Raw genomic sequence first — 72,089 nt, forward strand, 5'->3', positions numbered from 1 at the left:
TCTTAAGAAACTTTTTTAATGAAACTACGGTGAGGTCACATTATCTGATTTGTGTTGCACGGAGAAGAAAACGGAGAAAAATATTTACGATTAACTCGATATCAAGGCTATTCTAGTCAAGAATCCATCTACTATTGGAGTTATTTTACGACAATACAAAGGTCGATTCCAGGCTTACTCCTATATTTTTATCCTTTGTGATTGATTGTGATTTTTATCCTATGTGATTGATTCTACGAATCTCATTTGAATGTAATTTTTTTTATAATCACGGCGCGTCCTCCTATTCAAGGAAGTTATTTAGAGGAAATATCACATCTTGATTTTTTTACTTTTGTTAATTATTGTTAGTTTTTGTTACATTCTTCACAGTAACTGATTTCTTATGTTTTGTTTGTATTTCTCTTGTTATTATATTCACTAAAAGTGAAAGAAATTTCTGTTTCAAAATTTATTTCCGATTAAGGTAAAAAAAAAAAAATAATGGATTTCGCTTACGAAATTTTGCTACTCGATGAGCTTCTCCTGTTATTATATTCACTGAAAGTGAAAGCAATTTCTGTTTCAAAATTTCTTTCCAATTAAGGTAAAAAACAAAACAAAAAATGGATTTCGCTAGATAAACTCCAGTAAGAAATATTTGTTACTCAGGAAAAAAAATTAAAAAAAGTTTTTTCTTTTTTCATATGAACTTTAATTTAAATTACTCACTCAAACGGCATTACTTCTAAATCCTTTTAAAGTATATAAAGATCCTAAAATATCCTAAATAATTCTATGATCTCTATAAAGATCATAATATATGATCTGCTAACGACAACTATCAAAAATCTATGGAAAAATCTCAGGATTTTTATTTTTTATTTTTATTCTAGTTTCCTATATCTCTTTGAGAGTTTGCTGCCATGCGAAAGAAAAACCGAGTAAAGAATGAAAACTAATACGGTTCAGGTAAAACTTCGATTAACAAAATTTCTTTTTTTCCTTAACCAGTAAAAATTGCACGGTAATATTAACTCAAATAATATACAACTTTCAAATGTACGGATTATTTTTAGCCACTAGAATTTAGATAGTGACTTTTTTTAAAGAAAAAATTCATGTGTTTTATCATTAAAAGTACTTACAGATATAATTTAAATAATTGAAATTCGTAAGTCGATAATTGTAAATGAGTACAATATAGATAAAATATATTAAGTTCAAATATTGCATTTAACTGAAAATGAAATATGGAATTTTGTATGTAAGATTGTGCTACACTTTAGTTGCATAACTACGTAACGATTCATTAATAATCGTCAGAATAAATCTTTTTAAAAATCGATACAACATTTAATCGATCGATGTTGTTAAAGAAACGAAACTTGAATAAAAAACTATGGAAGACTGTTGACTGACTATGTTGAATAACAAATAAATAATAATCGTAAATTTTTAACTGATTTGAATAGAAACAATGCAATTTATAACTGATCAGATATTAAAATGGTACAAATTTCTACCTTTCGTCGCTCAAGCATTACATAATTAAATGATTTTTCTGTTACATTGTAAATATGTTTATATTTCTGTCAAAATCTTAAAAAAGCAATCTGCTTTACGCGTGTTTTTGTATCAAAACCTTTTCTTTCTACAAATAGTTTGTAGTCTATGTTGTGTGAATATATTAAATATATTCCTTATAGTTTTTTAAAATTTATATTAGAACTATTGCAATTCATTTGATCTGTTTTGTATTTTACACTACTGCATATAAATAGGTTCTATAGTGAGGATCTTATAACAGAAAACGTATTTAAATCTAAATGCTGAAACCTGTGTAAAAGAGGATTATTGAAATGCATCAATCGATGTGATAGCTCTGTAACGTACTTCAGGGTTTCTTACATTCAAAATGAGTTTCATATAAATTCGTAAATAAGAGCTTAGTTTTGAAATTATTCATCAGTTAATTTCTTTTGTCAACGGGTATTAGTGTCGCTCATTATTGTAATATTACAACATTTTACATTCACATTTTTAAATACACGCTCAACAGTGAACTGGTCGTAAAGACACGGTTCCTAGTAGAACACCGAAGTCAAGCATCACTGGCTGCGGTCAGTAAGCGGGTGGGGGACAATTTTAATCAGTCTGCGTAGGGACCGAGGATGCACGGTATCGGTCCTCGTTAAACAGTTCTACCGTAAAAAGCTCGGCTTCACACGCAGGTCATCGGGCTACCAAAGCAGGGCAGCCATCCCATCTGCAGAGGATTAAAAGTGCGATGCCATGTCTTCGGATCATACTCAGGGATGTTTCCCAGACCGTCGCCAATAGCCCATTGTTCTATATAATATATTCGTCGCCAATAGCTCTAATGCGATGTAGATAAACTACCTACCTAGCTATCTTCTTAAGTACACCATTCTTAAATTTTAAATTTCTTAAAGACTTGTAATAAAATTATGAATGCTCATATTGAAGTATGAATAATTAGTATTAGAAGAAGTATTAATTGAAGCAAAGTTATTCAAAGGCAAAGACAAAATACACACTCACAAAAGAAAAAGTAGTTTAATGAATCGAAAAAAATTAAGAGATTATTTTAAAAATTATTCTTAGAATATGCTTCTTTTTTTCAGTTTTAACATAAGTGATACTATAATAAAACTGATCTACTCCAAAAAAAAGAAAAAAGACATTGGATATTAAGAACACATTTGAAATGATTTTTGAAGTTGAGCGTAACACTATAAAGACCCCTCGATCAATTTAAATTCGCGCAATCAGTTGGGGTGATATGAGCTAAAATCTATATAAAGAAACATTGAGCCAAAACCGATATTATGGACACAGAACTATAGAGCTTTTTCCAAACTCAATTTATACAGAGTGTTTCGTAATAACTTCCCTATCTACTCTTTATATCTTTTTAAAATCTTCATAGAAAAAGGAATAAAAAAATATACACATTAAGGGATAAATATTTAAACGAATTGCTAGGAACAATTTTATGAGAACTTAGTAAATCATTAACGAGAAAAGATCTGACAATGATGATTCAATAGTTTGGTTTCAATAACGTTTTTTCCTCTTTTAAATTGCAACATCAACATTTTACTGTATTTCTGTATTGATACGATAATATCGGTAGTTTGTCAAGATAGCATCAATTTGATACTCCACATTTTCTTTCGTTATTTTATGTTACTATAATACCACTGGCGAAATAAAAAAAAGAAAAAAAAAGAAAAAAAAACAGACGCATTATTTAATAAGCAACAACGCTAATTTAACTGAAGCAGTTAAATATTATATTTAACTGAAGCAGTTAAATATATATAAGTAGAGTTGTTTTTAATGTTAATAATATGCGAGTCCAAAAATAAAATAATATTTATAGAAAATTGTATTCGAGACTGAATTTTATTGTTATTTATTTCCTCCAGAGTCAAAACTTATTTTATTGATTTAGAGTAGCTCACGATTTAGTATATATTTTTCAGAGAAACTGAAAAAATGAGAAGAGAAACTAACAGAATAAAATAGAAAAATAATAAAATGAAATAGAATATTTCTTTAAAAAAAAAGTTGAAAGGCAACTCCTAAATTCAATATTTTCGAAGTCCGCGTATCAGGGACAATATTTCCAATTTTTGTTGCAAGGCAAATAAAGATCTTCTCACCGACTGATTTATTTTCGACTCTATCTTATAAAAGCTTTAGAAAACTAAAAAATACTGTTTGCAATTCAAGGAAAAATTTTTAGATAAAGTTATTTGTATTCTTCTAGCTTATTTACTTGAAAATTTAATTACAAGTCAAATTATTTTTCTTTTGGCTAGTTTACGCATATCTGTTTTTTAAGATAAAAATAGTTTATTTATACGTTTAAAAACATATATACAAGCTATTTTTGTAGATAAAAAATAGTACTTCATCTTTTTAATTTTAAAAATAGCGCAGTTGTACGAGCGGATTTACATTTTGTTATCTGAGAGTAGGAGGTTGCAAGATAGATTTTTAGTCAAATTAAGAACTCTGACTAAAAACAAGCAGATACATTTGTTGCTTAGGTGTTGAATATGTCACCTGATTGGACAACAAAAAACTATGTGATGGTCATTGAAAAATCATCGAAACTAAGTGGAAAATCCATATTTTGACTTAAACAAGTTGCAGCGCAGTTAAACGAATCACGGGACAAAAAAGAACCAGAAAAAGAGTCCATATAATACCACAATGAAAAAAAATCATTAAATTGTAATGCGAAAAAATCAGCAAAAAATTACTTTTGTTTATTAACATATAAATTTAATGACAGATTAAAGTCGTAATATGACCTTACAATAAATTTACGTGTATTTTTAGATTTTTGATCTAAAGTAAGCAAAGGGGTAAGTGAAAACAAGTAATAAAATTGATGACATGATTAAAACTTCGTTCCTTCAGAAATACACGAAGTGAAAATAACAGTCAACATGGTTCAAGTGCTCAAAAATCAGGACTTGCCAGGCGTGAATGAAAGGAAACAAAAATCATTTGAAATAGTAAACGTAGAGTTGCCAACGGAAATTGGAAAAATAAAGGTGAGAAACAAAACAAAAATACCACAGTAGCCGAGAGAAGAAAAACAAAACAATAAACCCTCAGAGGCCGAGAGGGGCATCTCAGAGTAAAATGCAATTCCACGTGCTATGGAGAGCAGGTGAGAAGCTAATGTTATTAGCAAGGTAATTAATATTTATATGAATAAAAGAAGAATCAAAATGAGGTGATGTGACTGGGGGGTAATAATTTTGGCATTGTCGAAATTGATTTATACTCTAGATTGCAACAATGTGCAGTAATTGATGATTTCTCGATTTCTTGATAACTGTCATATCTATCATGTAATTTTAGTCTAAATTTTAAAGCACGTCATGTTAGTCCGATGAAGCCAAGGTCACACTTACAAGGAATGTGGATTTACCACATTTGTCCAGCGATTATCAAAACAGATAGGATCTTTAAGAGACTTAAATTTAATTTTGTTAACTGGCCTATATATAACTTTAAAACCAAAACGGGAGTGAATCTTAGCAAATTTATAACAAACGGGTGAAGGAAAAAAAAAAACGGTAAAAAAACAACTTATCAGTAAGTATTAGAGGAAGTGGGGCGTTTGGGTCCAGTGAGTTAAGCAAAAGCTGAATTAACTGTAGATGGTTTACATCCACGGTTAGCAGCAAATGAGCGGACGACATTAAGTTCGGAGTTTAAAGAAAAAGTGCATGGAAAATGAAAGTATGAAATTCAGAAACTTTCTGACAATTAGGGTGGTTAGAATTAATATGAATGGGGAAAGAGACAGCGAAATGTTTATGATAAACACAGATGGAAAAATGATCAGGATCAAATGATTCCTCTAATTTTCAGGTACTATTATTTTAAGTTACAATATCTGACACAAAAACATATTTTCTCAGAAAAAACGTCTTTTTGAAGGATTTGAGACCCTTTGCATAAAGGGGAATAGCAGCAATCAGTAAAATATGGTCTCAATAATCTTGACTAGAAAGCAGCTGAACCCCATAATGTTAATTTGATGTTTCGCGTATTTCACCATCTCCGAAACCTTTTGAAAGCATTGAAATTTTTTTGTATACAATTGTTACATTTGCTTTAAAATTCACCGCTAAATAATTTCATATATTATTTTATTAAGAGTTAGAAAAAATTAAATTGCAAGGTATATTAATTTTTACATGATTTTAAAATTTGTAATTTTAAATGGCGAGAAATTAAAAATTTCTGTCATTCAGACAGTTTCTATAATGATCTAAATATAAAATTTATAATGATCCTAAATATAAAACTTTTAATGATCATAAATATAAAACTTAAGTTCTCGTGAACTTTTAACAAACATTATTTTTTTATTTCTCAACTATTGCTCGTAAAAAGTTAAAACTTAATTTGTCATAATATATAGATAAAAATTTTTAATGAAGAGTTTAAGTAGAAAGTTGAGGAAAATAGAAAGTAATAAATCTGAAAAAAAAAAAAAAAAAAGGGCATTTGGAATCTTATTTTAAACAGTTTATCTAATGCTGTAAATCAGATTTCTTTTAATACCTTTGTATATATTCTTTGATAACGAGCGTGTAAAACTGTTTTTTTCCTGAGAACCATCCAAAATACAGGAAACCTACTCTCTATTACGCAAAAGTTCGAAAATAAGCCACTGTCTATGCACAGATGGCGATCCCATCACAACAGGCAGTCCGGTACTTGAATGCAAAATAGACTTACTTTTAGATTCATGTCTCTTCATGTATGTATATATAGAGAGATGAACACTTGATACTTATTGTGATAGAGTTGGACGAAATATTAGCTTTCTGTGCCTAGTTTTCGATTGGTGGGTTCCAGGTTAAGTAGGCATGGGCATGAATCGAGCTACTCTCGATAAAAACGTTCTCTTTTTTTTCTCGTCAAAATATTAGACCTCGCATCTAAATACTTAAACCTCTTTAAAGTAGGAAATAAAGGGACCATCACCTAAATGCATAAACTTGGGTGAATGTTCCCTTTTGATTAATCGGATAAGGATTTAAAGAACCTCACATTGCAAATAATAGAATAATTTTTGACAATTATGGGTGTTCTTTCACTAAAGCTTTTTCTACCTTAAAATTTGTTTTAAAATGACTTACGAAACTGCTTGGTATTGACTTTTGAAAATCTTATTTAAAAGTCTTATTGTAATGTTTACCGAAGCAGGTCTTGTTTTTGGAGTCATTGATTTCAGAATTTTTGACTCAATATCATTTTCAGAAACTGATCTCAACTTTGAACCATAATTGAGTGCAAATTTTCTGTAACCTTCGTATGGTTTATAACCATATGAAGGTTCATAACCATCATAACACGTTTGCTTTCAAGCTGATCTATAGTATCGTGTCATCAATTTTAAGAAGTATGATTATATGGTTCAGTTTAGCGCCATATTGAGGTTGCAGCAAATTGAAACGACGTTGCGGCTCTTACAGTGCAAATAAATTACTTTCGAATTGTGTCTTTTTCTCAATTTTTCTTCATTTTAATTTTGTTTCTTAAGTTTCTGATTCATGGATTTTAGCTTAAATCAATATTCACTATATTTGAAAATTAACAAGGCATTAATTAATGAAATTTTGTCTCATTCATGCTTTTAACATTATACATCGTCGATCCTTGTTTTTTTATCTTATTTTATTTTTTTTCTGCTGAGCTACTGGAGCTTTCGAGTCCAGTTGGCCTGTTTTTCTTTTTTCCATATATTTTGTCCAGTTTCACATTTATGTCACCTTTGTAATTACTTTGAGTATTATAAAGTGTTTGTTTTAATAAATTGAATTTGAATTGTAAGTTTAAAACAAACTTAAATGTTCTATGTCAAGAGAATTTTCTATTATTTCTCATTAATTTTCTATTGCTCAAAATGTAAAACTCTCTCTTGCTCTCTTGATTAAAAATAAAACAGTGGGATCGTAGGCTAGATTTTAGTGACTAGGAGGAGTATTTTTTTTTCCATTTAAATTGTCAAGTTTTACATGCATGTCACCTTTATTCATTGTGTTGAGAATTATGAATTGTTTGTTTTAATAAATTGAATATGAATTGTAAGTTTAAAACAAACTTAAATTTCCCCCGAAATATTTTAAGAGAATTTTCTATTATTTCTCATAATTTTCTAATGCTCAATATGCAAAAGCTTTGAATTTGTATTTCATTGAATTGTAGTTAGGATTTTTTCGAGGAATTTAGATTTCTGACTCCCAAAATATAGGGAGTCACTAAAACATCGACACATTACTAATACTTGCATTAATAATAATGCTTGATAAAAGCCTAAATGGCAGTTTTGAGCTCTGTGTTAACTTTTCGGTTAGATGCGTAAACTTGTCTTGAATATTGATCGACAAAACTGAGTCTCACGTGTTGAGATCAGGAGAATAGGGTGGCCTTCGCGATTGATATATACTCAGAAACGCTGTTTAGGAGAATACAATAGTGTTCGACCAATATATTGTCAGTTATTAGACTGAAGTAAAAGAAAAAGTTTTCTTTCAACGAGCACAGTTTTCATATGCATTTTTTCAGAAAAAAATTATGTATCTGCTTAAAGTTATATGCATAAACAACTAAAAGCTGTAAGACGTTATAAATATGTATTGGCTGTAGACTTTTGCACACCACTGTATTTTGATACTATCACCAAAAAAATTAAGAAAAATAATGAGAGTGGGTATATTCAAAAAATGCTCAACCTCTAAGTTTCAATTGAATCTCGCAAAAGTTATTACAAATATATTGAAAAATATTTTGAGCATTTTTCTAGCAGAAGTGTATGAAAAATAGTTTTCATCATACAAAAACTTGTAATCACGATTTTTAGCTAATATTCCTCAGTAAATTTATGGGAAGTTGGCAGGCAATACCTGTTAAATTACTTCCACACTTAACTTTTTTAACACAATTTTACCGTACCATTAAATAACAGCGCGAATTAGGAGTCAAATAAAGTTATGTGTTTGAAATATTATACATTTCTAGAATTTAACTACTACTTATTAATAACCTAAATACTTATTAATAACTGCAGGAACTGAACTTCTCGTTCTTCACCTTGGAAAATGTCATAAGTGTTGCTCATTTAATGTTTCCCGGTGAGTGCCTGTGAACCTAAGTCACGGAGGCCACATTCACACAACAGAAGACAACACACAGAAAGACGCACCTTTGCCCTGAGCGGATTCGAACCCGCTTCCATTGGCTTCGCAGTCCGGCACGCTGACTGCTAGGTGACCTGGTCGGCTATAAATTTAGCAGACTAGACTTAGCCTTGAAAAAATATTTTACGAAGTAATCATATAAAGTAGGACTGTGGAGGTATTCGCGGTTTCCCTCTCCATGTAACGCAAACGAGGGTTAGTTTCATCAAAAAGTCCTCCACGAAGGCAAAGTTCTCCCAATACTTAATCCACGAGTTCCCTTGTCTTCTGAATCGTTTTCAGAATTACAAGACTACGGAGTTGAACATTGGTAATCATAAATCCAAAATTGGGTCGGCTGTTCAACGACTGTTTTAAATTTAAAATCGGCGTTTACTCGGCGAACAGACATTTAATTCCAATCTAAGATTAGAATATTGCGAATGCTTGTCTGACTTATAATTTGGTATGATCGGGGCTAGAACAGAAATTTCAGAAATTTTTTTCAAATAATTTTGAATTTTTGTGAATGACTAAAAATATTTTTGTCAATAATGTCCTATTTACCTTGATGCATGTTTGGTTCCCAGTTCTGATTAGTGGGGGCCCACAAGATCAATGGGGGGTCTCCTGAGTGACGGTCCAATAATTTTATTCACGAGCCTTGTAATATTTTACTTAAGGTGAAATTTTTATGCAGTTTATTTCGGAAAATATTAAAATAATGGAAACGATTTTAAGGTATGCCCTGTTAGGAAAACCGAAATTCTAATTCCTCATCATTTTTATAGCTTAATTGAATTTTTAACAAATTTAAATAATAATGATCTCCAATAGCAGTTTTTATTAGCGTCGTATAATTATAAAATTTAAAGAGAATTCGTGGATTTTTTTTGTACATAATCTTAAAAATAAGAAAATAATAATAATAAAAAAAAAACGCTCCAAAGTTTCTATCGGTAGAGTTTCACTGTAAATTTCAAGGTGGAAAATGTTAGCAAAAGGAACGAGAATAAAAAAAAGAAAGAAAGAAATACAGAACTGATAAATAAAATCTGATGTCCTGGTGATATTTTATGACACTTTAAAATTAGACTGATAAAAATTTTGTAGAGTATTGAACCATAATATCGTACAAATTAGCTGAAACTATAATATGAGCGCATGTAAACAAAATTTAATTTATCGAATAAATATGAAAAAACTTTTTTAAATAAAATCACCGCAAGATAATAATATTATCTTATTTTTACGCTATTAAAAGTAAACCTCGCAATCTCCAAACGATTTCAACCAAGTTTCTTAAGCTTGAATACACTATTTTATGATTCCATTTGAACGAAAACACTGTTAAAATGAACACAGTCGATATTATGGTTGTTCTGAGAAGAGAACGGATCAATTTGTGATCCATCCCTTGAGATTCCCTTTTCTCAAGTACCTAAGCAGCGGATCCCTTCCCAGGGAACCATTATTAGCTGTTTTCGTGATGAGTAAGTAACCAGTTGGGGTGACAGGGAAATCAGGCGACAAGTTTCGCAACACACTCACCTCCCATATTACCCCATTAGTGTTATATAACGACCCCCCTCTTACTCCATTGTGGCAGAGTGGATTAATTATACCCGGAAACACGCGGCTCGAAAAAGACTAAAGAGGGGGAATTTTTCATCCTTTTATACAGAACATTCAATCAAAAAATGAACGATAAGTATATTTGATTCGAGTACCTTTTTAGAGGCAGTTGAAGTGGAGAGTCGCATTTTATATTGATTCTTTTTAAGTAAAATCATTTTACAAATGGATTATCTCAAAAGTTATGTGTAAAACTTTTTGAAATGTTTTTATTTCTTTTTAAGCTCTCTGAATATGCTTCGTAAACTCTTGTACATACAAGTGACGATTTCCAATGCAAAAGTCTCTGTCCGATATATTGTTATTTTATTTTGATTACAATGAAAAGTAAAATAAATTATATTTGACTCTCAATGAGTGTAATTTTTATATGCATTTTTTTTAAATGATTTATGTACTATTTTAAAGTAATACGTATAAAAAGTGAAAAGCTGAAAAAAGTTATGAATTTGTACTGACCATATAAGTTCAGGTTTTTGCACTTCACTGTACACAGACAGTTACATGAATGATTATTCGAATTGCAGAGACTGTTTGAAGAAATGATTTTACAAATACATCAAACTTGTTTCTTTTTCTCACAAATTTGAATCAAAACTTTTAGAATATATTTAAGAAATTCTTTTTCATAAGAATGACAATTTCTAATGCATTATTTAAAGATAAATTGTCCACTCTTGATTAAATAATTAATCTTGCCTAGTTCGGATGTGGGTTTTCCCGAAATTAGTTTTGCTCCTAAGCCTACCGATTTTTTAAAGGACATTTTTAATCTATTTTTTGTTAAAATTTAAAGACGTTATATATAAAAGAGGTCAAATGCGACAGGGGAGTTTAGGCACATCATCAGAATTAAAATTTTATGTTCGGAAATATCGTCACACGTGGCTAGGGGTGACTTTAAAAAATATTAATTGTAGGATTGTGTTGGCATAATTTTGTCCGAATAATCCATTAAAGTTATATAAACAACCTCTCCTTACAAGAAAAAGTGTTTTATGTATTTCGAAGCATGGTTTAGAGTAAATTAAATATTTAATATTAATTTGTTTGTGAAAATAAATTAAGTTGATTGAAGCACGGTTAGAATTTTCACACTCCGTCTTCGCCCTTTGACTGTTGAGATCACGGTCGAGATTTAGTTAGCATTGCAATTAAACCCTCCCTGAATTTAACGATATATTGCAGATATAACAATTTTAAAAAGAAAAATGTTCTTCGCTGTTTGTGGTAAAAAAAAAAAAAAAATCCTAGTAATAGGATATTTTAATGTTCCCCTTTTCTTGTAGTATAGAGGAGTGTCAAATTCTCCCCCCCCCCTCCATAAATTTAAATTCTTTCAGTTTTTGGATATTTTTGCGTGTAACTTTAAAAAGATATTGAAAATATTTTTTAGAGATGCATTTAAAAACTGCACGGTAATGAAAGGTCAACTAGAATACCAGACACTTCTGCAAATAAATGTAGATAATTATATATAATAACTAGTAAAATACATAATACTAAGCGGTGTTAAAAGGCAATTTTCAAATTTTAACTTTAAATTTTTCTCCGAGTGTAATTATTTCTATTCTGAGTTTCTTTTTATACAATAGCTGTTAAATTGATTGAGGTATCTATTAACACCCTATAAGTGTCTAAATTTAAACGATTTTGCGTGTAAATAGTGAAACCCTGGTTTTACGTACGTTATCTTACTTCCTACATCATTTCTGTTGGTCCGTTGAGAACAGCCTATACCAATAATGTAAAATTTTCCCGAATTTCACGTTATCCTTTTTAGGAAAATCCCGCTTCATATGTTTTTCTAACAGATCAAAATCATTCGCACAAAGTTTTCTTACATTTTCTTTCCTTTTTCTTAAGTGACTTGCTTATTAGCTGTTTGAAGTTGTTCTGACATTCTTTTTATTCGATCTCATTTTCCTTTCGTCTGGGAGAGGGTTTTTACCCCTGAGTCAATATCAAAAAGGTGGTGGGATGGGCAAAACACAGGAAAGGTGGTTGAAGGAAGTATAAAAACTTAAATTGTAAAATTTGCGAGTGTTTTTTTAGTTAACTTCAAATTTTAAATCTTGGAATAATCCAATCATTTACAGAACGCACCACTAAACTGGTTAGCTAATTCTTCCTTTTCTTGATTCCGGTAAATTGCAAGATGCTTTTAAAGCAAAAATAAATGTCTGGACATTTTTACAGCGTTAGATAAGGTAGACTCAAATGCATGGGTTTAGTAAAACAGTCTTTTCGGTATCGAACGAGAGCATTAGCCCTTCAGAATAAAACTGCGTAGCTGAAAATCTTTCGAAGTACAAGTATATCGACTGTAACTCATATTCCCATTACTTTCCAATTCCTTCAATGTCTGATTTAATGCCCAAGATGATAGTGATGGAAATGTGAATAAATCCTCCGATGTTTTTTACTCAACTGATTAAGAGTATCAAAGCATCAAAACTCTGAAACAATATTTATTTGCAAACTAAACCAAAAATCAAATTTGTAAATAACATTAAGTAAGAGGGACATCGTTGAAATTGTATCAAAGAACAAAAATCAAGATTAAAAATTTTTTCTGATAGTCATCACGTAAGAGTCAATATTTGAAAACCGGACATAACGTCTTGCCGCTTCGGGCGTTTTTTAACGCTATTCCGGCGAAAAACGCAAAATCGGAATTCCGGACTACTTTACGTTGCAATATCGATTATAATCACATCAGAAAATCCTGGTTTCAGTTTTAACAAGAACTTCTGGAGCATCTGCATAACTTTGATATTCGCTTACTTTCCACCATGTTGCTTTTTAGTTCAAAACGTTACAGTATCAACAAATATATTACTCATATTATCTATATTTAACAGACAATTAATTTTAAATCTCGACAGTGCTCGCAATTATTTGATAATTATGTCAAAAGATTTCTTTTAGGTGAACTTGATATAGTGTTAATATCTCATTTTTGTTTTATTTTAAAATTCTTACCAATTATTTTAAATTAGTAACATTGTATTAATGTAATTAAATATCAATTAATTGAGAGTGGAAAATCGATTATGGTAAATTCTCTTTCACTTTTCCAGAAAAAGTGAATTCCTAGGGTAAATTATGAACTCTGAAAAAATGCTTTCAAAGATATTATGTCAAAATTACACAAATTATCTTACCAATAATTAGTTTTTGTTTATTTACTCTATTTGAACTCAATTTTCTCTAAACTTTAAAGGTGGATACAATATACTATGCTCGTGAGTATATTGTTGATTGTTAAAGCATTTACTGTCAATGAAAATATTTTAAAATTATGCAATGATTAACAGCGTTTCTTTCAAACAGTAATAAAAGGTTATTTAGGGGATTCTTTCGCCAGGAAAACAGCCAAAAAGAAAGTTTACTAAGTCTTTGCCAGTCCATTTGAGCAGCAATTAGTTTTTCTTTAATCAAAAATCTTTAAAGTTTTTGCTAGGATTAAAATTCTTTTATTTTCAGTTTTTTAATAATTTATTTTGAAAATATGTATTATACCTATTGACGAAAAGCTTATGATTTCATTTATGGGCAATTATCATTGAAAAAGACTTAATTGTAGGTATTACTAATAGCAATCCTTCTTACCTATGAGCTCAATCTCTTCAATCCCGTAAGTTAGTTTTCTTAGTTTCTTTACGCTTTTGTTTAAAGTAAAAATATTAATAACAAATAATAACGGAAATACACAAAAAATAAATGCAGTCAACATGATTAATTTAGTGAAAAATTATTATTTACTATTTTCTTAAAATTGTTTTGTTGATTGTGCGCAAACTCTCTTCACTACCTTAAACGCAGTTAAGATTTCAGAAAATTTGAATATTATTATATCGAACCAATATTGTAAAATCATAAGTACCAAACATTTTGCAATCGTCACATAAATATTTTTCAACAATCTATTGAAAAAAAAATTCCCAGCCCTAAAATTGAAAAGCCACTTTAAACTACAAACATATTTTTACGTTAATAACTTTCATACCTTTTTTCACTTTAAATTTCGTTTTTTTCTTAATATCCTTAAAATTATAATTATTCAAAATCTTTTAAGAAGGGCGGAAAAAACCGGGATAATTTATGAAAATAAACTATTTCTTCTTTCACATTAATAATCTTTATTTCTTCTCTCTTTCGAGGCTTTAAATTTCTGAGATAAAATAAAGCAAAGCATCTATTTTTAACTTTAAAATGCAGTAAAAATAATAAGAAGCATTCCGTTACCAGATCCAACCCAGGTCCGTTACCAATAAGTATCTTGTTTAGTTGATTGTTTCATGCTTTTAGGTCATATTTTATTTTTTAAAAGAATCATGTTAAACAACAAAAAAGAAACATTATGTGACAACAATGGATGAGTAATATTGAATACCAAATAGAAACCTTAGTATTCCAATACATATCTTATCAACAAGTAACATTATTCAGTGAAAACCTCAAAATTATTATTCAATGAAACTCTTTTTGTACACCAAGCATTGAATATAATTAATATGTTTACAACATAATAAAGAAAAATTCCCCAAGATTTTGTGAGATCGATGACATAGTAATAGGCTCTTAAAATATATCAATCCATTGGTGGTCCTCGACCACCTGAAGGTAGGAGTTACTTAGCAGTTATGGGTGACTCCTGCGGTTATTTTAAAACTCGCGTGGCTTCTACAAATCAATCGGAGCCGCCATCTTTTCTGTTAACCGCCCTTTTGTAAAGGCTTGGAGCTAAGCTTAAACGCAGATTGTTGCAATTCAGATTGTGCTGCCCACCCTTACAAAAGGGAACTTTATATACATATATATATGCATCAAGTTAGGGTTGCCCGAAATTTTGGCCTACTCTGGAACTACCCTTTTCAAAGAATTTGTACCTCTCTCTTGAACCATAATTTAGGTTTCAAAATCCTCTCTCGTGTGATTTTTTTTTTTTTGTTGACAAAAATTAACGTCGATTTTTCCTCTTTTTTGAATTTGGTATTTTTTACACCTTTCCTGTGAAACGTGATTCTTCTAAAAACGCTGAATATGCATTTCAGAGTTTCAATTTTCGGCTCTTCACCGATAATTATATCGGTGAAGAGAGAGTCAGTTAATTCTATTTTTTTAGCCCTCTATAACAGGGGTGGCCAAGCTCCTTGATAGTCGAGCCATTTTTCAAAATTTGAAATTTTTCGCTAGCCGCAAGTAAATGCGTATTTAAAAGGTATGCAAAAAAGGTATTAAAAAAAAGTTTTTTTAGATAAATTATATTTATGGAAAACATATGAGTAAAAGTACAAAATATGCGTATTGAATTTAAATATAAAAAATTGAACACATCTACTTTACTTCTCTTGATCATTCTTTAAAATTTGGTGAATAAATGGTGACAGCACTTTTTAGTTATTCCTCGAGAAGTTAATACTGATCGGAGTTTGGATGTCGCGAACTTTAAAGTGGAATAAAATGATTCACATAAGTACGTTGTACAATCGTCTAGCCCTGCTAGACGATTCCGAGATTAGCAATAACAGCAACGTTGTTCCGAACATTGAAATAATTCGACAATTCGGGATACTTCGATTCTGGTACAAATTTCCAAAATTCAGTAATCGACGTCGACTTATATTTTAATTGTAGAGCTTGATCTTCTTGCATCTCTATTAATTCTAATTCTCCAGATGCTTTTCGTGTCATAATTATATTGGAAATGGAAAACTCACCTTGAATTGAACAACGCTGCACTTAGTTTTTCATATTTGTTCTCAGTAATTTAAAAGACACTTTGAAACACATACGGAGCGATAATAGTTTTTTTTTAAATATAATAGCACAAAAATGAAAAGGGAACTCGGATACATTTATCGAGAGCCCCAAATAATCCTTCAAAGAGCCGCATGTGGCTCGCGAGTCGCAGGTTGGCCGCCCCTGCTCTATAAAATAGTTTTTTTTTATTACAAAAATTAGAAATTTTGGCACTTCAATACCAGTTTTAAAATTATATACTTACTTTGAGTATATGTTACTAAAAAAATATATATAAAAAAATAATAATGAAGAGGACCTTAATATTAAAATTAAAACGTCGATTTTCACTCATAATCCTTCAGATATTTTTTCCTTTAGATTTTTTTTGTTTTATTGAATGATACTACTGGTTTTGCAACAACAGTATTAAACGTTATATGATATTTAATTGAATTTAGATATCTTTCCATAAAGATACATACAGATTTTGTTGTTAGAATTAAGCTATAGTCATTCCAATAAGCTAATTTCTATTAAATATAAGCGTTTTAATTGATTTATTGCCATTAAAAGATAATTATAATTATGTTGAATTAGTTGGTGATGTCTAAAATGTCAAAAGTAAGTCGTAGTACTAATAGGATGTGGCTTACATGTAAATAACTTAATGCCGTTTCCTTAGGGTTTAATGTTTGTTATACAATGTCCTTTAGCATCGACCAACAATAATGACACTTGTTTTATGAAATAAGTCATTAACATTAAGCTATAGAAACACTTAAACTAATTACTTATGATGAATTATCCGAAAACAATCATTTGAAGGTTTGTTTAAAATTCTAAACTAATTTTGAAAAAAAAAATTATTAATTATTTAAAAAAAAATAATAATAAACAAATCAAATTGGATGATTTGTTAATCAAGGAAGTTTTTTTCACTGAAATGCTTCCACTTTAAAAAAAAATTAAAAAAAAATTTAATCATTATTTGTCAAATTTAACCAAAAATATGGATCAAGACAACATGTACATCACACTGTTTTATCACTATGACATTTCATTCTTAATTTCTTCGACTTTCAATAATAAACTTCAGTTTTCATGTTATTTTTTTTACTTTTTTCCAATGCATAGTTTACCACACTAAAATTTTTTAAATTTTGCTTTAGAGACTTATGAAATTTAAGCACTTATTTTAATTTATTTATATACAAAACCTAATTTATTATAGGTGATACCCAGTCAATTTACTAAAATTTTTTTCTATTATTTATTCATTTATTTTTATTAGTTTTGTGTATTTCGATAGAATCCCATTAAAAATATGTTACAACTATTTACTTTAAATTTTATTTGTATTGTAATTTGCCAAACTGTTTTTCATAATTTTACTTTAGTTGGAATTTTTCTTAAAAGAATGTAACAATTTACCAGATCAGAGTCTAGTTTTTGTATCGTTGTTAATTCAACAAATAAAAAAATTTTAAAAAATTGTGAAACATAGATAATTATACTTGTTTACAAAATAAGCTACTAGCATTTTATAGGGAGAAATGGTGTTCTTACCGGCTCAAAAAGCAAAAAAGTCAAATCTTAATGGAGGCATACTGTGTTTGTCATTCCATGATAAATACAGTAAATCCAAACATTTAAACATAATGGTTATATTACCATGGGAAAAATAATATAGTTGGTGGGAAGTATATCAAGGAAATTTGGGTGTATCTGTTGTGTTTGTTATATAATTAAAAGTAACAATATAAATTGTTATACACTTTAACAATTTATATTGATACTTTAACTCTAAATATTTTATTAAGCAAAATGTTCCCAGATCAACGAGTTATGACGATAAATTAACGAGTCAGATCAAATCAATGAGTGAATGTTTTAAACACATCTTCTTTGCCATCCAATGTTAAGGACAGTGAATCCAAGCATTTAATCTACTTGATCCCTCCCAGAGTGAGTATCGTTGATGGGTAGTATTGATGGGGATTACGCCAAAGGCGATAGGTAGCCAAATCTCTCGATCATTGAACAAGAGACCACCTCTAATCCCTCTAATGTAGGCTACTATTGTGAAAAGGCATGTCTATTGGCATGGAAAATCTCCTCAATGGCAAAATTTGAACAAAGTGTAGACCGCACCTTCTACTGTGAGGATGTCTCAATATCACTGAAAAGAGGGCGCAACTTCATCATGTATATAGAGAGTACAATTGCTTTCTGTTGCTCTAAAGAATGTTTTTGTCTCCCTGTCATAACACGTGTTCCTCCTCAATGGGGCTTTTTTAAGCTTTAAATGTTTGACTGTTATGGTCATTCTATAATAATGTCACATTCCTAAACGGAAGCACCTTAAGAAGTTCAAGAAATATTATTTGTTAGTTCCGATTCCTATAACAATGATGAAACAAGATTTTGTGTAGATATATACAGCCGTATCTCTCTCACATGAATAACGTGAATTTCTTTTGACGAGAACTAATTTTTAATTCCTCGTCAAATTGTGTACGGCTATAATACTTTTAACGCGAGCACACTTAACGTGAAATATTTTTTTTAAAGTGAACTCAAATTTCATTACCTTTGGGAAAATTTAACTTTAATTGTAAACAGAAAATTTATTTCCCCTCTGACAGATAAGGAAACTGCTCATTCACAGTTCTACATCAGTAAAAGTACAATTTTTAATAGCTTTGTTATTGTGTTAATGATTACAGCAATTGATTGAAAGAGTTGTGTGAATTGAATCTGTTGAGGGGTGATGGCATTACAGGAAACAACATAAGCCCTTTTGAACTCTAATGTGAATAGAGTTAGCTTTCACCTCATAGGGGTGTCCCATGGGTCTGAATATAAAGAAGCATGTTTTCCTGAGAAATGACCACCCATATTGATCCTTCGCTCAATATGGGTAGTCATTTCTCCCACACTCTCATGGATTGTTCTAAGAAATTTATATTTCCATATATATATAATTTAGGTGAAATTCAGAAAATAATCTTAATAATTATCTTTTTCCTCAGTTTCGTTATTGTATGAACATATAACATATGCTTTGTAATTTCGCATAATTTTAGTGTAAGCAACAAATAGTATAGTTTTTATAATATAATTACTCTTCACCCTGAATATTTATTTATTTATTTTATTTCAATTGGTCTGTTTGGTTTTTCATAGTGGGATGATTTTTCATAAGCGGTTGATGAGCACAATATGTGCTTGAAAGCGCTCTTTGGACCTGAAGAATGAAAAATAAGGAAAATTAAAAATTGTGGAATACAGGAAGGAGAAAATTTTATTAATATGCATTTTCTTTTCAATTACCAAAATTAATGAAATAATTTACAGGTTTTCTGTAATTTGATATTTTTATTATAATCTGTAGGCATACCCTCACCTTTTTTCGCCAGATAAAATAAGCAAGCCTCAAGTCCTCTTTCTAGTTGCTATGATCTCTAAATGGTGTTCCGCGGAACTCTAGACTTCCACCTTAAAGGGGTTCTGAAACATTTGTTTTAACCTTTGAAGACTTTAATTAAAGTTTGATTCAATCAATAATTCATTATTTAGTTCATATTTCAGTTGAATTTATGAAATTATTTAACGTAAAATGCCATTGATACCGAAATGAATAATTTTTTTACTAAATATAATTTTTCTAAATACAGTATATATTGAATAAATTATGAAAAAAGTAATGTATTTATGAAACTTTCATTATTGTTTCCTATTGTGCTTTTCAATGAAAATAAAATTACCAAATTTGTTTATAAAGAAATATGTTTCTCCAATAACGATTTGTAACATTTACATCGGTTCGTTTCATTTTTTGTTTCGTAGAAAACCATATTTCTTGAGTTCTTTATTCACTTTTATTTACAAGCATAATAATCGAACTTATAACATGAAAAGATTTAGTTTAATTTAACTGTTGGGCATTAAAACTAACTTATGGTTATTAATGATTAAACGACGAAAAACTTTCATTCTTTTAAGTGTTTTTAAAATAAAATTTTTATTTGTTAATACTTTCGTAATTGCTTTTATTTACTTTATGTCCATGAAGTTGGGGTTCCACCGAAATTATTCAAGATCCATTGCGGAAACAAAGTGGGAGCCGCTGGCTTAGATAATATTTGATTACCTTATTACAAGAATAATGTAATTATAAGAATTACCATATTAAAATTTCTTATTTAATGGTAAAGAACGAAACTAGCGGAATTTCATTATCAAATAACAAGATATTACTTAATTTGTTTATGAAATAAATTTAATATTTCTTTTTAATCATTATAATCAGTTGTATTTATAAAATATTTCTCTAACTTATGTAGTAGATAACTCGTTAAATTTCACAATTCAATGATTAAGTAACAAATAAAGTATCTTTAAAAAATCTTCACCTTGCATTACAACTACTGTTTCAATACTTTAATCTTGTTGAATGATTCGGATAAAAATAACTATTATTACTTTTTAAAATTTTTTTTTTACTGAAATAAGATTTATTCTTCGTTCAACATACTTCAAACATAATAGTACTAAATATATATATTTAAAATAATGCTAAAAAGCGAATAAATATAAATACAAAAACGAAACACTCAACATCGTGATTTTTTTCTCTTTTTAAATTTCTTTCGCTTTTGAGGAAATATTTTTTTATAAAAAGAATCAAAGAATTTTCAAATTTTCATCTTAGAATAATTTCCATTATTTCAATCCTTACATTTTCAGAAATATTTGAATTATTGACGTTATTTCTAGCAGTTCAAAGAGATAGTATTTACTTATTTTCCTAAATTACAAAATTTTACATTTCCTAAACTTATTAAAAAATCCAGTATTTTGCAATGCATCTGGATGATTGCAAAAGTCTTTTTGACTTATCAGCCTATCTGCTTTTAGGCTTAACAGGGAATGTAAATTTAAAAAAAAGAAAACTTCAATATCGTCATTTTCAATTAGTCATCACTTTCTGGGCTTATTATTGACTACCTAAAATAAATCAGGCTAATTTTGCAATAAATTATGTATTTTCTAATTAGCTCAGAGAGGAGTGAGCTCACTGCATTACACTTAAAAATTGCCCATTTGATTTTATTTTGTTTTATATCCGATCTTGAACAGGCACCCCATTTTTGGGTTTACGATTATCAATGTTCAACTAGGTAGTCTTATAATTTTGAGCCTATTCCAAAAAACAAGGGAACTCTGGGATCAAGCATTGTGATAATCATCTACTTCTTGACGGAGGTAAGCCGAATTGGGGTTATATGAGGAGGAAAACAAAGAAAATCTTCCAGGGTTAGTCCGGTGACAAGGGGATGCTAACCCATGATCCATCTACCACTGCGAAAATTTAACGCCCGCACTGTAGTTGGTTCGTGTCATCGCAGAATTCGTATTGACCAGTCATTGCTGGGATTCGAACCGAGTTCACCTTATTGGGAAGGGAGCACTTTACCCACTGAGCCTGGAGTATTACAAAATAACGGCCTGCAAAGAGTCTGATTATTCAATTGACCTACAAAATGTTTCATGATCTAGTTACAGTTTTGAAATCAGATTATTATATGTATATATGATTGTCATCGGAGGAAACTTAAATATAACATAAATTTTTGAAAATAGGCATTTTCTAGATTTCTATTTTGGCCATGTTATTATTTGTTTTATCATTCAGTTAAACATTTTCTTTACATCAAATCTAAATGAAATGATTTTTTAAATTTTCATTGAAGAAAAATTTATAAAAATAAACAGAATGAAGTTTGCTAGGATACAACACTAACTACAAATAAGATATTCGAACACCAACTTCGACGGCTGAACTCCATTTCAAAAAAATCAGGGAGCTATTATAATCAGGTTACTAACAACAACGTTCTAGAGAAGGATGATATTCGTTTAAACATTTTCCATTTGTGTCTTTTTACATAATCTTCAGTATTTTTGCTTTATGGTTATCTCTCTATTTTGTATGTAAATTTAATTTTTAAAATTTTAATTAAATGTTTTTTGAAGAAATGTTTAACGGTAGATAAATGGAAACCCAATTTACATTTTGAATTGACACAGAAACCACCGAAATATGCAAAACCTCAGTATTTAAGTAAGAAATTCGGGAAGAAAAAAAAAACTATTCACCAAAAAATTTAAATTATCAGCAATTAAAAAACTGATTTAGCTTAATACTAATAATTAGTTGTTTCTTTTTTCCTCCTCGTAAAATTTTTTGCACAGACTCGTAATATTATTAAAATTTTGTTTCAAAATTATCAAATAAAATTTGCAATTTTTGTTCCCATTGTCACCTTAAGGAAAAATTTATAAAAAATAAACAACAAAGTGTTATCCTTTATGTTGGAAAATAAAACTTTAAATTGTATTGATATAAACACAAATGAAGGGTGGCAGGTGTTGTTGACTGACAGAATTTACACCACTTTACAGCTGCAAAAATTACAGAACTATAAAATAAGGCCTAACTGTTGTTCCGAATGGCGGTAAATTTTTGTAATGTCTTTTTTATTTAGTTAATATTTATGGTTTCTCTGAGATTCGTGCTCTCTTTGGGACCATAACTTTACCCTAAAAGTTGTCGAGACTGAAACACATGCTCATTTTTATCTACACATTCTAAAGTCACTTTCAATCTATGTGTCAAAAGTTCAGTATTAAGAAGAAAACTGGTTAATGTTTTTGTTCTGCCAAATTAGGCATAACATATTTCCTTTTATTGTTAAAGTTTTTTAATGATAAATTCCCAAGGGCATAATTTAAAATATTGAGTACAATTGAATTCTTTTAATTTTTCACGCATTAAATAGGTGCAGTTTGAAATAAAATTGACTTTTTTGTAAAATTTCCAACAGGTCAATTTTTGTTGAAATTTAAAATTTAATTATTTTTTTTGAAACTTGCAAGAATGATTTAGATAATGCACTTAATAATATACATCTTTATTAAAAATCTGTAAAATTAATAGACGTCTATTAAGAAATATTTAATCATAATTCCGAACGCTTAAATTAACGTGATTTAAAGGTTTTTATATTTTTGTCTGAAAACTAACATTTGAAATCTGCGAATTGAACAAAATAAAATTTTCCAGTACCAAGTAAAATCAGAAACTATAGAAACTACACGAAAGCGTAAAAAATAATTTTTTTAGACGAATATTTCAAACTTAAATTTCAAAATATCAGCAACATATCTTATAATTTTATGAAACTCATTTTTTGGTTAAAGCTGTCTCTATTTAATGTGAGAAAAATGAGAATATATATATACATATATATATATACATATATATTNTATGTTATGTTATGATATATGTTATAGATATATATATATATGTATAATATATAATAAAAACTGTTTTAACTCATCAGCTCAGCAGCCAACCACAAAAATACATGCCTGCTAACGAAACAAGTACAGGAGAGAGAATTTTTAAATGAGCACATCCCTATAATAATTAAATTTAGATTTTATTTAATCCTTGTCTTAATAAATATGTTCATTAAAATCCTTTCCCAATAATTAAATTTCAGTGAAAATAGTTAATTCTATGCACAGATACAACTTAATTGCTATTCCATATGCATTAATATTAAAAACCATTGAATTCAAAGTTGAAAAGTTGACTAAAATGTTTGGCATTAATAAAATATCAGTTATTAATTTTTCCACTCCAACTCATTTTAATTTTCCTAAGTTTATATTAAATGAGAATTACAATTTCAGCAAAAATAATAGACATCTTGCCAAATCATAAATTCCTTACTCATTCTTAGTCAAATGTTTAATAAATTTTAATTACCATTACCCACTTGATTTTCTTATAAAAAGATAAAACACTGCTTGTGTTCTGTCCTTTCAGTGGTACTTCCATTTTCTTTGTAAAAATTATAAACTCAGAATTCAATTTTAAATTGCAATTTCAACTAAATTTCTAGTCATTTCGAAAATGACATCAAAACAAAATTTGGTTGCTGATTACTTATTGCTGATTACTTATTTGGGTGGACGGAAAAAAGTGTACCGAAAAAGAAAAAAGCGAGAAGAAAAGCACAGAAAAAGTAACGAAAAAAAAGAACGGTACGTCAAAGAACAGTACGTCGCTAGAATATACAAAAGAAGAATAGTACAAAAGGAGAACAGTACGTCGTTAGCAATTACATGGGTCAGAATTTATAGAATTAAATATTTATACGAATGGAATTAGATATGTTTAAAAAAAATTTTATATGAATTTATTACATAAGATTAATTTGAAAATCACGAAAAGGACATTTCCCTACTAATTCAATTTATCAAGTTGATTAGATTATTAAGCAATTATGAAATTGTTCTGAATTTCAAGAATAACATTTATTGTATTATAAATTAATATTAAAATTTAATTAATTGATTTTTTTGTTCAAAAATTTAATTAAAATTAAATCTTTCATATATATTTTTTAAATTGAGATATATATAATAATACAGTGATACCAGTGAGGTGCATTGCTTTAGTGGTCAACAAATAAAAAGGAATGAGTGATTGCTCTATCATTTCTTAAATCATGTTATTTTTATGCTCTATCATTTCTTATATAATGTTATTTTTATATGTTTCATATTATGTTCTATTAAATATATTATATAATTGTATTGCATGCAATTAAAAAAATATCTATCATCAAAAATTACTCATTCCCTCCAAGCTTCAATTTTAAATTTTGTTCGTACGTTAGTTAATTTTTTTAAGAATGTATCTAGTTATACCAGAATCAAATCAGTTACTAAATTAATAAAATTGTTAAAGTGGTGCTCTTTACTCTGTTTTTTTTTTCTAGTGCCTTTTCTCGGAACTCTTTTTACCTTCTTTTTTTTCGTGCTTTTTCTTATGGGACTTTTTTTTTCATGAATCAACTGTTGGAATTCCTAATATGAAAAATACATTGCAATTAGGGATATGTCAAATTTTCAGAACCATATCAATGTTATTTCAAGGAAATGAAAAGTGTGGGCAAATCTGTTTAACCTAGAAAAGTTGCCTTAACATAGGATCGTACCAAGAGAGAATATATTAATTCTTTAATCTTAAACAAGTTAAACTTTTAAGTAAAACATTCGAGGCTATTTCTTTTCATTTGCAATTTAAAACTTGGCCACGCCTCTAGTTAAGAGTTCCAAGAGGAAAATGCTTATATAAGCAAATCTATTAGCAACAAAAGGTTTCACCCTACAGCATATTAAGAACTAACCATGTCGCAAAGTAATACTACTTTATAACGTTAAAATAAATTCGATCATGCTTATTTAATAAGAGTTTAATGATAAAAAGGAATGTACGAAACATAACAGAATATTCATTCGCATTTGGCTAAATGCAATATATTTAACTCTCACGAAAAGAAACTTTTTTAAACACCACTAATGCCGATCGAAATTTTCTTTTTTCACAAAACCTTTACATGTTTTAGAAATTGTTTTGGATTGAATCCTTCGGAGATATTTTTCAAAAAATTAAGATGCAAAATTTAATCCGAATTTAACTTAAAGAACTTAAAGAAACTTTTAATAAATTTTAATTTAATAAACTTATAGAATTTAATATAATAAACTTATTTTAATTTAATGAACTTATGTAATTTAATAAACTTATGTAATTTAATAAACTTATGTAATTTAATAAACTTATGGAAGTAATATATAACTGTATTGTTATAAATAATGTATCGATATCTTTTAGAGGGTTAATCTTTTGATGAGTTCAAAATATTAACAAAACTAATAAAGTATTTCAAATTGATAAATTTTTTCTTAAAAAAGGATGACTAGTTGTAAATGTATTGTTTAGATGTCACAATACAATAAATATAAATATTGATCTATTTTAGAATTGCTGAAGAGTCTTGATCATTTTGTAAGTGAGGAAAGTTTCTTTCCGTAGCCTTCAAATTAATCCTTATATATTAATTAATGAATTAATTTTGAAACGAAATATCTAATTTAGAATGAATAAATGTTTAATTACATTAAATTCTGACTCAATTACTAACGAATTTTCCCGGGCAATTACCCTATAACCTAATTTTTGCCAAGTGTATAATAGAGACACAAGCAGTGTATTATACACTCGAAATTTTAAAATAAAATGGAAAAATAAAAGTCAAAAGAAATATGTATGTAAAAAAAAACCTAGTCTATTGAGGCCGAATGGTTACAGTCGAGCGATATAACTTCTGCTGTACGACTCGCAGTTCTGTTCTCTTTCAGCTTCGCTACATGCTCTCGCCTCAATTGGTGACCCGGACGTGAATCTTCGTAAAAATATTTTACTTACCTTTGCTCTTATTTTCCTTAATTGGTTGGTGAGTCACGGTGACTCTCAATTAGGTGAGCCAGGTTCGATCCCAGCGTTGGCTGATTGATTCGAATTCTGCTCCTGGCTCGCACAGACCACAGTGCTGACATGAAATAGTCTCAGTGGTAGACGGATGATGGGTTAGAATCCTTTTTTTCAGTCAAGCTAACCGTGGGAGGTTTTCGTGGTTTTCTATGTAACACAAATGCTGGTTAGTTGCTGTCTAGAAGTCCTTCCGGAAGGCTAGTTTGTCCCAATGCTTGATTCAAGAGTTCCCTGGCTTTCTGGATTGAGTTCAAAATTACAAGGCTTTGGAAGTCAACATTGATTGTTGTTAACTCGGAATTGGATCGGAATTAAAAAATGAAATAAGACATTGGTTGGTTTGCTAACGTTTGAGATACCTTTGTTAGTCCTCAGTTAAATTTTAATTTGTAACAATTTATGTAAATAGTTGTTGACTTCATACTTTTTTTGAAAAATTCCAAAAATACGAAAAAGAGCAGCAATCTTCACTCTTAATTCATATTTTTAGAATATTTGTAAAAAATGAAGTAGAAAAACACACACACATATTAAAGGTCGTAATTTAATATGTAAGCAACGGAGACACAAAAACGATATTTTTTTAAATTTAGTAGTGAGGAATGTGGGATACAAAGTATGATTGTGTGATGAAAGTTGAAGATGTCTCAAATTATCAATTTTCTTCTTCTCGTACGGTGATTAAAGAAGGCTACTTTAATTTCTTTGTAATTTTGCATTTACTAATAAAATTATTATATTTTATTTTGAAATTACTTTGAACACTGTTTTGATATTATCTTCTGAGTGAAAGTAAAATAGTGATTGTTGTTTGAAATTTTTTTTTCTTATAAATCTTTTATTTTCCGCAAGAAGTATTTTTAGATATTACAAATTTATTCTTGATTTAACCATTCTTAATTCTCTTTATCTGCATTTTTCAGGAGAAAAAAATGTTATTTCTTTAATGTTTAGTACAAATTATGCAAGCTTCGCATTACTTTGTTTTTATTTCATACTTTTTAAATTACCTGCCAAGTGGGCCCAAAGATAATTTATTCTCTATTTTGTGTCACGAAGCTGAAAATTATCTCTAATCGATGCATTTTTGCTTTTATGCGTTAGAGTTTAATTTACTTCAAAACAACGATATATTTTTTTTTCGATTGAAGTACAGATATTTTTTAAAGCAAGAAGAGAAAACATCAATATGTTTGATTTTTGTGATATTTTTAATTAAATTAATTTCTATTCTATTTTACAATTGATTATTTTATACAAGCATAAAATTGTTCGTATTAATTGAGATTCTCTCCCATTATTTACTGTCTGAAAAAAAAATTTATAAACATGGCTAAAATATTTTCATCAAATTATTTATGAAGTTAAAATGTAATCGAACGAAATTATCCATATAAACTTCTGCTAAGCGTCACCAGTTTTTGTGACCACTAACGAGAAAAAAGTGCGATAAAAACTTTTAAATTCAGAGAAGAGAATATGGACATGTCGAACATGTGAAGATGAACATGCCAAAAATTTTTGAAACATGCAAATTCTTTCCTTCTAATTTTCTAAGTTTTATGTCACACTCTCTTCTCCTTAATGATCACAAAAATGGAGACACTTGGTAAAAGTCTAGCGTCGTAATTTTTTGCACTTAAAATATCGTTCCAATTCCATTTTAGTTTTTTTGCTGTATGAATTACGTTTCGTTTTAAGAAAAAGTTAGTTACCTCGTTAGTTAGCTAAGTTAGTTAAGTGGATGTTGCCATATGGAAATTTCAAAATTTTTTCGCTGTAAATGTAACCGCGAAAGCTGCGTAATGGTTTTTATCATCATCCATGAGCGCATAATATCTGTGTACAAAATTTTATTCTGTTCAGGGGAGAAATTTTTATTCACAAATTCCCCACTTATAACTAATTTAAAATTTTGAAGCATAGAAAAAGATAGTTCGGAGAAATCTAGAATAAGCCATGAAGTTTCAAATTCTGAAAAGAAAATTTTTAAAATATCAAGATGAAAATAAATTATGAAAAGATAACTTAGTATGACGCGATGGAGATGTTCTCTTCCAATAATTTACTTGCATTTTGATATTTTGAAAAAAAAAAATTTCAGCAATTGAAACTAAAGCTTTATAACTTTCACAAGGTTTGAATGAACTCACTTTTTCGTTATTTAAAATTTGAAATTGGAAATAGCATTACAGAGGGTCATATGTGAACATAAAAGTAATTTCATAATAACCATTATATATATATATCTATTATATATAATTTTGCTTTTTAAGTTAACTGGACTAAAGATTTGATTTACTTCTTTATATTAAAGTTAAAATTATAATATTAATCTTAACAACCCTCAGATATCAAGAAAGAAAAAAAATAACGTAGAAAATATAAATAAAATGATTTAGTCAAATTTTAAACTTTTTTATGAGTGTATTCAGCTTAAAAATTTAAATGCACATAAGCATTATGAAAAGGAATGTATTTTTAATATTGGTATCATTTTTTGAATTTATCTCTTTTTATGACTAAAACGTAAGTCAAATTAAAGTTTTAAAACATTTTTGAAAAATAAAAATATTATCAATGTTCATAGATAGATTTTAGATGGATAGATAGATGTTCATAGATGACATTTAGAACTAAGTCCTTAAAATGTTAAAAAAATATTACTTTTCTAAATTTAATAACACACTGAGAAAAAAAAATGGTTCTGGCTCTATGGTTGATAACTTTTCTCTTTGGTAATGCCAATGGTAAAATCAACAATAAAATAAGGCTTTATGATGTGAATTTGATAAATGTTTAAAACTTTTTATAATAATATCTTGGCATAGAAACCATTTATTCGGTTAAATTTAATTTTCAGTTTTGCATTTCTTACTCATGTGCAGCAATAAAAACTTTTTATAACCCGAATTTCGTCAAACGGTTATCATATGAGCGAAAAAATTACCAAATGATTGGTTTATCTTATATTTTTGTTTTATTAATCAGAACTATTTTTCATTCTTTCAGAAACGTCATTACCATATAATACGGTAATTTTGCCAGAATTTTTTTCTCCGTGTAGTAAGAAATAAAGAAAGCACAATATGGAAAAATTTGAGATTTCTTTTCAACCAAGGACAAGGGGGACCTTTCGCAAAAGGCCATTATTTAATTATCTCGCTGTTTAGCAATTGACCCCACTCTCCCCTACTTTTAGTTTAGAGGTAAGACTATGGAAACAATTTCTTGATAACTATTAGATTTGATATTTTTAGTAAGTTGTATATTCGATGTATACTAAGTAAAACTCTACATATATTTGTATTGGGATTAATATTGGTAGAATATATGCTAACTTAATAAATGAATATACATTTTCTACTCACGGACTGTATATTGATTACAGTATAAAGTTGGGTTTACAACATTAAGTAGATACCCTTTGATTACAGTATAAAGCAGGGACTCCAACCCTTTCCTTTTTTAATACCGACTTTAAATCAATCACTGCCTCGGCTTTGCGACAGGAGCTAGATTGAAATTTACTTAGTAATGCTCATTATAACATAATTAAATATTAGAATATTCATAAACTAAATCTTTCGATGTAATTATTCATTCTTACCTTCTACCATACAGCAATAAAGATTTAAATAACCATTACTCAAATTATTTTTCAAGAGTTAATAATCGTTACCGGAAGTGTGATGAAAAAAATGTTTTGATTTCTGAAAAGAGGAAAAACCTAAATAAAACAACCAAATCATTGCAAATGACTATTCTACATAATAGAACCGCGAGAATAATAATTCCGTGAAAACTAAACAAAATTAAGTTGGAGAAATCGGATAATAATGCAATTAAGGAATAAAATTGTTGTAATGGGATTTATGAGCAAAATTTACATTTCTCTGTTTGTTGCATGTTTACCAAAAAAAAAAAAAAAAAAAACTGCTGAATTTAAAATAATTTTTTTCCAACTAGAACTATCGATGACCCATCTTGAAGGACTTAACCCCCCCCCCCCCAAGTTCGGTTCGTGACTCACGCTTAGGGATATCCTGGTATAAACAAACACGTGCTGATATAGATCACGTGTTGTTTACTTTTTAATGTAACCAAACAGTCCAAGTAAAAATATCAGTTTCATTACAAATTATATTTCAGAAGGTTTTTTTAAAGAAATTTGATTGAGTGTATACTTTTTGTACTACGAAAATATACTTTTAATAGCAAACGTAATTATTCACCCCACCTTAAATTTTTTTTTTCAATGTATATATTGTTATAAAACAAACTGGAATAAATTGTAAGAACTAATTTATTCAAAGTATGACATACCTGTGTAAATAAAAAGTACTATCTCATCAAGTAATGAATGAAGACAATCTGCTTTTACTTTCCTTCAATATCGAAAGCAACAATCGTGAAGACATCTTTCTGTAGAATCTGGCTTTTCTGAATGGTTATTTTCACTCATGAATATGTAATGATAAGAAGGAGGAGCCAACGAACTTTAGAACCGCCCTCGAAATTGTCCCACTGACTTTTTCTCCCATTGATTGGCTGCTGTGTTTGCGAATGAAGTGGCGTTCTATGGAGTTGGGAAAGCCACCGTTTTCCTTGGTTAGATCTGATCAGTGTTGAGCTATTTTCCTGCATGCCTCGAAGTGTATTTTCGATTTAGTGTAAGAGTTGTATTTTTAAGACGGTGTCGTTGAACCAATGCGCTATCATATGGCTTCCGAGCAGGGCTCCAGAAGCGAGGCCATCTCTTTGACCAACGGAAGCTTTATAATGAATGGTGTCCCACACGGGGCTCTTGTCCCGCGGCCAGGTTACTGTTCTTCTCAGGACATCGTGTGTTCACCTCTCATGAATGTTTCTTCTCGCGAGCCAAAACTGGATTCTTTAGTGTCCGTTGATTCGGATAGTGATTTACAAGACAGTGATTTCGATTCTGGAGGAATTGCTGAAGCAGACACAACAGATACTTCTGTAGATCCCGCATCTGAGCGTTTGGACAGTAATAAAGATGATCCTGGAAAAGATGGAAAGGGACATCTGGTCAAACCCCCTTATTCTTACATTGCATTGATTACGATGGCAATTTTGCATTCACCAGAGAAAAAGCTGACTCTAAGTGGAATTTGCGAATTTATTCGTAATCGCTTTAGCTTTTACAAGGCTAAGTTTCCTGCATGGCAAAATTCAATCCGCCACAATTTATCATTGAATGATTGCTTTATAAAAATACCTCGCACACCTGAATGTCCAGGAAAAGGGAATTACTGGTCTCTTGATCCAAATGCTGAGGGGATGTTCGACAACGGAAGTTTTTTAAGACGGCGAAAGCGTTATAAAAGAGCATCCCCTTATATAAAAGACGCATCTGCTTTCATGGCGGCTACACTGGATCCATATAGACATGGTCTCTTTGCTGGTCATCCTCATGTAGCTTTAGGCTATCCTTACATGCCTCAATTGCCTCCCCCGGTACCACTCTTGACACCCCAGGACTTAGCAAGAGTCACCCTTCACCCTATAAACCTAGGGGCGATACAGCACTCTTTAGCGGGTGTGTGCGCTGGACCCGCTCCGATATTCGATAACTCCGGCGATGTCACCACCACCTCACCCCAGTGTACCAAAGTTGCGCATCCTCCCAAACCGAGCTTCTCCATCGAAAGGATAATTGGGGAAGCCAAAACGGCTGATGTGAAGCCGGAGATGCTACGCCCCAATATGCCGATTTTGTCCCGTGGGCCACCCCTTGATACACCGTATGGCTGTCATCCCTTGGAAAAGTATCGACAGTACTTGCAGACGTTCACATCTCTTGAAGCTAATGGTACATGGTCACGATGACCCAAAACTCTTCCATCACTGTAGTGATGTCACTTATAGAAAAAGCACATAATTTCTGTTGTTAGAAAATACATTCATGGATGTCACTTTTAAGAATCCGTTAAATCTGGAATTCATTTATGTTCCAAATAACTGCACTCATTATTTTTACTGGAAATATTTAAAGTGATAATCTCGCTGGACGAACAATTGTCTCAGCTTTCCAAAGTCTTCGAGAAAGAATAAAACCAGGCACAATTTGCAATCTTTGTTTCAAAGGTTGATAAGTTCCAGTAAAAGAACTAAAAATACCAGTTAGAAAAGGTTATTACTCAGTTATGGTAATTCTTTTGGAATTTAAAGCTAGTCATCATTTTCAATTTCAGATATATAAAGTAATATGCTTTTGAATGGTAAAAATGTCTTTATTTAAGATCATTATGTTTTGTTACTAAAATGTTTTTAGTTTAAGTGAAAAGCACATTGTGCTTGTATTTTTCTGCTATTTATTCAATAGCGATGCCCATAATCCAAGCTTAATTTAGATTTTGAAAGAAATTAAGAGTTTTATTGATTTATCGTTTTTCAATCGAAGTTGTGTCTTATCTTTTTTGAAATAAATCATTCAAAATTAACAATTATTAAATTATATAGATTGTTTACTTTGAAATTCAATTTTTAACTATGCAGTATTCCAAATACGCGCATACGATGTTTTATACTAAGGGCTAAATTGTATAATATTATTGAAAGAAACTAAAAAAAGTTGACATAACATCGAAATGTATATTTTATACTGTAATTTGTATTTTATTTCTAAGGTTAATTAAGTAATTTACTTATACAGAACATTTAAATTGTAAGTTTTAAGAGTTCATTTCATATTTATAATCTTGAATTTTATTGAATTAAATAAGTTTTGACTAATATAGTAAGCTTACTGAGTTAAAAGTAAGTGCTGAGTAATGAGTTTACTGAGTTAAATAAGTAAATTTTAATTATAAGCAAATAATTATAATTTTTGCCATCAGATAAAAAATATAATTTAATTGATGTACTAGAAATATTTAACTGATATTTCCGATGCAGCCTGATAATTTTAGATGAAAATCTTAGATGAATACTTTAGCAAAGTTAAAATAAGAAAGTGGTTGGAATTCATGAAAGCTATTAATCATTTTTTAAATTTATTTAAAGCTTTGTGCGCAATGGTATAATATGTTCACTGTTAGCATGTTCTTTAAATTTGAGAATTCGTTTTCAAAATATCACTTACACTGTTAGAAAAACATGTTGAATCATAATATAGTTCTAATAAGTTGAAACATATTATCGTGCTTCATAAGTTTCGATATTATAAATTAGAAACTTGGTTCAATTTAACAACTTATTCAGGCTGTAGCAAATTTACGCCCTATTATGGTTTGATATTAAGGTTCAACATTGAACCGAGTTTTTTAACAGTGTAGTCAGCATTTTATTAAATAACTATATTTTATAATAATATTCAAATTAACATTGATATATATATAGTGCACTATAGTTATTTATGAAGTTTATGAAACATTTTTATTCACCTGATAAAAACTTAAGTTTCAAACTGCTTAATTACTTAGAAAATAGTCAAAAAAGATATTTTTTCATACTTTTCAATCAATAGTATCTGAATTTTGAATAGCTACTTTGCTACAAGCTATTGCCGATTCAATAAATGAATTTATTCAATAGTGGTAAATTATTTTCCAAAATATATTTAATCTCAGTTCATTCTAAATTACTGACAAGGTTTCTAGTTTTCAAGGTTTCTAATTTAATTAATTCTCAATTGATATATATTTACTTCTAAGTAAATTTAATTTGATGTTAGGAATTAACTTTTTATATTCAAGTTCTTTATTATTAATTTTTTTCATTGTTTTCAGTCATTAATTGTCAAATTGAAAAGGTAAAAGTAATTAGTATTAAACATAAAAGTACTTTTAGACTTCAGAATAAACTTTATAAAATATTTCTAACCTCTAACATGAGCTTTACTAACATTATTTTGTTATGAGATGGTTTAAATATGAAAAAAAGTTAAAAAACATGTAGTACAAAAGTCGATCATTTACTTGTCTTTTCATGTTAGGGAAAAATTTAATATTCATTCAAATAACTATTTCTAAATTTGAAGAAAATTTAATTTTTAAAATAACTTCAAGAATTGAAATATTTAAAAATCTTTGCTACTATGCCTACAAAAAACAATCTTTTAATCAGGAATAATTCTCGTTATTCACCGGCAAAACTCCGGAAGGAAATGCCGGTCTTCTCTCCAGAAATTAGTGATATTTTGATTTTTAAGGGTGCATTATGAAAGCACATGTAAGTTAATCCATAATTATTTGTCCGTTAGTTCGTCAATCCCAATTCGTTATTAGTCATTATTTTTATAAATACATATGTCCATCGTAAATAACTTTATAAATTTTCAGAAGTTGTTTATTTTTATGATTTTTAAATTAACTACTTTCTTACAACTTGCTTTAATCATAAATTTTAAGTGTTTATGAGACTTTGTAATCGGAATCTTTTGAGTTACTCCATTTGTATAGCCAAGCGTTTGTTTTATTGTATTATATTCGAAAATAATAAATTATAACTAGTTTTGTATTTTTTTTTACTGACTTTTAACTTATAAGTTAATCCTTGAATTATAAGTTATTTAAATTATTCAATGATAGTATAGGCATTATTATTAAATAGATTGACAGAATTGATGGACATATTTGCTTTTAAGTAAATTTAATGTGGTGTATGGAGCTTCTTTTTCTCTGCTTCTTGACAATTGTCTTTCTTTTTTATTTATATCAGACTTGAAAGTATTTTGCTTTAAATATAGTAAAATATATAAGCCATATTAAGTTAAGATAATGATACATAATTATTATAGCCTAGCATTTTTTTTTCAGATTTCTTTTATTTTCATTTGGTTTTAGAAATTAAATATTTAGGAACAAAAGTTAGTTACTTAAAAAATATCACAGATTATTTCTATATAAAGGAAATAATTTCTATATAAAGGAAATAAATTCGTTTGAAATTTTTGTTTCTCTTTATCTATCAAACTTCTGACAAATACATGGTAAAAAATATCAGTGTTTTTAAATTAATCATTTTGTTACATAATTAAAATGAGCCACTTTAATATTTATAGATTCAGAATAGTGTCTTTTTATGAGTAAAAATCATTTAATTCAAATGTTTACAAAAACAGTTATAATGAAACTTGAAAAATTTTTGATTAGGAATAATTTTGAAAATTTTTTAATTAAGAATAATTTTTAAAGTTCATTCACTTTTAAACTTCAAATTTTAAAATGTAAAGTAAAATAGCAATGTATTATCTGGACAATTATCTGATAAAATAATAACGCAATTATTTAAATTTTTTTTTTTTTTACTTCATACTATTTATTTTTATCATTGTAATACTTTTAGATTATGAAATAATGAAAGAAAAATAAAAAAAAGTTTTTTTTTAAAAAGGAAAGAATTTTTATAACTTTAAATCTAGTTTTGAGTTGAATGTTATTTATACAGTGTATTTTGCAGAAACCACTCGCAATACATATTTTCAGAATCCTTATCAAAGACGAAAAAAATTATGAGAGTTGTGTAGTAAAGTGTTTGAATGCACATTCTGAGTCGCAATTTAATATTTAACAGATGAAAAAAAAAACGTTCTGAAATACAGAAAGCAAGAAAATAAACAATGCTTCAGGTTTGATTGTGGGAGTAAACACAGAGGAATTAAAATACGTTTCATTCTCCAATTAAACTTGTTTGTTGTTTATTAGATCTGAAATCTTCTATTGGTTTCTCCTCCTTTAAGTATTAATTTACACTCGCCAATGTAAATGCTTAGCTGTTTTCATTTTTGATGAAGATTCTAAAAATACATATTAAGGGTGATTTTTATGGAACACCCTGTATAATTTCTGCTCATATTCCATGATTAATTCTTAAGGAAAAAGACTTTTGAGTTCTTTTACTTGATTTTCTAATCTGTCTCTTTTCAATGTCAGTAATGATGAGTCCCCTTAAATAAACAGTAGAGAAAAATAATTTTTAATTAACTTCTTTTTAATTAAATTTTTTAAAGAATTTTGCGTTTGAAAATTTTTTAATGAAAAAAACTTATATTTATGTGTTACCTTTGAATTTTAAATTGAAATTACTCTTAGTATTATTGTTAATCATTTTTGGAACAAAACGCTTTGTTTATTGAAATAACATTATAGTGCTTTAATTTCTATAACTGATTACATGTGTATAATTCGAAAACGTTAATGTAGTTAACATATGTCTGAAATTCCTGCCTTAGAAATTAATAGTTTTTAGTTTTACTTGGGAAAAAAGGTTTTTTTTAAAATCCGGAATCTGTAAATCTATAAGGCTTAAAAATTAACTTTTAACTATTTCATTCACATATCCTGCAGTTCTTTCGTTACTTTTAAAGCAAGATTTTTCTTGTATTAAAGATATTTTATTTATTTTCAAACTTTCTTGGATTTTTCCCTTTCTTTTTTGTTACCATCTACTAATTTATTTTATTCAGGCATTCTTATTAAAATTATAATTTGCATGTACAACGCAATTCCTAAAAATAAGACTAACATTTAACAATTTTTGTTGTTCAACGTCATTTACAAATAATAGACTGCTAAACATTGTTAAGCACTATTCACAAATAATTATAAGCTCTTATAATATATATATATATATATATATATAAATTTTATGACTCAAAAATTAGTTGAAACTCAATAAATTTAAAAATTTTCGTAAAATTTACTATAAAAAGCTAAATAAATTAAATATACTTCTTGCTTATATTTTTTGTGTTGAAGGTAAAAAATTTTAAGATTCTATTATGTAAAATATAATATAGTATTAGTCATAATTTTTGATTGAAACAGAATATACGTCAGTTTAAATAATTATTTTGAATTTAAATAAATTTTTATTTATGCTAATTATAAATGAAATGGACTTAAGATTATGATACTTTAATTAAATTAAATGTCCGGAAGTTTAATGTATTCTTTGTGCTACGTACACTTAAGTGAAAAGCGCGAATGAAGCACTAATAAAGTACATAAATAGACATACTATAGTTTCAGTTCTCTAAACTAGAACCTTCCTCAGTGTCTAAACACCGATACCATTTCGTGTTTTGTCACAGAGGAATGTTCTTGTTTAGAGAACCGTAACTATAGTATGTCCATTTCTGTACTATATGAACTATATGTACTATATGTACTTTACTCACATTGTTTTTCCCTTTATTGTAATTTAAATGACTTTCAATTTTTGCATAATTTTTTTTTAAAATTAAAACTGAATACATTTAAGACTAAATATTTTCTAGTTAAATAAAAATTTATTTCGTCTCTTCGGTATAATTTTTTGATTAAAACAAAACAAATTTACTATGTAATATATTATGGAAATTAAATAGTCATTTTCTTCTTGCTTTTTCAATAAAGAGAAAATAAACTTAATACTTAAATGAAATACATTTTTCTTTTTGCTTATTATTTTATGATCGAAATGGAATAAATTTTGAGACTAAATAAATATTCTATTTGGACTTTTAAGTTGTAAATATATATGTGAAACTTGAGTGCTGTTAGTTTATAAATACAATGACGTCCAAAAATATTTTCTATTTTATTAATATTATATTTTGGACTTTTAAATATGTAATTCAATTACTTTGAGACTTCTATTATGTTTGCCTGTTTATTGTATAAAATGAAGTTTAGATTTACAAAATAGCTAACAAATGTGTATATTATATTTGTTTATTTTGAAATTATTTCAAATAGTCTTAGGACAGCTTAGTTTCAAAGGTATGTGAATTTTGAAATTATTTAATGAATATTCTACGAATATTTATTTGTATTGCTATTATACGACAAGTTTTTAAGACTGGTAAATTTATTGTACATTTTAGATCATGCAATATTGTAATAAATGTCACTTTAAAACTTGAATTATGCATGTTAGTTTTTTTTGTTTGGAATAATTTTTTCTTCCTATCAATGAATAATTTTACAAAATAACTTTTTCTTGACAAAGAAATACATAAAATCTTATTCTCGCTGGATGATTTCCGCCTTAAAAAAATGGTAAGTTTACAATTTCTTTTTGTTTATAGCAATATAACAGGTTATCCAGTTGTTACAAGTAAGTATTAAAAATTTCACTGATGTATACAAATGTTAAAATGATACATATAAATGATATTAAGGAGTAAAATCTTAATTTTACAACATTAAATTACTCGAGTACCACTTAATGCTCATCTCTGTGTGAAAACAAATTTCAAAATTGAAATTTGCAATTAGTTATAAATCTAAAATTAGTCACTAATATTTCATAAATGTTTCAACTTCGATTTAAAAATTAATTTAAATGCATCAAAATATTATTTAAAATTATTCATTTCTGTAAATAGCATTAAACACCGTATTAAATATAGTAAAGCTCTAATTCACAATTTTGCAAAGTCGATGAACAGGCAAAATTGGCAAGAGATATTTATATAATATCTCTGTATGCACGCAAGTCTAATAATTATTATCTACAGTCCTAATATACATTTAAGGTTATTTTTATTCAAATATTATACTTTAGCGTTTAATTAATCTTAAATTGATATTTAAATTTAACTAAAACTAAATAAATAAACGGCATTTCAAACAGCAAAAAAATAAGCAAATTATTTAGAAATTGATTTAATACTAAATAAAACTCTTTTGTTAATCACATTTATTAAAACATTTTATATGATAATAAGTTATTCAAAAATTCATAGAAAGTCATATTATTTATCTTAAAACGCTTACTAACCATTTAATGTTTTTTTCATAAATATAAAAAATTGATAATAGTTCGATTGGATTTTAAATTTTCTAGAATAATGAAACGTTAAAAATCATATTGAATTCTTAGAAAGTCACATTATTTAGGTTACTATTTTACTATATTATACTACTATATTTACTATATTTACTGTAAATTATACAAAATTATTATATATTTTTCTTCGTTAACTTCGTTCGTTGTAAAATTTATGAAAGCAATAAATATAAAACAAAATTTTCAGAACAAATGATTAAAAATCAATTTTATCATCTTATACTTTTTTTTTTATCGAAAAAGAAAACATTCGAAAATGACATCATTGAAGAGTGACACTTTATTTGACAGTTCACTTTAATATACTTTTGAAAATCAATCCCTTTAATGGGATCATAACAGGCAATCGTTTCAATTATATTCCCTGTAGGGTTTTATTTTATTGCCTCGCTATTTGCTTATTGGCAAGGTTTTATTAGGGGAGAATATAGCTTTAAATTACGGTAGTTCATACAATCGATACGGCGGGGTGAGTATCCCCCTACTCATTGTATGCAAATTATGGAAGGATATTAACTGTAGACTTCATTTAAAAGAGATGATGAACAGGAAAATTTTACGCTTCCTTAGTAAGAGGTGTATTAATCTTTGTCAGAAACTTTGTCAGTTTTGGTGATTTTGATGGCCAGCTGAATCAAAAATGGTAAGCATTATTTGCAAATTTTTATTAAATACATTCTTATTTTAATATGAGAGTTCTAAGATTTTAAATATGAAATTTAAAAAATTAAATTTATATTTTTAAGCAAAATATATTTTGTAGTTATATTATTGATATATGCTAAAATTGTTTTAACTTTCTGTGATTTAAAAAAGAAATATCGAAACTTAAAGATTCTTTACTCATATATCGGATTTTTTTGACAATAAATTTTTTAATTAGATATTTTATGTGTTTTTTTTATCACTTTTTGAACGGTGTTTCATACATTTTGGGGAGAATGCGTTGTGTAGTTTTTAGTTTAAAGTAGTTTTTTTTTAAATTTTTTAAATTTGTTTAAAATTGTTAATTTGTTCGCGAATTAATATTTCACATTTATTTGTTAATTTGAATGTAGATCACGCAGGGAGATTATGTCTTTGTAAAATTAGAAATGAATTAATTCTATTTTTTCATATTTTAAATTAAAAATTTTTAGTCTTGCTTTTTTCTTTATTGAATCGGCATAGCATTAGTCATTCTGCTGCTATTTGATTATTAAGCTTAATTGCATAATCTAACTTAGATAATCTGTCTGTTTTGACTTTCTTTAAAAACAAATTGCATTGTACTGCAGATTATGTTAATTTTACCATCAAAACCATTTCAATTTATGTTATTTTAATGTAAAATTCAATTGTATATATTATTTAAATTTTTTAAATTTATGTAATTAATGTATTTTTACTTAATACTTTTTAATTTAAATTTTGTAAGTGTAATTGTTTAAAATATTTCTAGCAAGAATCAAAAGGAAAAATAGTCAATATTTCTCTCTATACATCGATTAGCGTATACTGGATTCTTCATACATTATAGGCAAAAAAAAAAAAAAAAAAAAAAAAAAAAAAAAAAAGGAGAAGAAAAAAACATCACTTAAATTTTTTACTTTATTTAAAAAATGTTTCAGGGAAACATCAAAACTGAATCCTCTTATATTTTTCAACAAGAATTCTTCCAAAATTTTTTCTGTCCAACTTTAGTAATAAAGTTAATAATCTTTTACACTTTTGAATAATGGCAGTCTTTAAAAATTCTGTAAGTTGCCAATTGTGCTATTTTTTATTTTCAAAAAAAATAATTTCGCAGAAATGTTTTGCTTTTATATTACAGTTATTTAACTATTTCAAGAAATTAATCGAATTAAACTTAACTGTTTTAATAATACTAAACTTAACTGTCAGGAAAAATCTGCATTATCCCATAGGCTGTTTTCAAGACAAGTCTAATTTGAAGAAAGAAATTAAAGAAATAATTTCCTTAAACGTTAAGTGAAGAATAAATGTTAATAGATTTTAATTTCAACTCAGTGAACATCTAATATATTAGGCATAAAGTAAAAATTAAATATCATTTATGAAAGAGTTTTTTTAACACATTTTTAAAATATAATGCTAAAATAATGCCATTAGCTGTTTGACCAAACATAATCAGTCATTCACCTTTTACTTAACATCGTTCAAAGCTGATTTTACTTTAATTTAAACTTATTAATTGAGGTATTTTATAATTATAGTCGCATATGTAACGTTAGAAACGTGCATATTGTTTTAACTTTAAGAAAGTTGAACTTCAGTAAACTTGATTACACGATTCAGCTCAAAACCTTATAAAGGCTGCAAGCAAGTAATAGATTTTTTTTTAAAATGAGGATATTTCATTTTGATTAAAAAAGATTTGCAATCATAATACTTCATATCAATTTATCATAGCAACAATATTAATGTGTTTCAATTTTATCCAAACTGTTCAATACGGAAATGTATATAATTTTATATCCGTATTCACAGAATGTACAGAAAAGTTCCTCGTTGTTTTAGAGAGGTTGTATTTTTATTTTGGTTATTCGTAGTTTGAGTTTATTAATAGTTTATTTCACGCAGATCGTTGCATTTCTTGGTAAAATGATTGTTTTCTAAACACGATGTTTTTCAGATACTTTCTGTTTTTACTCAAGAAACTAATCCAAAATGCAATAAAAATTAGTGTGTAAATACATTTTTTGAACATTGTTTTTGTGTCATTTTTTGCAAAATTTATATATAAAAATTTGTTTTATAGAGTGCTATATTTTTCACTATTTAGAAATAAGAGTGTTTAACACAGCAAAATTTCTAGTTTCAATTCTGTGTTTTACCAATACTCTGTTATTTTTTTGAATTATATTTTGTTACCAATATCCAATATTCGTCACAAAAATGTAAATTTATAAGGATCCGTTGGATAACATATCCAACGCTAAAAGTGAAAAACAAATGTATTAAAAATATACTTTTCGATAAACTAATTATAAATATAAATTTGTATTTATATTCATACATATTGTTTTCCTATAATGGTTAAAAATTTTTAAAGTATATGATAATACTCATTGTTCTAAAATATACATATTCTTGAAATAAATGAATTTTGTATGAATTTTTTAACGTATAAGGAATTTTAAGAATACATGTAACGATAATAAGACTGAAGAAAGTTAATAAGATTAAAACGTACAGCTAAAACGGCTTAATATCAATAAAGTGAATCTTTTACTACTTAAAAAAATGAAATTTTTTTGACACGAATTTAATTCTCATTTTTAAGTTTTTTCGTGTCTGACACAAGAAAATTATATAAAAAATTCGCATATAAAGAGATAGATAAGTATTAGGATATTTCGTAAAAATATTTGATTTTATGTTGATTCAAAAAATGTGCCATTAATTTAACAGCTGATTCAAGAAATTTCCCAGGCCATCAGATAGTGTTTTAACTCCATTGTCATCATGCTCGCCAACTTCTATGTTTGATATGCAAGTTAGGCTTTTTTTAAAAAAAAAAAAAATCTATGTCGTCGTGTAGTAAAACAAATATTTTTGTTTTCTTAGGTTTAAAACTATTCAAAGTTAGCAATTTGAACTGTTGTGATAAATAAACTATCTTTTTACATTCCCTCCAGAATAAAGATAAATGACAATTTTATTATAAAGACAGATAATTCAATTTTATTACTATGATTCACTTCTTTAAGGAACATATGGAGTCAATTTATGTTGTTTCAGCCACCTCTTAGATTAAAAACAACTGTTAAGACAAACATTACTTGACTTTGTTATCTCTGATAACCCTCCTACTTCAATAATCTCAATTGGCCTCTACATGTTTGCATTTCATGGATTTGTTTGTTTTTCTTGTCTGGCTGATTCTACAAATTCCACTGTGAAGGAAGGAGCCTATCACTAATTCTTTTCACTATTTTGTTTTAAATTAATTTGTCACAAATAGCTTTTTTCTTGGGGGGGGGTGATAATGAAAAAGTGTTTCATAGTTTCAACGAGTTTAAAGGAATTATTCAATTTTAATGTTAGATTAATCAAGATTCGTAAAGTTGATGTTTTTCAAAGCAACATTGTGTAGGATGGTCAGATTCTCCATATTTCATGCTAACCTATAAAAAATTATATAACCGTCAATATTTCTTAAGTCACTATTTAAAGTTTTGTTTTTACTTTATAATTGAGGTTGAACAACAGACCCATTTATACTGTTGACAGTTAACAACTATCAACGTTCAACTCTGAGGTCTGATAATGGCTTCAATCCAATCCAGAAGACAAAGGAATTCCTGGATCCAAGTGGTGGGACAAACTTGATTTAGTCTGGATGTATTTAATGGAACTAGACAGGTGGCTTACATGGAGATGAAAACATGAAAACCTCTCACGGCTATCTCGACGGTCAAATCCATGATTTGTGTATTACTGAGGATATTTTTACGTTAGAGCTCTGGTTGATGCGAGTCGGGGAGTAGATTTCATATCGACCAGATATCCCTGGGATTCGCATGCGGGTTACCTCATTGGAAGGCGGGCGCTCTATCATCTCCACCGCTACTCCATTTGCTAGAAAATATTCTTTGTTCGAAAATTGGTTCATTTGTTTCCGCTGAAATGCTTTTTATGAAATTTATTCCCTAAAATTTCATTTTAAGGTTCTAAATGTTACCCAAACTTTTTCAAAGTTACCGTATTAGCTTTAGGAATATTTGAAATAGTTTTAAAAATACTTGAAAAGTTTAAACATTTTGTAATGATTGGTTCATGAAAATAAGTCGAGTTGATCTCTCCCCCAATTAATTAATTAAGGAAGAGAAGATAAGGGGCCAGCTGTTTTTTCATCTGATAGCGTAGATCTTTAAAATATTTAGGGTATTTTCAGTAGTCGTAAATGTTTTGTTGTTTTGTTTTGTTCATGAATGTTTTGTTCGTTGTTACGACCAGTTGGATTTATTTCGAAATGTGTAGCAATCATCGCAAGTTGGAAAATATTTTAATGAAGAGAATGAAACATAAAAATACTTAATTATTTTAAAAAAGGTCGTTCATGTATGGCAAATTGGAAAAGTAGAACCTCACAAATTCATTGGTGATTGCTAATAATGTTGCTTTATTTCAGCTAATATTAAACAGCTAAATAAATATTTATAAAGAATAGAAGATATAATTAATAAGAATTTCAATTATGTATTAAGAATTAATTGTTTTCAAATTAAACTAAAATTGAATGAAATTTAAATTAATTGTTTAAAATTAAAATTGCAAACAGTTTAGATTGTGATTCCAACAAGACGTTTTCCTTAGAGGAAATGTTAAAAAAAAATTAACGGCAAAATTGTTAGACAGAATCCGTTTTGTTAGGATATTCTTCCGAGAGCAACCCGTTTTTCCGTTAAAAGTTATTTCTCCACGTATTGTTTATAAATGTGATTTTTGTCTCATTTTTTCTGTTACGAGTTTTCTTCATTCGTTAATTAATAATACTTATTAAATGTATACATTAGAACATGTGGAATTCTTCATTTAATCACTCAAAAAATTTAGTTATATCATATTTTTAATCATAGTTAAACGAGAATTGCTTTAAACAACAGTCAATTGCTTTTAAATAGAATAATATTGATATTTTTTTCGGTCAACCAAAATTATCCTAAAGCTACTATTTAGATTTTTTTTAAAGGAAGTCAAATATTAGAAAAAAGTAGCATTATGGCTTTTTAATTTTTTTAATATAATAATTTTCATAATTTACAAACTTCTAACACAGGGAAACCAGAATAAAAATGTTTTTTTTCAGTAATTCGTTTTTTAGTATCATATTAATTTTACTTTTTAATATGAGCTGTTACTTTAATACAGCTGTTTTATATCGATAAGGATTGAACAAATGTATATAATTTTAATGCACAAAGAAAAAACCATGATAGTTTCCGAAAGCATAATTTTTCAAATATTCAATAAACTATTCTAGGAAAAATAATACTATTATAGAAAAGACACTTGATGGACAATATGCATATCACCCAATCAATTCTATTTATTTTTAAGGGAAACGTATATTGTCCCTTGATAGTCTGTAGAAACGAGTCTGCTGATAAAATAACGAGAATAACAAACGGTTGGATTATTGGATCAAAATTATTGAAAAGAAACACGATATTTTTTAGAAAATACAAATGTCCTCGAAAGGAGTTTATAAAGTATTTACTACTTTCCCCATCACTTTTTCAGTGTAAAGATAATTCGAGGTATATTGAATAAGAAACAATTAAAAAAGAACAATTAAATTCTTTGGATATTAGTCTTATTTGGTAACTCGAGCATATTGAAATAGAAACAGCAAGTAAATATAAGTATAAAGAATAGGTGTCTTTAAATCCAGTAATTAACGAATTAAAAAAATCTTCATTTTATTAACATATATTTACTCAGTAAAATGAAATTTTAAATTTACAAGAAATGGTAACGCAACATTACGCTGATCAATGTTATTTAGTTTTGTGAACTGGTTTCTAATGTGTTTTTAAATCAGTATAAATTAAATAAAGTGTGTGGACATGGAGCTCGCGTAGACAAATGAAATATTTCTGTTATTTTCTCGCAAAGTTCGGCATCTGACAGGCTGGCATAACTGTGGTATACTGTCATACGTGCAGTGCGCAAAATAAAAAACGGACCACACTGCATAATTCGGGATATAATTATCGGAATTCTAGGACTCAATCTTAAAGGTTTGATAGGGTAACCTTGTAACCTTAAATATGTTGATTTATTAGTATAGACGATATTTTTACCTACGAAATCAGACAAAAAAGCATACTTTCTCTGAATAAACATACTTTTTTTTCGACAGGGGGTAGCCGCAATCTGGGAAATATGATCCACATAATTTGGTTTTCAGGAATAACTGAAAAATAAGAGGTACACTGTAAAAAATTCCAAATCAGATACTATAAAATGTTACGGAACATAGAATCTGATACACCGTAATTTTAATACAAAATTACCAAATAACTGATATTAAATAAACATTACTGTAAAAACTACGGTATAAAATTTTACGATGAAAATGGATTTTACGGTAAAACGGATTTTACGGATGATGCCTCCAGGGTATTAAAATATTTTACAGTAAATTGATCCGGGATTTTTTACAGTGTCTTCATGATGACGTAAATATAAGATGCACTAGCTGCCAATTAAAACTATGCTTCATTGACTGAATGAAAATTGAAAATTAGAAAAAAGTAAGGTGGTCATATTAACTCAATTTACCAGAAAATGGAAAAAAGGCCATTTCAGTTTCTTTTCGTGATAAAAAATATTTAGATCGGCAATATGACTTTTGTACTTTTCTTCGGATGGGCTTTCAATCAAAAGAAAAATTTTATTTGTCTCTGGGAGCAATATTTATTCCCCATGCAATTTAATTCCAATATTTTTATGTTTTAAGACTATATGCAACTCAACAAATATAATTTGTGGTAAATTAAGAAAAATCAATAAAAACATAAGGCTTTTCCTATATATTCTACTTTCTGTCATTTGATCAAGTTATAATTTTACTAGTTCTGTTTAATCCATCAAGTTTTGTGCAATCTATGGTTTTAATCAAAAATTTTAATTGGAAATTTTGAAACTAACAAATAATGGTTGATTAAAAGAAAACAATGTGACGACGGCAGCGTCTGAATAATCTAAGTACCTGCAAAAATCTTTTCATTAAAAACTTAGTGATAGATTGTCTAGCCGAATAAAAATACAAACGTAATCATAAAAAAAAATGAGTTAACCCCGTCAGATTTCCAAGAATAACGATAGAAAAACAAAATGTAATTTTATACCAACTCTTCTCCGATTGAATCAAAACTAAGCGGTAATATTAACGGCGGCCAGTGATAACAGCATTTTAATTTCTTTTTAAAATGAAAATGGATTTTTGCTTTCACAAGTCGCTGATTTTTGTCATTATATGTATGACTGCCGTCATTTGATAGGGACGCTGACGGACGCTCCTTAAAACCGCTAATAATCTAAATTGAAGCCGAAAGAATGACTAAAGAATCCACAGTAGTAGTTGGCTCTTCTCCAGAGTTGTTTGTCGCAATTACTCTTTCTTTCAATCATTTTTCTTTCTTTTTCGTGATTTCGTCACGCGCGCCGCCATCCGTGATGATTAATTGCCACGGAGATGTATTGTCGAACACTTAACAAAATATTTAAGACGAAAAATGAAATTTTCCATGATGACATCGACTTATATAGAAATCATTTGAATTATCATTTTCTTGTCACTTTATAAATGGTTGAAATTTATTTGCAATTTTTTGGCTTAAAATTGTTCTAAAAAATTATTATATAAAGAGAATATGGAATAGAATTATTATGACATTTAGCAAGCATTTCCTAATTAGAAATGGTAAATTATAAAATGTTCTGTCCATTAAGTTGAAGATGAATTATATCCGTATTTCATACAAAAAATTTTCTTTTTGAAAAAAATAAATAAAAAGATGAACGTTTTCTACGCATTTTTTTAGCGCTTTCTTAAATTGCTATATGGAGACAAATACCTTTAAATTTTGCTGATTAAAATGTATATTGATAAAGGAAGTATAATAAAATGTTCTGTTAATCGCTGAATTGTGCATTAAAATAAAATATGCTTACTTGAATTTAATAAAGGTTCGTGAAGAAAATAAAACTTCCATCATAATGATAGGTTTCTACAAATATTTTTATCTCTGCTAAAGCAAGACGTAATTGAAACATATATCCGTTCAAGTTGTAAATCACTTTAGTCTAACGAAATTCGAAACGGCATCATTTACGAATATAGATTACGGATCTCAGAATTATATTATAGAAATATCTCCTCTAGAGCTTGATGACAAGTGCGAGAGATACCTAGAATTCCTTCAATACCTTGATTATTTGGAAAATAGCCAAACTTTATATCTTATGAATGAGTCATAGTTTCTTTTAATAGTGTGTTTCGCAAACTTATTTTATTTTATATCCGGGGTCTGAACGTGGGAAACTCTTAAAAACTTAAAAGAGTTAAAAATGGTTTTGGACTTGACACAATAAAAAAAATTTTCACTTCAGAAAAAAAAGGAAGAAAAAGCCTCTTTTAATAATTTTCAATTGAAAAATTATCGGTATAGCTGAATGGTACTGAATGGTGCATTCGTGAAATTTAAGCAAAAGCCTATAGAAATGTATTAACAATTCGGATAATAAATAATTTTCAATGGTGTCAATAAAGCAAATACTTTTCGCTCTTTTAAAATGTGACAATTTCTACATTCATTTTCTAGGAAAAACCTTTTAAAAAAGATTTAAAGAAGAAAAAAATTGACTCTTAAAAAAAGGTGGAAGTAAGCATTTATTTATGCATTAAATGTAAGAACTTGTTGCACTAAGATAAGTACTTACAAGCCTAAAGTGATAAAATTATAATTATCAGTTATCAAAGTAGCAACTGTCTTGATCTAACACATTATTTATTTTTCATGTCAAAGTGTCAAAATTCACCGGCATGCAACTGTAATAATCTTCTCCTGTTTGATACTACTGCATGATAATTCATTCCATTAATTTCTTGGAACTAATCAATCTACAGTTTTATCACCGTCCTTCGATAGCAAAGCGCGTGTCTACTAAGTATTCTTCTTAGTAAATTGAATAAAAAAATCCTTCTGTAATATAAACACGCACTTATCTAATATTTAACCGGAATTCGGATTACTTACAAGTAAAATACATAAAATATGCGAATAATATTGAATTCTAGTCTTTATTATTATACAGCATTGAAAAGAGTGATTAAAATATGATAACAGTTATACTTGTAAAAGAAAAACTTCATTAGCTTAAAAAATGAAGGTAGGAAAAGTGGCATCTAGCTCAGTGCTTGTCTTATTTATAACTTCCTCTCCTAACTGTTTTAACTTTTTTTTAAAAAAATACATTAAGGAGAGGTTTGGCTAAATTTCAATAATATAGGTTGGTTAAAATTATTTAAAAATTTACTAAAACATAACCACTTTAAAAGTAAGGTTTTTCCAATTTAGGTAGAATTTGATATTTCGTGTCTGTAGCACAGCAGCAAGTTTTGTATCCAGTACTTATACTTTTAACCCAATTTAAGGCGACAAGGGGGCATCAAATATATATTTTGTGATTTTATTAACTAATTGTTCAAAAAGTAGTCTTAGTCTAATCACAATTTAGACCAATTTTCAAGACTTTGAAAGTCCCTTGTCACCTTAAAATGAGCAAAAAGAAATTTTTTTTTCGTAGTTTAAATATAGTTTATATTTTGAAATTACAGAAGTAAAAAGTTTACAACATATTAAAAATTACTATTAAATGAAAATTGACCAAAAAATGGAGGAACACTAATTAATATATAGCCCCCCCCCTTCCCCCACTGCACACTTGCTTCTGGTGAGCATCATAGACGAGATCATGATTTTATCAGAAAATGTTTTATTGCATGATTGAAGAGGGATGGTCACAAGGGTTGCATTGAGCGCAATACACCAAGGGGGGATATGATGTTCGTAGCGCAGTCCACTCGGCTTTAAAAAGACCATTAGCGCAATCCGCCATTTCCGGAGTTCAAAGCAGATCTCGATGAATGATATCCCGTGAATGATAAAAACAAAAAACATATAAAAAAAGCGCTTTTTTAAAAATCTGTTTTTCGGGTTCTTGAAATGCTTGATTCGACTTTTTGCACTTTTAACTTTTGAACAAATGAAGTCTTCATTACTTAGGGAACTTGTGTGGAGAAGTGATTTAATTAGAGAACTTATTTAAAAGAGAGAGCGTATTTATTAGAGAGACCTATTATTTAAAGAACTAATTTCTTACTTAGAGAAGTGATAACCTGAGAAAAAAAGAAAAGAAACATTTTTTAAAACTTTCTTTTATAACAAAGTAATGATTCTTTTAAATATTTTGTTTACCAGTGTCAATTTCAAAGTGAAGGATATGTTCAAGAATCTGAACCAATATCATTTGACATATTAAAATTTAAGGTAAATACAAAACTTAACTCTTTTTCTTTTTATGCTCTTATATATTTTACCATATGTTGCCGTCCTCCTATCAGTTTTTGAACATTTATTTTGGTATATAAAATCAATTATTGCGTCAGTTTATATTTATAATTTAAGTTATTAAGTGACATAATCTTCACCAGAGGAAGAAAAAGTTTTTATCACAAATGACAAGTGGTTTTATGATCAGTTAAATTTATAGCTAATAAAGATAAGAAAGTGAGACATTCGAAATAATTCTGTAATATTAAACTGATATTACATAAAGTTGCATAAAATTCCAGATTGAGGAAGGGTAAGCATTGAAGCATTGAAAAAAGGTATATCTTGTGTTGGCAGTTTCAAAAAAGTAAACCATTTTAAAACAAAAAGTGAAAAATTCTTTTTAACCCATTCTTATGAAAATTAAAAAAACAAAGAAAACATTGCAATGCTAAATTTTTTAAAGTATCATTTGACATTTACAGTACATTTACAGTACATTTGACATATACAGTTTTAAATATACTTTTTTGTTTAAAATTAAACTGAAATATGTTTATCATTGATTTTTAACATATTTCATTTACCATATTATAATATAATTAAAAAAACTAAATTATTGATGTATGTTTCTTCTGGCTGCGAAACTAATAGTTACGTGTTAGAATCCAGCTCAGGACATGAATGTTCGTGTATTGTCCTCTGTTGTGTGATGAGTCTCACCCTCTGAACAAGTCTTTGATAGTGTGGCGTGTGTATACTTTGTCGATAAAAAAATCACTAAATCTATGACCGTCTGCTATGGAAACAAGAAATAGTGCATTTCAGAGCGAGGAGCTTCTCTCACCCCTGATATATTTTTCTCCCCGACCAGAGCCAAAATCTCCCTTAAATATTAACCCAACTCCCTTGCTTGAAATATCTAAACCTTGGAACGATAATCACAATCTCCGCTTCAGACGAATAGTGAGGGGAGTTCTTGGCATAGGCAGACTATAACGTAGCCCTCCTTCCTTCGCAGGTGTCCACCGGGTACGTTAAATGAAACGAGGTAAAGAACAAGAGCATCAGTAACTGCCATTAAAAGAATAAAAGAAAAGAAATATATNTACATACACATATATATATATGCGTGTGTGTGTGTTTAATTTATAATCCAAAAATCAAGTTGAAATGCATACCATGACTTTAAGTTTAAATATAAAATGTGTAAGGGTTTGTTCATGGTTCAGTTGTATAGTTATAATAAAAATATTATTTGTCTTTCACTGCATCTATTTTAAGTAATTTGAATAAGAAGCTAAAAGAATATATACAGACAATATATGTACACTCTAGAAATCTCCAAATTATGTCGGAATTTAGAGTTAAAGAAACCGACGAATATTATTTATTTTCAGGAATGTTTCATTCGCTCTGATATACTTAATATCAAATTTAAATTTCAAAATTAGTGCATCATTTACGTAATTTACAGAAAGTTTCGAACTAATGGAATTCTGTAAACGTTAATTTTTATTTTTCCATATCCATTTTACTTTGGTTAACTCGTTGCATAATTTTATCATTGAAGACTTAAATAATGAACTTTCGTAAACCATGATGTTAAGAAGAATTTCATTCTTTCCATTCAAATAAATTTCAATTAACGGGAGTTTCATTTAGTAATGAAGACGACATTCCTTCAGGAATAGGAATTCCAAGGAAATTAAAGAAACCACGCTTTTCACAGTTTTTTTAAAACTAATTATTCAAATCAGCCCATTTTCCAAATCGACTAATGAGACAGTAATATTTTCCAGCTCGTTTATCATTTGTTTGATAATTAAATAAACATTCTTTTAAAATAAAACATTCGCTTCATTTAGAGTAGCATAGCTGTCTTTTGGAAAGGGTTCGGAATTTTGTTTAGCCAGTGTAGAACTATTTTCACTTTTTAAAAGACAACAATTTTATTACGTGTTGACAAAGCTCTAATTAAGCACTCAGTGTTAATTTAAAAGATACTAACCGTATTCAAATATTCATTTCGTGAATATTATTATGCAATATTTCTCTCTTCGATTTAAAGTTACTAAATAATGAAATTATTGCTTGAAAATGTGTATAAAACTAAAGCAAAATGAATGATTTTGATTTCTCGTTGTAAGAAGATATGTAATATTTTCATTTTATATTTTAATTTAGTTTGGATAAAGTTTTGGATGCTTTCTTAATTATCATCTGACTTCATAAAAGCATATCATGATCTATATTAATATTGCAATAAGAGGAAAGTGTGGGTAAAACTGCCAGAATATGGTAAAGTGTCTTCTGCTGTTTTTAAGCGAATACCAAAGAGCACGGTAGTGCTTTAGTAGCGACTTTCATTGAAATAAAATATGGTTTTATTATCATGTTGTTTGATAGTATGTTGGATAAAATTATTACCTGAAAGGTAATTTAACCAAAACAGTTCTGGCATAGTTTGAGATAACTCCAATTTTATTAAACGCTTGTTAACTTCATTTTTGGTCAGTTAGTTTTTTTTATTTCTATGTAAGCTATAAGCTAACATATAGCAACTTTAAAAAAAAAATGATATACAACTGCCTTATCAAGACTGAAAATTAACAGTCAAATATCCCGATATCCTAAAACGGAAATGTGGAAGGGCAATTTCTCTCCGTTACCTTGAGTACATCTAATTATTTATAATAACTTATTTATTATTATGGTGGTTTATGAGTACATTACAATTCATTGCGCATTTTCCTCAGTGCACGTTTAGCATCTCTTTTACATTTCAATTAAACGCTTGAAGCTATCATTCATGCTTTATTTTTTCAGTTATAATTGAGAAATATATTTGGAAAAGTAATAACTAATCAGAGATCAGAATTTCCCATAAACCATTATTATAACGAACAGAAAGTTTATCATTATTATTATATATATATAATAATAATAATAAGTTTTATTTTCTGCGCATATACTGTTAGTAATAAAACTGAGCAATCAATTAAGCAACTACAAAAATATTTACTAATTACCCCCATATACAAAGCTCACAATAATTATGAAATCTTCTGTAAAAAATTCTATGTTGAACTTTTAAATAAGTAATTAAATAGTAATCAAAATTTCAAACTTTGTAATTTAAATAATAATATTATCACTAGATTTTTTTAGCTTTATATAAGAGGTTGAAAATTAAAACTAATATACAATTTCCATACCTAATAATCAGTCCAAAATTTCATAAAATTTCTTTTCAATTTAAAACAATCATTTGTTGGTCTAATTCTTACCTAACTAAATCTGGTACCATTTTCTCTAACTACTTAAATAAAATTATTAACTATATTGATAAAGAAGGTTTTTCTCGGATCATTACTAATAATCAACCTATTTTTGGATTTATTAAACAAAATAAAATTAGTTCTATTGCGACTTGATTTCCAAGATCTCGTTAATATTAATCTCCTTTCAAAACTAAAAAAAGTTTTACTGAGCCAATACTATGATTATAAAAATATCCTTCATTACAATTCTGATTATTGGGAAATTCTAATTCATTTTTGTCTCTTTAATAATTTTCTTTACAATGGAAAACATATTTTTGTTCAAACTGATGGAATACCCCAAGGATCTAATTGTTCATCATTCGTAGCTAACTTATTTTCACACTATTATGAAAAAATTATGCTCTTAATTTTAAATTTCTTTAAAAATTTATTGCTTATTTAATTATGTTTAATTTTCAAAATTATACAATTTTATTGAGTAATATTTACCCCGAGGAATTAATCTAGCTTTGTAATCATGACGATAATATTAATTTTAATTGCTTTGTTTTAAGTATTAATAAAGAAGAAAATATCTGCATTGTTGATTTATAAGATAACAAAAATGATTTTAAATTTAATATAAATAAACTTATTACATGGAATTCTAATGTTTCCAAAAACATTTATTTAAATACCAGTTTTAATAAAATTAATAGAATTCAAAGAATTTTTAGTAATGTTTATTTATCGAAAAAACAAATCGACGAAATCGTCCAAAATTTAATAAAAACAATGGATATCTAATTAATGTAATTAAATTCTATACAAAATCGTTGAGTTAATTGTATGTTATAACTAAAAAGTTCTTTCTCAACTAATTTTATTTTTTTACTCTGTTCAAATACAATTCGGGCAAATCCGTGGCTAAAAATCTTCCAATATTTAATAAAGAAGTTTTTAAAATAAAAAATTTAAAATCTTTCTTTTCATCAAATGTTACAAATTTTTTCTAAATTCAATTTTGCAAATATTAAAATGTCCATATTAAAATTCAATTTTATAACCTTTGTTGAGCAGGTGACCTAATTTCAGACTTGTGACTACTAATGTTAACTCCGTAGCCTTGAAATTTTGAACCTAATCCAGAGGACAAGGGATCTTTTGGATCAAGTATTAGGAGAAATTTGACTTCGTGGAGGACTTTTTGATGGAACTAACCCGCATTTGCCTTACATGGAGAGGGAAACCACGAAAACCTCACGCGGTTAGCCTGACGGCAAGGAGACTTTAACTCATGATCCGTCTTTTACTGAAGGTATTTTACGTCAACTCTGTGGTCGGTGGGAGGCGGGTGTGGTATTCGCCGTCGCTTGGATTCGAACCCGGTTCAACTCATTGGAAGGCGAGCACTCTTTCCCCAAAGCCACCACTGTTCTTAACCTTATGAACAATAAACTTTAAAATATACAGTAAAATAATATTACCTTGTACATATCCAGATTCGGATCATTCCAAGGTAACTAACAAATGAAACGCGCTTCTGTACTTCAGTAAGAACGCGCCATTAGTTGATAACCTTCATCCTCAATACACGCTAGTACTTTCGTATTTCATAATCTGTCAAACTTGTTATGAAAACATTTTAAATCATTTTCGAAAAATGCTTGTAAGTGTGAGTACTTTTGAATTCGCAGCTCACTTTATGTATAAAAGTTTGAGTATTGTTTCGTTTCTTGAGTTTTTATTTTCTATTTTTGCTTGATCGTTTTATTTTAAATTTTTTATTTTTATTTTATATTTTTTTGCTTTCTAAGTTCCATTTTCGTTTCAATATTTTAGGTACTCCTCACACTATTGTATTGATATGCTTTGCTTTGGCTATATTAATGCAATATTAGAAAGCACTATACTTTCGGATACAATCGTGGGAGCTAATGACGAGAAGATATATATTCCATATTTTAAGTTAAAATTTTTTAAGTTTATAAATTGTTTTTAAAAGCATTTTTTAATTTTTTCTCTACCTTAAAAATCTTTATTTCTTTTTCCTTGTTTTCCCTATATTTTTCACTTATATATGTATATATAAAAGACCCCTGCTAACATATATTGTTAGAAAGGAATTCTACGTGGTAATTTTATTTACCAGGTTTCCTTTGTTTTGTCTTAAGCATACACATGTAGGGCCGCCAAATTTTTACTTGTTTTGGGAGCATTTTTCTAGTGGTAATTTTATATGATTTAAAATTATTTTCCCACTATTACATGATTCAAATGTTTAACACCACAAAATGAAACGCCACTTTTCTCAGCTGCCTCGTATTGAGGCTTTTAAAATGCTGGCAAAATTGAAATTATAAAAAAATGAATTGTTGGCAAAATTGTTTTGAAACAATTTAAAATTCTTATCTTGATCCTGTTTCTTTTAATTAAAAAAAATGCGGTAGTCATATAAAAAAATAGTTGCATTCATATATAATATTTTATTGAGCTTTTTATGAGCAGTTTAAAATTTTGAAGTTCGATAAAAATTGCTGAAATGACCTGCTTAATATGCTGTAATTAAAGTCTTTTTTCTGGTTTCCAGAGTTTGAATGACTTTTGTTGGTTAAGTAAGCAAAACTCTGATATCCTGTTAATGTCAATTTTAGAGTTATTTGTTTTTGGAGATAAATTTCATCATTTTTTCAATCCAAGAGTGCAAATGAAGAAAATAAATAAATAAATAAGTAAATAAAATTTAGCATTTATAATGAATTTGTTGGCAACTTAACGTTTTCTGTTTCCCTTTTGTTTTCATTATTCACAACTGGAGAGTTTCGAGAATGGGTGTCTATTTTTGAGGGCTTGAAAAATGTCGAATTTTAGACTTTTTTAATTTTTGAAGTTAATGAAGTTTTTATGTTATCAAAAATAAAACGTGATAATTCATATTCTGTCTAAATTATCGAAATTCCAAATTGGTGATTTACTTGTAAAGAAAAACTTCATCCATCCATCTTCTACATCCATCTGCGTGGTGTTAAAATTTTAGAGATTATTGCTAATTTACAATTGAAAACAAGGATACCCGATTAGGGTTCTCTGAAGAAAATTATAATTTAAAAATTCTCGTTTTAGAAACCTGTGTTTACATTTTTGAAGATTCATGGATTTTTGAGCTGTATTTCGTTAATCGTAATTTTGCTACGAAATATTCTTTTTCTCACTCGTGTAACATCCATTTTCCAACGCCTAACGATTGTACTTTATGAAAGATGGTGTAGAGATAAGTGGGGTCATTTATCAAGTAGTGTTCAAATTACTGATTGTTTATTTACTCCTACTTTGATGCTGTATTTTCAAATAATTTGTTAATCACTATGTAACATTAAGCCTCATGCCTTTGACGAAAACTTCAAAAAAGTGAAGAATTTTCTCAATTTGACGAAATATTTACTTGGAGCATTTCCCATGATACGGTTTTATTATAAACGAAGGATGCATTTTTAAAAAAGGAAAAAGAGAACCTTAAATTAATCATATTTAGAATTTTTAGGAATAATTAGCGATATTAGATAAAGGTATTTTGTATAGTTTTGTAAGATGTTGTGCAGCAAAAAAATTTAATTTCCATGGCTTTAATCATATGATTTATGATCATTTATGGCTTTTATCATCAGCCTTATATTGATTTGCATTGCTCTATAAGAAGAAAAAAAAGACTTTCTAAAGCTGGGATCATATCGATTATATTCGTTAAATATCCGTAGTGTAGTATTTCATTTAGGATTGAGTAGTGATTATAGATAACTTTGTGTTGCATTATTAATTGTTTTGTAGAAAGAAAAAAACGTTACAATTACTCTATAAATTACCACAACTAAATTTTCAACATTTTTGTCTAGTTAGGGATCACGAAAATCTCTAAACAAAGGGTCACAATTTTCATGACTTCCTTTCGTTACCCTGGGATTAAAGGGCCCCTCGCATTCCTAACTGCAATTTTTCTGTCATCATTTTATTCTCAACGGAGGTTTTTCTTTCATTTTTATCTCTTATCTCATTGTAGATAATCGCAATCAAAATTTACCTCAGTCTATAATATACTGTAAATACTCCAAAAAACGTGTTCAGTAAAAAAAAAGAAAAAAAAATATGAATAAAACTGTGCATGAATGAAAAATGACACTCGGAAAAGTACTAAAATAAATAGAGATTAAAAAGTACGCGGAATAAAAGTGTAATTTAAAAAGCATTTTTAAACGAATATGTATATTTATATTTTGGAGCAATGAATATTTGATATTTTAAATTTTTAAGGAAGAAGTAAAATATTTCATTTTTGAAAATCTTGAGTAAAAATGAATATTAGCACGTATTGTTAAGGGCTTTAATTTGTATAAATATTAATGATTTATTAAATTTAATTCCTGTTTTTTTTCGAATTACTAACAATGAAATCAAATTTATCTTGAAATGAACGAAACCTGGGATGAAACTGCCAAAACACAATTTAAGAAAAAATTTTAGACAGTAAAGAATTTTATATTGTAATTAATTTCAGTTAATTTATCCTTTAAATTTTAAATTGAATAGCTCATAACGGTTTTTAAGTATTAGAGTTTAATATGTCATCTTCTACTAAACTTTCATGTCCTAATTTACTAAAAGCCCGAAAATCTTAAGCATTTGCTCAAGATTTAAATGTATATTTAAGGGGGGAAATATACTTTCAAATATCACATTAATTTTGACTGGAAAGGGTTGAAGTTATATTAATTTAACAATGCAATATTCCAAAAAATATCCTGTAAGTACTTTAAAAAGTCTATTCATTAAAAAAACATGGATAGAACAGTGCACGAATAAAAAATAATACTCGGAACAGTACTACAATAAATAGCAATTGAAAAATGCTCTGAAAAAAAGTTAATGGAAAAAGATTTTTTAAAATGATATGTATATCGATATTCTGTAAAAATGAATATTTGGTAGTAAAAATTTCCAAGGAAAAAGTAAAGTATTTCATTTGTGAAAAATTTAATTAAAAATGAATATTAGTATGCATCGCTAAAGGATTTAATTTAAAGGGAGAAGTATATATTTAAAGGTGGAAGTATACTTCCAAATATTACATTAATTTTGCCTATAAAAAGGTGAAGTTATTTTAATTAAAACAGTTTTCATTTTTAATCCATTTCGTTATTCATAATCGTTTGACCTTTAGTGTGTACATTTTGTGATGACATTTTGGATATGATTTCAAATTTTTAGTCACGCATGAAATCGAAAAGCCGAAAACTCCCACTGATATACTTACCACTCGTATGTTTTATTTTCCCTCAAGAATTGATCTTCTTAATTTAAACTAGTCTAAATTACTTTTGATTTATATAAAATTTTCTACTATTAACTTGCAATCTACGATTTATGGTGCCCGGACAAGATGCGTCTAGAGTTAGCTAATACTGTATATATTATATATACACAAAACTGTAGTTTTCTTAAATATTTTTTTTCAATGGAAGTGCATAAAAATAAAATTACCTTCTCGTAAATAGATTGATTTCAAAGGGTGTATTGCAAAATTGATGATATTTTAAGAAAAGAATTTTAAAATATCTCTAAGGGAATTAAGGAAAATGTATTCGAATTAAACACAGGTCTTCACCGCTCGTTTCTCTCAGAGCACACTTGAACAAATTTTTCACTTAATTTTATTAAATTTTTTTGGTTATTTTTCTTTAACTGCCTTTAGGTGGGAAAAGCATGACACTCTTTCGAAAATCTTAATTGTTTTTTTCCGCCTACACGATCAAAAAAACTTCTTCATCGAAACTAAAAAAATTTGCTAGTGCTACTGGACACACACTTCATGAATGAATATTATGTAGCCATATTTTAGTTTTGTATCACTTTTGAAAAATTAATTTTTACAGTTTGCAAAATACATGGTCTCACTTTCCCTAAAGGAAAAGACTTTCTTATAAGAAATCTTAAGCAATTGTCGTCGATATAACCAAAGCTCTGTCTTCCTATAGTGTGATTTTGGTGATAATTTTCTTGACTGAAGATGCTTGTGACATAGGCTAATTAGATAATTAATTCTCCCCAAATAGCCGACACTATTATGCAATTTACCAGCTAGTTTCGAAGATTACCTCACCCAAATTTCTAATCAGCCTGAAATTCAGAGTTATTACAGCGAGTTACCTGAAGTCTAATTAGAAAATATATCGACTATTTCTCAAAAATCCTGATTTATTTTAAGCCGTTTATAAAGTGCCTGTAAACTCATTGCTATAAGTCCAAGTGAATTCAGATAATTTGCCATAATCTGCTTACATTCTCTAATTAGCCTAAAGGTTTATAGGCTAATTGAAATGATTCTGAATAATATTAGGCTGAATGAAAAATACTAGAGATTTTTCCACTTAGCTTGGCTCTTTGTAAAATAACGATGACATTCGCATAGAACCAGATTTTTAAATTAGCCTGCGTCAAATGCTTTCAAACATTTTCGTTTCCAACGTTATATCGCTCTACATATGTAAAACAAATAACAAATACAAGTAAATTCATGTTATTAACTGATTATTATCCGGTGAAAATCAAAAGCACATTCGGTAAAGGAACTTAAAAATACCTATGTAAATAAAATAACTTTAAAGCAATTCGTATTCACAAGACTTATGAATCTCACAATTGTATGTTAACATTTTTGATGTATGAGAACGTTAATATGTTTTATTTTCCCATTTCAACATTAAACGTTATCTATCATTACCCAATAAAAAAAATGCAGGCTATTTTTTTTTTAAATTTCTGTTCATTCTTAATATTTCTCAAAATAAAATATCAGTAATTATAAATTTTCAGTTAAGAGCTCGTAGTAATTATACGATTTTTCCATTCTCATACCACAACTTAATAATCTTGATAAGACGATTAGAATGAGGTTGTGTTGCCAGGGGGCCCATCTTTTGAACCGAGTCATGTAGATCATCAACAGTAAGAGCTTCTTATCTTTCAGCTGTGACTATTGCTCGCCTGATGTTTCATCGCCTCATAAGACATCTACCAAGATGTGTGTCCTCATAAAAAAAAAAGAGAGGATCAATTGATGCTGGAAAATGATGTTTTCATTTCTCTACACTCGTTGTTTACATGGCTCCTATCTAAATTCGTTTTTATGGATGTCTCAATTTAAAAATGGTGCAGATGAGGTCAATGCTTGGGATATTCTCGAGTTTTACTTTTTTCATCGTAATGCCCGTGTCTAATTTCAGAAATTCATCTATTCTGAGAGTCAATCAATTATTCGGTTCAGAAAAATACATTGATAACAATTTATAATGTTTTAAACAATCGATATGGTTAATTAAGCATCTACAGTCAGAAAAAAGTGAAACATTTTTCTTAAAGAATCCTTAAGAAAGATTAAATTTATGCATCTACTCCTATAAAAATCAGTTAAGAAATCTACTTCTTAAAAATCTACTACTATAAAAATCAGTCCTCATATTGATACCTTGAACTATTCCAGTGCAAATTTAAAACTACCCTTAAAAGATGTTAAATTGAGCTACGTTAACCAAAGTTTCATATAATCAAATTTCAGAAACACGAAAATATGATTCAATTTAGGTGCAGCAATATTTAAATGATTCAACAAATTATAAAATTTTTATTAGTTTAGAATGCTTCAAAAAATAGTTATAATAAAGTAAATAATCACCCTAAATATGTTAATTAGTTGAAAAAACTCTGACTTTGGAAATCAGATACGAGAGGGTTTTATCAGAATGCATACACTTTCGGGTGCCAAATTATTGCTTGAATTTTTTTTTAAATTTATTTTTTGCATATTTTTATTAGTTCATACTTAAAAATGTTTTTAAGTGGTAAAATCAGTTCTCTTCCCCGACAAGCCTTCAAAATAAATACAACTCATTTCCTTGATGTCCCTAATTCATATAAGTCTCAAAACTTCAATGTATGACTTCATAGAATTAATAAGTTTCTGTGAATAACAAAAAAATCATTAGTGAAGTTTGTTTAGTTTTTCTGAAAGTTGTAGTTTTAATTTACTTTATCCGTTTAACAGTGTATTTTAGTTTGACCATTATGGATTCTACTTTTAAAAGGAAGTGGGCTCTGTCGTAAATGATTTTTTTTATAGCGTAGTGCAAGTGGAATCGGGAAATAGAGTTACAAAGGAATATAAAACAATGGATAATTATGATCCTAATGTATTTTTTAATCCAAGTTGTTTTCGTAGTGATCAGCATTATATTCTATATCTTTACTTTTCACCTTTCCTGAGTGAGATCATAAAATTTTTCTCATCTGTTTAAAGGCAGATGTTTTACAAAAGCAACATTGGACAAAGGAGACGAAGGAGTAAAAATAACATTGAAAATGAGAATTTTTATTGTTTTATATCAAACTTTTTGCACGTGCCTTGTTAATTAACCTGAAGTTAACCTTTTGGGACGTGCAGAAGTGATTACTCTGCTACACAGTTTGAAAACTCATTCGATAAGGAAATCTGTCCAATGCACCCGATTTCAATCCTCGTCTTATGGGTCTCTTTATGCCATTTTGAGTTAAAGTACGGTAAAGTCATAAAAACTTATTAAAAAGAAGTATCAAGTAGCGCTACGCTCTTGTGACTTAATTAGAATCTGAGGAACTCATTATTTTTTTATTTATATGTGTGTCATCAAAGTTAAAATAATAGATGGTCACTGGTGAATAAGGGGAATATCTATAAAGGAAAAAAAAGAATGTTAGTACTTATACCAAAAGAAGTAGGGAGAATAAGATATAATAGAAGTTTGAAAAATCAACTTCAAAAGGTTATCTTTAAATGCTTTGAAAAAAAGTTTTTTTCTAATAATTTTTTTGAAACTATCTTTAATATTTGAGACAATTATTAAATAAAAAATAATAGTTTTAAAATTTAACACTTATCTCAAATATCAGTATATTTTAAAAATAAATAATTTTAACGATCATAAATGAGTGTTTAATTTGCTTGAATATTCTCAAAACCATGAACGACTTTCCGCTTAAATGCGTCACTTCGCTTGTTTTCGAAATATCAGCTCTCCCACAAATCCTTTCCGATTTAAGAAAACAAAGGATAAGAAAGTACGATTAAAATACGCTTGCTTTATTATTAAAACAAAAAAACCACCACCACAAAAGAAACACTGCTCGTACAATGTATTTATTTTAACGGCTACTGTTTAAAACTGAGTTGGAGGGCATTTACCTAGTTTTTACCGCTGAAGAATTTAATTACTTCTTTTCCCCCATCACAAAGCGGTTTATGGTGTGGAAGCTTAAATATGGTTGCAAAAACTACCCCATCTGTTGCTGCAGAGAATCCCATTTTCTTTGGGACAACTGTTTACTCTGTGGCTTAGGCGGACTGTAATCTGCATTCAATTACAGTGTAGGCTTTATGTAAACTTTACCCAGCAAATCGAGTGTTTAAGTCACAGGCACGTGTTGAGCACAAAACGTAAAATAAAAACCTTCAAAGATTAATTATTTTTTTTTTAGGTGTTTAGTTTTTATTTTTGTTTTATTATTCTTATTTAGGTAATTTTAGTGAGAGTATAACTTGTAGCAAATGCATTGAATGTATCTAGTGCTGATGATTTTTTATAATTAAATAGAAACAATTTTGATGACAATTAAAAATGATGTTGAACTTGTTACAAAAGTCACTCCTAAATTTGAGTCACAGTTTCTAAAATTACGTTAGTTTAGTGATGTAATTGATTTTTAGAGTGTTCACTACTTTTTGTTTAGTCCTTTGTAAGATCGTGGTTAGTATCTTATATTACGTGGTTACGTGGATAGTACAATTACAGTGTAGGCTTTATGTAAACTTTACCCAGCAAATCGAGTGTTTAAGTCACAGGCACGTGTTGAGCACAAAACGTAAAATAAAAACCCTCAAAGATTAATTATTTTTTTTAGGTGTAATACTGTTTAGTTTTTATTTTTGTTTTATTATTCTTATTTAGGTAATTTTAGTGAGAGGATAACTTGTAGCAAATGCATTGAATGTATCTAGTGTTGGTGATTTTTATAATTAAATAGAAACAATCTTGATGACCATTAAAAATGATACTGAACTTATTATAACAGTCACTCCTAAATTTGAGTCACAGTTTCTAAAATTACATTAGTTCAGTGATGTAATTAATAGAGTGCTCGCTATTTTTTGATTAGTCCTTTATAAGATCGTGGCTAGTATATTTGCCACCATCATCATTTATTTTTAAATATTGATGGGACAATATTTTCCCACCAATCACTTGAGAGGTCATCTGTTAATAATTTCTAAAAATACAACAACAACAAAAAATGGCAATGAAGGGCATTGTTTTCATAAATGTGGGTAATAGTAAAGGTTATGCATTAGTTCATTTGATAATTTTTATATTTATTTCAAGTTTTTTTTAATGTTATAAACACAGAATTTTTAAATTCGATTATTTATAAGCACAAAAGTTTAAACTTATGACTTACTCTTACAGTAGATAAAATTTTAAAAATTCCCACAAAAGGAAAAAAAAACTAGTCTCAAAAATCAATTTAATTTTTGGTAATAGCTAAATGAATATATTTTTATAAATCTATATCCAAAAAACATTTAAAATTTACATTCCTTAGAAAAAATTTCCTTATAACATTGCTTGGCCATATATTATTCTTTATTTGAAGAGACCAACACAACTTTGGAGAAATACAAGAATCTTGGATGCAGTTTGGAGTTGCATTGGAAGCAAGAAAAAAAAAGGAAAGAAAAAAAAATTACCTCAAAGAATAATTGAAAACCCAGGAAGAAATTGACCATCTTAATTCCTGGGAGGCTTCTATGATGGTCGCTGAGATGCTATTCAACTTTATTTATGAAGGTTCTGCCAAGTATATCGGTTTTACAAGTTTGTATCCTTGGGTGAAAAAATATTGTCGATATACTGTTGGTCATCCAAACATCATCACCAACAATTTTGACTACATCAACAGTTATTTTGGTCCTGTCAAGTGTAAGATCCTTTCTCACCAAAAATTATTTCACTCCATTTTTCCATACAGATACAAAAAAAGCTTATGCTCCCACTCCGCAAGACATGTGTTGAGCAGAAGATCGAGGATTGTACCCATAATGACGAAAAAAAAGCTTTTGTATCTGGTGTTTGTACATGGGTATCTAAAGAAGCTCATAAGGCAGTAACTGTAGGATAAAACTTTTTTTTATTTTTTAAAATTGATATTAATGTTAGTATTAATAAATATTTTATTTCGTTACTTATATGAAGTATTAGGGGAACCTGAAAGTAATGTCGTTTCGGCGTATTTGATATTTGTTATCAAGATCTTATTTTTAATTAATAATGTATTCACCCTCGTTAGCAACAACCATTCAATGTCGGACGGAAAATGAATCGAAATGGATCGGAAAAATGAATTGGTTTTAATGACTAACGAGTATTTAATGCACCAAAACGACATTACTTTCCAGTCCCCCTACTATATCACCTTCCTCAGTCATCTAACTATCTCTTCATAACGTATATCAACATTTTTCTTAAAATTTAATAAGAAGCATCTGAAAGGCCCCAGTTGGCATAAAACCTCTGAGGATAAACAAAAGTATATCAATGATTATAAAAGGAAGAAAGGTATTAAACAGGATCTCGACTGTATTGCCTGTAATCCAGGAAGACCAGCAGTAGCGATAATGATCCTTAATAGTTTTTAGGGAAGGTAATATTTTTTAAGTTTTATTTGAATATACAAAAACGGAAAAGTATGAGAGTGACATAAAATGAAAGATCTTTTTATATAATTTAAAAAAAGTTATGAATCAATATTTTTTTTTAAAGATGAGGAATGATGTTGAATAAAACCCAGCTAAAGTTTGTGTCCATTTATCACAGAATTCAACAAGTTGTTATTGGATATGTCTCTACGCGTAAGTTACTATTTTTTAATATTTTGGAATAAGATACTTATTGGATTTCAGTATGGTAAAATTTTGATTGCATGTTTTTTTTTGGATTAAGGATATATATTTGCCTACACCTGAAGTGGCCGCAATACAGTATGAGTATGCTGATGAATTTATTGCACAGGATTCCTATACTAATGTGTTCATTCCAGCTTTCACTACGGCTTATACTTGGTTAAAACTATATGAAGAGATAGAAAAATCTCGAGTCCTCTATTTCGATACATTTACAGCAACAGCAGACATACAACTAGACTAAACTCGAACTAAAGATGTGAACCAGTTTTAACTTCTCAACCTTACATTACTAATATTATATTTATTTTACTCATTAGTGTAATTACGTAATAGAATGAATTAATTAAAATATTAAATAATTAATGATCAAATAATAGAATAAGTAAATTAAAAGATTAAACTACTAAAACCAGACTTACAGTAGGACAGAAATAGGCTAACTTTCCGTTGGTGACACACTTTAGTTTTTTCAGGTGGGAAGTAGTAGGTAGTCATTGACGCACTTCCGGAAAACAAGTTAAGCAAGGGTTTTGGTGAAGCGGGGGAGTAGTGTTACTTACCCTTCACCAAAACCCCTGCTTACTACTCTTGAGTGTTTACATTTCATTGGAATTATAAACTTTTATACTTTATAAGTTGTGTCATGACCAAAGGAAAATTTATTTAATTGACTATTTTAATTTCTAATATTTATAACGATTAAAATAGTAATTTGAAAAAAAAAGGGAAATTTATTTTCTCTATGTGTTCCACAGCTATGAATCTTTTTGAAAACAAATGCTGAAAGTTAAAACGGCATCTTTTCTCAAAACACTCAAGTATAAAAATACATTTGAAACATGTACAGCAGACTATATCAATATCATTTCTCAGTTTGAAATGCACGTGCATTCGAAAGCACATATCTATGCTGCAGCGAATAGGCAATATCAATCTAGATAAGCCATTCACTGCTATTAAAAATCCGGAAGATGTAGCAGTGGCAAAGCATGTAGCCAGATGAAAGAGTTAAAAATGATCGAAATTCCCCACTTCTACATGACTAATATATTCTGTTGTTTGCCTTTAGAAGTGCTTACATCAGAGAAGGAATCCATAATAGCCCAGTTCGGGAACAATTGCTAGTTTCGAATAGAGACATTCCCATTAAATTCCAATCTAGAATCTCCAGAACTCAATCGAGTGAATACAAATCTTCTATCTATAACAGTTGTATATCCCTTTGTTAAAAGCCTTTGAAGAATGTTATGAAGTTTGAGTGCTGTGCTAATAATAACAGAGTTGGGTTTGGAAGAGAAAAGTGTTTTTCTAAGAGGGCAGTCAGTATTGTATTGGGGGACGGTACTTATTGTCAGAAGGAAAAAACTTGGAGAAATGTTAGTTATTAATTTTCATTAACTTCGGCGTTTATTGAAATAATGATGTCTTTAGTGAACTATCTTTTGTCGAGTTTTTCACTCTTTATTCTGAAGAGCTTTAGAAGGATTTATCTTTTTATTGTGTTATTGGTTTGAGCTCCAAAAAGGAAGTAATAAATTTTTTCATACCATTTCTAAATTTTTTAGTTAAACAAAATGAGATTTGTGATTGTTTTTAATTAAGCTACGCTTCACATGTCTTAAAACAACATAAAATGTATTTAGTAAATGCTCAAGTTTTAGAATAAATCACCAGTATTGAAAGAGCAGTGACTGACTTAAGTGTTGAATGGTACATTTTAGTGAATTTTGAAAAGTTGTAAATCACTTGAGAGCAGATCAAGGAGGGAGGAAGGAAATCGAATATTACTATTTGCGTGGAATATTTGCTTTTACAGGTTTCCCGACTTGATTTTTTTAAACCAAAAAGAGAAAAAAAAACTTTAAAATAAGCTTAACACAAGTTGTTTTTTTTTAAACAAATTATTATGTTTAACAAAAACTCTTAAGCATCCGACATTATTCAACAACTCAAATATTAATAAGTATTATTTAAGTCTTATATTTCAGTTGTATGCACTGAATGATGTAGCACCTAAAAATTAGCTCAAGTTTTGCTGACGTTTTTAAACTTTTTTATACATATGTTTCAGTATATAATCCCTTTAAAAATATGTCATTTCAGTAATTAATTAAAGAAAACGGTGGGATGCATTTTTTTATTTTAGAAATTTGTTAACGAAAATTCAAATATTTTTCTTAATGAATTAGAAAGAGATGGGTTTTATATAAAAACAATAGTTATGGTTAATAGTTATCTTTTACAGTTTTAAATGAATGTAAATATTTTCATTTGTTGATATGAATATTCCATAACATTCCTGCATCAAAAATCACACATTATCCTCTCCGAATCAAAACTCGTCTAGCGATGGGAGAACTGTGAATTTCTCTAAGATGTGCAGGTTTTTTTACAATATAAAAGTTTTACTTATAAATTAAGTTGATAAGAGGCATTTTGAAATAATATATTTTTTTAATAATAAACAAATCTAATGATAAAAAAAGCTTAGTCTCTCTAAAGCCGAAATCTTACATAATTTTCTGCTCAAGTTTATCGGTTGAATTCCCGGAACAAAAATACTATATAATAATTCATTTTTCTTAAGTCGTAGGGCAAAAATAGCAAAGTCATAAAATTGGCGGTAAGTTAGAGTAATGTACTTTGTATACTTAGCGAGTATAAACAACAAGTGAACACGTATATCAGACGCTAAACACACTTTCATGATTCTTCTCTACTTTGTGTTTTTGACTAGATGTTTGTGATGGCGTTTGCTTCTGAGTATTCTATTCTCCCATAAAGTTTTGATTTATGGCTTGTCAACCTTTGGTGGCGGTCTTTTAATATCCACTTTCAAGATTTTATCAAAGCTTTTCTCCATAAAAGTTTGAAGAGCAAATTTTTATAGTGGTAAGTGCAATAGATTAAATTAATGATATATTTATACAATTATCATATAGGAATGGTTCGGCCAGAAACAAAATATTTTCAATGATTTGCATAAACATTAGCAACGGCTTTTCTTTTCACATTTTATTCATTTCATCAAATTATTCTTTTATCGAATTTTTACATAATATCGAATTTTTGTAACAATAAAGTGAAGAAAAAAAAGCAATTGCTGTAAATTTCTAAAGCTGAAAATTCTTCTTTAGTTCAAATAACAATGAGGATTTAATTACCCCACTGAGAATAACCTGAAGATTTCCCTTAAGGAATAGGGAATAAAATCTGAAGATATTTGGCCCCCTCTTTAAGCCTACTTTTACTTCAATTTAGCTATAGATGTTCTTTTTCTACAGAAAATCATCAGAGTGAATTTTTAAAATTATTTGATATATATATATAACTAACGGTGCAAGCCGGGAACAGAATTCAGCCGCCTCTAGGATTCGAACCCGGGGCAAAGCATTAGAAGGCGAGCTCTATTTCTTGAGCAGCCGTGGCTCTGCTTATTTAACTGTGGTAGTATGTAAAATTATCCAATAGGGGATTTTAGTGTTTCTATTATTTATTTAAATGATATTATTTTAATGTAAGTAAGTTTAAGTGCAAATTTATTACTGTGATCTATGAAGAAAATAAATTATATGTTCCAGATTTAGCTCAATTTTTTCCAATTAAATAAAATTATTAATCAATAAAATTAAATGCTTATTAAATTTGTACAGATCAGATTTAAACTTGCGCAGATCATTTTAACTTATCATTTTCTTTAATTAATATAGTGTTTTTATTTAAAGTGTTAATTAAAAAACACCATTTTAGATGCAACTTATATAAAATAGTAATTTTGCAATTAACATTTTAATTAAAAAAATTACTATTATAAATAATCTACGTTTAAATATGATTATTAAAAGCCTTAAATATATGTTTTCCAAAAATATTTGTTTTAAATAGATGTTTTTGTTATATGTCGAATTTAAATGACATCGTTTTCAAAATTTTAATTGCCAAAATAAAGCTGCTTTTTCCCTTTTACAGAAAAACTACTTTATTTTCAATGATTCAATTTGGAAAAAAATATATTTACATAGAATCTGCACGTGGTTTAGAATTAGGGGTGGCAGAAAATGCTTTGTCTACATGTACTGAGATATTTGAATTATTTTAATTTTTCAATAATAATAAATATTTTTAGAATTTTCCTAGATCTAAATTTAGATTTTTAGTTACATTTGTTCCTATTATATTTTTTTTTAGAAAAATATTGTCTTTTAAATCTACCTTTTTAATTTCATCGTTTTAAATACTATTACTTTTGGTGTTGAAAAACTTACTTAAAAATTTTATCAGTCAAAGTTTTTTTATTTGAAAAAGCCATTTGATATTTTGTAGTTTTTTATACAAATATTTTGAATTGAATGCAGCAAAAAATGCGTGTATCATTCANAATAGATGTTTTTGTTATATGTCGAATTTAAATGACATCGTTTTCAAAATTTTAATTGCCAAAATAAAGCTGCTTTTTCCCTTTTACAGAAAAACTACTTTATTTTCAATGATTCAATTTGGAAAAAAATATATTTACATAGAATCTGCACGTGGTTTAGAATTAGGGGTGGCAGAAAATGCTTTGTCTACATGTACTGAGATATTTGAATTATTTTAATTTTTCAATAATAATAAATATTTTTAGAATTTTTCTAGATCTAAATTTATATTTTTAGTTATATTTATTCCTATAATATATTTTTTAGAAAAATATCGCTTTTTTAAGCTACCTTTTTAACTTCATCTTTATAAATACTATTACCTTTGGTGTTGAAAACTTACTTTAAAATTTTATCAGTGAAAGTTGATTTGTTTGAAAAAACCATTTCATATTTTGTAGTTTTCTATACAAATATTTCGAATTGAATGCAGCAAAAAATGTGTGTATCATTCAATATCGCAGAAAATATTGTAATTTTAATATCAGTAATTTTATTATAACCTAATCTTTTTTCTATTCGAAAGGTTTAAAATTTTGACTCACCTTAATTACATCTGTAATTTTGCCCTGGGAGGAAAAATAAAAGAAAATTTAACATATATACATAAAAATTAACTGGAATGGTGTCAGAACTTTTTTACATAATAGATTTTAAGGTTCTAAAGCTGTTATAACTAATTTTTTTCTAGGATTTATACGATTATTGAATTTATCTTTTAAAAATCTGACTTTAATATCAATAATTATTTTGCCTACGTCTATTAACTTTAACTTACATTTATTCATAATGTAATTTGAATAAGTTTTTCCCAAAAATGAGCTTTTGAACACTTTTCCCTTTGTATTCGTAACTTGATTTCAAAATTAAAAAGAAAAGTGAATAAAAATTACGTTTTTATGCTCATTTCGATATTTATATTTAGAAAAAGTTAAATGTGTCAAAAAATATAAGATGCGCATAATTACAATGCCTTGTTGGAAAGTTAACATAGAAGGATGGGTCTTATTCTATCGATTTTTAGAATCCTTGTCAAAGAAGAAAAAAAACAAAACACAAATTACAGTTAGAAAATTAACATTCAGGGGAAAAAACATTATTGAAACTTTACGAGATTTCCAACCGCAACCGAGGAAGAGAAAATGGGGGGAAAACATGTTTAATTGCTGGAGAAAGCAGTCAGGCACTGAAAAGCGATTATTAGAAATATCTTTTAACTTCATTTGGTAATAAAACTCTTTCTGAGATTTGTTATTCCATTTTCTAATAGTGATTCATCAGATTTAATATTAAATATTAAATTGCGATATCGTAAGGTGTATAGTTTGACTTATTTTTTAAATGTCAAATTATTTTAAATATTATAAATGAATATTGAAAAATTGTACATTTTTCCGTGATTTTAATATATTTAGTTTAATAAATGTAAATTTTGGACTATAAGCTAAGAAAGTGTAAGTTGTCAAATTTAAATATATTTTTAAAACTTATTAAATTATGGGCAGCATATTTTCATCTTAGGTATTACCAGTTACATACACATAGTGCGTACAAAAAACCCTTTCATGCTTTTAATTTCATACCGACTCTTATAGTTTGTTAATTTAAAAAAAAAAAAATTAACTTACCCTCAAAATTCGTCACGAAAGCGCAAATTCTTTTAGCATGTAAAATAATAACATTAAACCTTTATTTCCTTACGCTATATATGAGAGGTGCTTACGCTATATATTTATTTTTGAGACTAATTCATCCTACTTCAAACGGTTCATTACGTTCCTTATCTTGTGCTTTTCTATCTATCTTTGTTGATTCTTATTTTAATATTTTTCATAACAAATATCGTTTCATCATTTTTGTCAAAGAATATAGCTTTTCTTGAGATTCACATGCCGTTAACAAATAGTATTTTGAAATTATTTATAAATAAGGTCGCTTTAAATTTGTAGCAATTTCTTATCTGAAAAAT

General features: G+C 28.1%; 1 protein-coding gene across 1 annotated transcript; it reads left to right on the top strand.

The window, feature by feature from the left end:
• Window positions 1-31,133: 31,133 nt before the first annotated feature.
• On the top strand, window positions 31,134-35,014 carry LOC107455479 (forkhead box protein D3-like). Its single transcript, XM_016073061.3, has one exon. It carries the CDS (start codon window positions 31,237-31,239, stop codon window positions 32,377-32,379), a length of 1,143 nt encoding a protein of 380 aa, XP_015928547.1. The 5' UTR covers window positions 31,134-31,236; the 3' UTR covers window positions 32,380-35,014.
• Window positions 35,015-72,089: the final 37,075 nt, after the last annotated feature.

This window comes from Parasteatoda tepidariorum, chromosome X1, assembly GCF_043381705.1.
Source record: "Parasteatoda tepidariorum isolate YZ-2023 chromosome X1, CAS_Ptep_4.0, whole genome shotgun sequence".
NCBI lineage: Eukaryota > Metazoa > Arthropoda > Arachnida > Araneae > Theridiidae > Parasteatoda > Parasteatoda tepidariorum.

Excerpts from the sequence above, each read along its gene's own strand:
- LOC107455479 (XM_016073061.3), top strand. The coding sequence starts at position 31,237 with ATGCGCTATCATATGGCTTCCGAGCAGGGCTCCAGAAGCGAGGCCATC.